The sequence below is a fragment of the Eleutherodactylus coqui genome, chromosome 8 (assembly GCF_035609145.1).
Source record: "Eleutherodactylus coqui strain aEleCoq1 chromosome 8, aEleCoq1.hap1, whole genome shotgun sequence".
Lineage (NCBI taxonomy): Eukaryota > Metazoa > Chordata > Amphibia > Anura > Eleutherodactylidae > Eleutherodactylus > Eleutherodactylus coqui.
In genome coordinates, this window is record NC_089844.1 from 162,253,730 (window position 1) to 162,325,638 (window position 71,909).

A 71,909-nucleotide genomic window follows, 5' to 3' on the forward strand; every position below is an offset into this window, starting at 1 on the left:
CTCTGTTGAATAGGGCTGCTCCGGCGTGCTCACGCCGGAGAGCTGGTCTGCGCATCGTCATCGTAGCTCCGCCTCCATCACGTGGTGCCGATCAGCCAATTAGGTGGCTGTAATCGGCAGTGGAACGCAAGACAGGAGAAGATAATCCACGGTGCACCATGGGAAAAGACCCGCGGTGCACCATGAGAGAAAACCGCAGTGCATCCTATGGAAAGGACCAGCGGCCATCTTTAAAAGAAGAAAAAAAGAAACTGCCCGAACGGGGATGCAGGTAAGCGATCTTTTTTTTTTTTTTTTAAGTAACAAAGGGATTGTTTTTAACGGGGCACAATGTGGGGGTATGTAGAAAAAAATGTTTTGATTTCGCCGCAGGACAACCCCTTTAAGAGGCTCCATTATATTAGTTGTGACTTCTCAATTCACTTTGTGAAAAATTGAGGTCTTGTTTTCTTTTTGTTCTGGTTCTAGTTTTGAATCTCTTCAGCTTTGATTCTTGTTAGTATCCGATTTAAAACTTTTAATAATTCAATGAAAAAAAATCTCTTGTGGTCGTTTTGATTTACCTTTTACCAGGGTTTTAATGTTCTGGTAGTGTTGTTTTTTGCTAGAAAGTGTAAAACTGTATAAAATAAATTATTTTAAAAAGATCTCTGTGGACAATTTAGTCCCTGTCCTAGATCATACTGAAGAGCCGTTTATGTGAAGTAGCTTTTAAAACTGGTGGTACTTTACAGCAAGGTTTGGGCTCCCTTCAAAAGCTAGTATGATTTATCATCTGATTAGCACAGATAGCCGTGGGGACAAGATCTCCGCTGTGATACATTATCTTCATTATGTGGGCTTTGCTAGAACTCCAGCTGGATAGGAGTCGGTCGCCCATCAGGCATCAGATATGTTATGTCTTCGATCAGAGGGGGCTTCACAAACTGCCTGTACTGAGGCTGAGACCCTAGAACAGTACATGACGTGCAGTCTTCCTGCAGCTCCCATCCTCCTCCTCCTCCTCTGGGAATGACTGCATATTGTAGATTACAAGAGAAAGTGAAAGTAAACACAGAGTCCAGGGTTCAGACGTTACAGCCCTGGAAACTCCCAAGGACTCTGCAATGGCGTGGCTCAGAGCCGTGTTCCCACTCGTACTAGGTCTTGTATGTAAGTATAGGATCTACTCTTGTTACATGTAGCTGAAAGCGTCAGAAAAGGCTCCACAAACTTACTGCCTCTCATTGGGGGGGGGCAGCAGTCAGCAGCTTTTGTCTCCAGAGCTGCAGCCCCGTCCTTCTCCTCCCACCTCCATGTAGGGGGTGGATTATCTCTGCTCTTCCAAAATATATTTGGCAAATTAGACAGATGACTCTCCTAATAACTGCTGACAGACGTGCCAGTTGGTGTACAGACACACTTTACCACCCCTTCTATCCAGGCCCCTTTCTCTATCCACTTTTCAGAACTTGAGGAATAGACCTCACGCCTTGTACTCGGTTTTGCGGCACCAATGTGTATATATGAATGGCATCGTGAGATAGTCGCATAATCTATAATACATTCCACGCTGGTCACATGTAGGTTTGCCCTAACAGGACACTGGTCTGTTTTGTGTGCTGTGACAGCAGCAGCCATTTCATCCCTTCAACAAGCTACAAATTATATTAACCCTTTTATGATAGTTTGAGTCTTGATATTACTATTTTAGAATGCTGCATTCTAAGGGCGCTTTCACATGGGATGGAATATTCTGCAGCCGCAATACGGAATAATGCATCCTGGGATTCCGCAGCGATATTGCAGAATATCCTGTACCATGTGAAAGCACCCTAAGGGCTTATTCAGACGACCATATGTACGGCGTCCCTCTCTGCAGGAGGAGGAGACTGGAAGAGCTTGGAGCAGTGCACTGAGCACTGTCCCCTCTCCGCACCTTGGCACTATTTGTAATGGGAGGGGACGGGACCAAAATTAACATGTCGCAGACTTTAATTCTGCGCCGCATGTTAGTTTCCGCACGGCTTGTCCACATCTGTCTCTCTGCAGAGTGTCCAAGACTTCTGCAAATCTCATCCACTTTGCTGCTTAGTTTCTGTTTTAACCCTTTCCAATCCACTGTCTGACGTCTAAAGACATTCTGATTGAAGGCTGTACAGCTCCAATGTCGGAAGACTTCCGGCAGGGTATTCTCACTGTAGATTACTGGCTGCTCTGTTGTCAGGGGCCTCTCCAGCATGTCCCACACCGCAGTACTGGTTCTAGCCAGCAGATGGCGCCATTGTATAATGGCAGAAAGAGAATGCCCCCTAGGAAACCCTGAATCCAAAATTGGATTGCAAAGGGTTAAAAATGCATACGGAATTTCTAGACAGAGGGTCCACATAGAAATTCCACAGCATTTCCGCCCCCTGTGAACTATGCCTAAGGCCTGAATACACATGAGCTGATTTTTGCTGCGGGTTCTGCAGCAATGCCCGTCCATATTATACAATGTAAGGCTGCATTCCCACGAACGTATATCGGTTCGGTTTTCACGCCGAGCTGATATACGTCATCCTCATCTGCAGGGGGGGAGGATGGAAGAGCCAGGAGCAGGAACTCAGCTCCCGCCCCCTCTCTGCCTCCTCTCCACCCCTCTGCACTATTTGCAATCAAAGGAGGTGGGGCAGGGGCGGGGCTAAGTTCCAATAATTGGCCCCGCCCCGCCTCCCCCCATTGCAAATAGTGCAGAGGGGCGGAGAAGAGGCAGAGAGGGGGCGGGAGCTCAGTTCCTGCTCCTGGCTCTTCCATCCACCGAGCCAATATACGTTCGTGGGAATACACCCTTCAAGCAAGTCTTTCACACACGACCTGAAATCGCTTACAATTTCCGCTCGTGGAGAAAAAATCGCAGCATGCTCCATGTTGGTACGCTTTCTGCAATGACAGCATCCATTAATGTCAATTTTGGAAAGGTTGCGGGACCTGTGTTATCACCTAGCGACTGTGTGGGGAAATCTGCACTGCGCATGTGCGATGGTCAACCTATCCGCAGTACAGAGAATGAAGAAAAATGCAGGTACGCAGGGCTCACTGGCCGCGGTCACGGCCGGATTCTGCACGGGATTTCCCACACTGAATCCACGCGTGCCGTGCGCATGAGGCGTAAAGTTACTCTTTATTAGGCTCAGTGATAAAGCAGAGGGTGGTTATTGGTGCATACTGTGAATGTGTCACTGTTACTAGTGGGGTCGCACAGGGGGGCAGATTGGGCCCTATTCTTTATAATTTATTAGATGTTTTAGAAGAATTGTACAGTAAAATATCAATATTTGCAGATGCAAAACTGTACAGTAATTAACACAAGAGGACAGTGTCTGCAAGTGGATCTGGATAAGTTGGGGGGGGGGTATAAAAGTGGCAAATGAGGTGTAACACCTATAAATGTAAGGTTCTACAGCAGCCATGTGCGGTACGTGTATTTCATGAACCACATGCAAACCCATCACGACTAATGTGGCCGTTTAAATGTTTTCATACTGATGTTGGCCTCGTTTAACAATTTTTGTTTCTGTGTTTCATTTAAACAAACTGAAATAAATGCAGAAATACATGTTTGTTTTCCCTGCCGATTTTCAATGGGTTTTAGGGCGGCTGCACACGGCTGTGACGGGCTCCGCCGCGGAATATTCCGTCACGGTGCCCCCCAGAGACCCCATACTTACCAGCAAAGCCGGCGTCCTGGGTCCCGCATGACGCTTCGGTGCGATTAAAATTAATGGGGAGAACAAGGAAGTGTTAAATGCTAAATTCATTTTTTTTTTGTTTGTTTCTCTGCTACTCAAATGAAACAAATGGAAATGGTTAACTCTGCGGAGCTTGTGTGTCTGTGTGCTGTCCGATGCAGGTTGCACCTAAGTTTCTTGGATGCTGCCTAAGTCCTCGGTCAGACGGACGTTTTTTCGCGCGATTTGCGCATGCGATCTGCGCATATATAGAACCATTGCTTCGCAATGGGATCGGTCACATGGCCGCTTTTTATGCAGATGTCCGATAAATTATAGGACACGAGGAATCGCAGATCGCGCCTATCTGAATTCATGAATGGGTGAGTGAGAGCTGCCTCTGATTGGTGAGGGCTGTGACCAATCAGAGGCAGCCCATTCAGCAGGCGGGGATTTTAAATCCCCGGCTGCTGAATACTACACAGAGCAGTTCTGGAGAACTGCCTGCCGACCGCGGCTGAACTCTGGCTGCAGGGACAAGGTGAGTATATATATTTTTTTATTTTTACACATTTTTGGATGTTTTTCAGGGAAGGGCTTATATTTTTAAGCCCTCCCGAAAATTCATGCCGCACTCGCCGGCAACCCATTGCTTTCAATGGAGCCGGCTGTATTGCCGGCTCCATTGAATTTCAATGGGTTGGACAGCGCTCCTTTGATTGGGCCCATTTCGCCGAAAACGCTGCTAGGTGCAGATTTTTCGGCGAATTGTCGGCCCGGTCACGCGATTTGCGGATGCGCATCCGTCATGCGACCCGCAAATCGCGGCAAAAAACGGTCGTCTGACCGAGGCCTAAGGCAACAATTACATGAGTGTCACTCGGCACTATTTGCAATGAGAGGAGGCGGGGCGGGGGCAAAGCTAAGTTCCGGGAGTTAGCTCTGCCCCCTCTTATTGCAAATAGTGCTGAGGGGCAGAGAGGGGGCGGGAGCTCAGTGCAAATGCTAGTATTCCCCATAACCCAACAATTCTGGAGCATCTTGTACTTCTGCGTTGTCCTGTTCCTCAGGGTTTATTCACACAGGTGTCTGATTTTTGATCTGTGAAAAACAGACCAATTGTAATCCATCTGCACGCCCATGCTGAATCCACATGTATTACGTGTCCATTTACTATGCCCATGGGCCGCACATTTTTTCAGGTGTGCAAATAAACATAAAGCTGACCTATTATATTTCTAGCATTGTTTAGTGGTGGTCCGTGAAAAACCGATCACACGTTGATGTCCTCCACGTGGGCTCTTTTTCCATTTTTCGCGCTTGCCCAACTTGTTCTACAGTTCATGGATTGGTGAGTGTATAGTCCCGTTGACTAATGGGTCAGCGTGTGGTCTGTGTGCAGCCTGTTGGAAAAAATCGCCGTGTGAATAAACCCTTACACGCCTCTAAGATGATCCAGAATTGTGATATCTTGACAAATTCAAGTATTTAATAAAACAGAGCTGTCTGGAGAGAAGATACGTTGTCTTTAACACCTTTACGCCACAGGATTCAAGTTTACATCATGGGCGCATGCTACTTGGCGCAGCAGGATGCAAACTTACGCCCTATGTTTAAAGTGTGGCCACGACACTAATGATGGCTGCTAACATAGCTGCCTATCGCTACTTTCCACTGGGGCACCAATCACAGCAGTCCTGCTCCAACAATCGCTGTGATTGGTCCTTTAGCAGTGACTGACCAGTCAGAGCGCAGTGGCCCTAGTTTGCGCTATTTACAATGCAAGCTTTCTCTCCAACCACCGTAGTGTGGAGACTGGGCTAATAAGAGAATTGTGTCCAAAAAGGAGAAAAATACAGTGATCGATGTTCGCATAGATGGTGCAGGTGTTGGAAAAGATTCACATGGGCGGATTTGTGCATGAAATGTTTGCATGTGGGATATGCTGAAATGGGAACTCATTGATTTCAATGACTTCGTTCATGATCGTGTATGTTGCATGCGGAGTTCTGTTGTGCCAAAAAGCGCTGTATGCTCTATTTACCTGCAGAAAAAACGCATCTAACACTCGAAGAATTTGGCTATTTCAATGGCTGTGAACATTTGTGCGGTTTGGTTTGGTTTTTCCTGTACGTGCAATTGTGCAGGACTTGCATATGCAAGAGATAGTGAAAAACAGGTGTACATAAATACACAACTTTCATTACACAAAAACTCACAAATACCCTCGCACTTGTGTGAATCCGGACTTGGTGTAGTGTGATCAGTATATTAGTGGAGTTAGTGAAGTGTGATCAGTCGGTGTAGTGGTAGGCTATATTCACACGGGCGAACGCGATATCAAGCCGAGAACCCCCACCACCACCAATGTGCATTTTTCACGCTGATGGGAGGCAGTTTAATTAAAAAAACGCATAACTTCTGGTAAGTTGTGAACCTCAGGCGTGTGTTTCACATGCGTCAGAGGATCATACATATTTCACATTGACTTCAATGGGAAGCGTTGCATCACATGGCATGCACAGTTGTCTTCATACCTAGCATCAGATCGTGCAAGAAAGTACATTGACGCAATCCATTTAAGGCTGCATTCACACAGGCGGGCACAATATCGGGCTTTGGTACTCTGCTCGATATCGCACTTTCCGATGTACTGTTCTGTTTTTTTTTTATAAAGCGGATGCAAAGCGTTTTTCATCCAAAGACGCCTAAAATCACTTTTGTGAAATTGCAATACTTTCAGCGCTTGTTTCACGTGCGTCACCGGATCAAAAGTGTTTTCCATTTATTTAAATGGGAAACTGCACATTCACATGCACCTCATACGGCATCTGAGTGTCCTTTAAGGACCCATTGAAAACATTGAGCGAGGCATTTTGCGTGTACGCCCAATGATAGAATACGTGTCGATGCTGTAAGGGGAAAAAATTGCTCATGTAAAGTCCCATTCAAAAGATATGAGTTCACATTTGAGTGAGGTTTGTGCATCCTGCAATGCACAAAACTCGTGTGAGATTCTTGCCTGTGTGAATAAGCCCTTAGTGTAGTATGATCTCTCAGTATGTTAGTAAAGTGTAATCAGTGGGTCAGTGTATTAATGTAGCTCATCCTGTCTTTGTTTAAAAAAAAAAAAAGTCCCAGCTGTGTTCCCCTCCCATGACCAGGGTATGCTAGAGTCACACCCGCTGTGACTCATCCCACTGTATCCCCACCAATAAATACACTAAGACCCTATTACCGCTGAGTATTTTGGCGACAGCAGCTGTTTTATTTAAACAAATAAACATATCAAAATACTTTTTTATATACGGATAGGAGGTACTTGGAGCCACAAAGGTCTGGTGCTTAACCCCTTAACGACGGGGCCATAGTGTTTTTACGTCCTGCAGCTGCAGGACGTGTATGGAGGGAGGTAGCGCCGCTATCTCCCTCCATACAGCGCGGGCGTCAGCTGTTTATTACAGCTGACACCCGCGGGCAATAGCTGCGCTCGGCCGTTCGCGGCTATTAACCCAGCGGCATTTAAATCCCCCGAACGCTGTTTGGGGGTCCCGCACGACCCCCCCCCCCCCCCGCGGTGAGATTGGGGGATGCGTGCAGGTGTCATGGCAGCCGGGGGGCTAATGAATGGCCCCAGGGCTGCCTTAGCAGACTGCCTATCAAGCCATCCACACAGGGTGGCTTGAAAGACTGCCTATAAAAAAAGCAGTATGATGTAATGCTATAGCATTACGTCATACTGCAGGAGCGATCAAAGCATTGCATGTTAAAGTCCCCCAGGGGGACTTCAAAGTAAAGTTAAAAAAAAAGATCAATAGTTTTTTAAATTCTAAAAAAAAAAAAAAGTTAAAGTTTAAATCACCCCCCTTTTGCCATATCCATTATTAAAAAATCAAAATCATAAAATAAAAATATGTATTTGATATCGCCGCGTCCGTAAAAGTCCGATCTATCAAAGTAGTGCATTATTTTTTCAGCACGGTGAACGTCGTCCGAAAAAAAAAAACCCGCCAGAAATGCACTTTTTTAGTTACCCCGTCTCCCAGAAAAACGCAATAAAAAGCTGTCAAAAAGTCGTATGTATTCCAAATTGATACTATCAGAAACTACATGACATTCTGCAAAGAACGAGCCCTTGCTCAACTACGTCGGCGGAAAAATAAGTATCGCACGCACAAAATGACCGCAGAAAATTAATTGAAAAAAATTTAATATCTTTAAAAAAAATACAAGTACTACAGCAAAAACAATACTATATAAGTTTGGTATCGTAGTAATCGCACCGACCCATAGAATAAAAATATCAGGTCGTTTTTGTTGCAGTTTGTGCGTCGTAGAAACGGGACGCACCGAAAGATGGTGGAATATCGTTTTTTTTTTTCCATTTCTCTCCACTAAGAATTTTTAAAAAGTTTTTCAGTACATTATATGGTACAATAAATAGTGCCATTGAAAAATACAACTCGTCCTGCAAAAATAACAAGCCCTCATACAGCGACTTCGATGGTTAAATAAGGGAGCTACGATTTTTTCAAAGGGAGTATGAAAAAGCAAAAATGGAAAAACGCAAAAAAGCCTGGTCACTAAGGGGTTAAAGGAGTTTTGTCATTTAAAAAAAAAATCTATACGGGAAACTGCAGAGCCGTAGGTAAGAGCAGTCTGGTGCGACAGCAGCGGCTCCGGAGCTGCTGCCACAGAACTTAGAGCCTTGCTAAGAAGGAGGCAGCGCCGACTGGGAGTCCCGGTGGCCCGTCCAGTCGCTGGTGCACTCTGCAGCTTACACCAGGCATCGACATAAGGAGCACACAGCCACACACTCGGAGCTTGGTTACAGCGCCGGAGCCCACGCAAGTGCCAGTGGCCCGGACTTCAGGGCACCACGGCCTATACAGCCGCTATCTTAAAGCGCGGCCTACAAAGCTAGGTAAAGCCACAGGCCTGAGTTTCTGGGGAGGGTGAAGGGCACACGGCGGCACTGAGCGGAAGACTGCCTGACCACACCAGCCAGCAATACCTGGCACAGCGGGCACCATAAGGGAGGCAATAAAGCATTCAACTACCAGCGCTGCTGATACAGAAACCCGCTGGTGGGGGAAGATCAGAGCAAAACCCTCCAGAACCCAGGGCAACCCTCCTTACCTTACCAGACCTTCCCTGAACGGGGAAAATCTCATTAAGATTGGGCACTGACAAGAAAAAGACAAGGGTCAACCTTGACCCGTAAGCACTCAGAAGTCCAATATAACGAACAAGAGAACACCTTATAACCTGGTAACCAGATAAGACCCTTTTACAAGACTGCATCCACAACAAATTCCCGCCTCCGGTTCTAGGGCACGGTCTGCTCTGAAAGTCTCCAGCGACGCTCACTCTGTGCACCAATTGCTGACTGCCTCGCTCCACACCTAGGGAATTGTTCATACACAGTGGAATGATCACGACCTACCCATGAGCTGTGCTCTGACCCTGTCCCAGCCACCAGAACAGAGACACTTCCTAATACCAAACTCAACGAATATAATAATCTGAATACCTAATATGTCCAGGAGAATCAGCAGACGGAACAAAACACAACCTCCAGCCACTCAGTGTACCTTACCAGAACTTTTCTCTAGCAACCAAGTCACCCCACTTTCTCAAATGGAGCAGCCATCCCACAGCTCTGACTCGGGGGGGGGGGGGGGGGGGGTGAACCTTTCCTCACTGGCCAGACCACGGACCTATCTACAATGACTCAAAACAACGACCTCTTAGCATCGGAATCTAAGCTTATTACTCACATCAAAAAATTGTTCCGAGATGAGCTTCAAACTGCGGTGCACGACATTTCCAAACAGATAAACGACTTGGGTCAACGCACTAATAAACTTGAACATAAGACCAACGACATTATTGATACACTAGACCATGAGGGAGCAAGATGGGATGACTACGCTGAAAGAGTGGAAGCCCTTGAGTTGAAGTGTGAGGATCTTGAAAATCGAAGCAGAAGGGCTACCATCCGCATACGGGGTCTCCCTGAGTCAATTACCAACCTGAAGGAGGCCACCATTAACTTGTTCTCCGCTCTCCTCCCCCAAGTGGCACACTACTCTTTCTGCATAGACAGAATTCACTGGGCCCTCTCAAAGCCGACTAACCCAGATCTTCCAAGAGACACGATATTAAAACTTCACAACTCTGAAATGCGGGATCAACTCTTACGGGCAGCCCATAACGTGGATACATTGCCTGGGATCCCCCTCCATTTAAATATTTGCCTATATTGCACCATCCACCCTGGCTAAACGGCGAGCTTTGAGACCCATCACCCTTGCTTTAAAACAGGCAAACATCAGATACCGATGGAATTTGCCTTTCACTTGTCCGCATTAATCAAAGATCGTTTGCTATCAGATTACTGGAAGAAGGAAAGCGCATGTTGGAGGAAGAACGAATACCCTTTGAAGCAGAGAATGGCAGGTCCCCCAGACCGCAATGTCCGTCTCGCTCTTGGACAGCGGTGGGAAATCATTGCAGAGTGGCAACAGCAGATCGTCGGGATCTGAGCGACTGAGACCGGCTACGTATTCTGATTTCCCCAGTCTCCACGACAGCACCAATTGAGATTGCCTCCTCCTGATAGGACAGCAACACACTGAGAGGTTAAAAGCTCCCCCCCCCCCTTCCCCACTTTCCTCAGTGTCTTCCTGTCCTGCCAGGAGGCAGGATCTCTGAGAGGGGCTGGTGGAGAAGCCAGCCAGGATTACTTACAGGCGGATCGGAGGGCAGTGGGTCAGCCTGTCCTCCCTTCCAAGCCAGACGACTCCCGAGATGCCACATGGGGTGGTAACCCCCGGGCCAGGTTCCTCCCACGGCGGCCCATGGGGGGTACAAAGCGGGAGCCTCAGTCCCCCTCGTCCTCCCTGCAGAAGTTACAGCACAGCGCTCCAGGAAGCCCTTTGACGGCGGGGCGTGGGGCGCTGTGTCACGTATCCAGCGCGATGACATCGCGTCTGCGTCACGAGCGGAGGGGGCGGGGCTTAGCGCAGGAGCGCAAAAATTTAAAAAAACATAGGAACCTGAGAGAAGCCAGAACAGCCAGCACTACAGGTCGCAGGGTGTCTTCAGCATCGGTACAGAAATGAGTGCTCCAGCCCCAGAGACAGCTGAAACCTCAGCCTCAGCGGCCGGGGATAAAAAAAAGACAGAACAAAACCCAGAAAATGCGTGGAATGCGGGACGAGACTGCCAGCTACGTACCAGAGGCCCCTATGCAAGGCATGCGTAGCTAGGCTAGTCAGAGAGGAATCGGGGGGATTCATGGAGGACGTTAGGAAGCTGGTGAAGGAGGAAGTTAGATCAGCCCTAACGTCACAGCTGGCACCACCAGCGAAACTCCAGAAAAAGGCGTATGTTCCCGACGAGCCTTCCGACTCCGAGTTCTATCGGGTCGGAGCAAGAGGAACAGGCGGCCGAGGAGTCCTCAGATGATGAGGGCCACAAAAGATACTTATTCCATCAGGACGATTTAACGGAATTGATTAAGTCAGTCAGGGCTACACTAAAAATGGAAGAGCCCAGAGAGCCACGTACTTTACAAGACGAGATATTCGAGGGACTAGGGGAGAGGCGCAAGCATACCTTCCCTGTCCACAAGAATATCACCAAAATAATCCAGAAAGAGTGGCGTAAACCAGACGCAGGCTCCTTCTCCGCTAGAGGGGTAAAAAGAAGGTACCCATTCGAGGAGGAAGTCTGCGCAAGCTGGGAGGAAGTACCTAGGGTAGACGTCCCGGTGGCCAAAGTAGCCAGGAGGACGACCCTGTCCTTTTGAGGATGCCGCACAGTTAAAGATCCCATGGATCGCAAGGCGGAGGGCCTTCTAAAGAAATCATGGGAGGCAGTGGCAAACATACTTAGACCAGGGATCGCAGCCACTTGTGTGGCGCGCACTCTGGGGGTATGGCTAGAACAGCTGGAGCTACACTTAACCAATAAGACGCCAAGGGAACAGATCCTAAATTCCCTTCCGATCCTGCGTATGGCAACAAATTTCCTAGCGGCCGCAACTGTCAAACTCTCGGCGAAAGCTACAGCCCGCTCTAACTCAGCCAGAAGAGTGTTATGGCTGAAATCGTGGTCAGGCGACCTAGCCTCAAAAAATAAGCTATGTGCCCTCCCGTTCTACGGCCAGTTTTTGTTCGGACCAGACCTTGACAAGATTCTAGAGAAGGCGGCCGACAAAAAGAAGGGATTCCCGGAAGAAAAGCCAGAGAGGGAAGACCTTCTTCCGGACCCCAGTGCAACAGCCCGAGGCCTACCGAGCAAGGGCAAGACAGGCCGCTGGAGTTACCCCAAGGGGGGCAAAGGAAGGAACATCCTCTTAAACCCCCACCAGGGGGAGCCAAAGCAGAGACCCTGACGCCATCCCTGTAGGGGCAAGGCTGGGGAGCTTTGTGGATCAATGGGCCGCGATTTGCGAAGGCCCATGGATCCCAAAGATCTTACAGCAGGGATACCGGATAGAGCTGGTGTCCCTCCCCAGAAGGAAATTCATTAGTCCTTCAAAGCTATGATGGCGGCGGCGGCGGCCCCACGCTACTCAGTTCCCAGTCGCCACTACTTTTCCCGATGTGCCGTCCCAGCCCTGCACGACCACGTCTCCTGCAACATTGTACGCGCCCTCACCAATGCGGTTAGTGGCAAGGTCCACTTAACTACGGACACGTGGACAAGCACAGGCGGGCAGGGCCACTACATCTCCCTGACGGCACATTGGGTGAATTTAGTGGAGGCTGGGACAGAGTCAGAGCCTGGGACCGCTCACGTCCTACCCACCCCCAGAATTGCGGGCCCCAGCTCGGTGGTGGTATCTGCGGCGGTGTATGCTTCTTCCACTAAAGCACCCTCCTCCTCCTCCTCAACCTCTGTCTCGCAATCTAGATGTGTCAGCAGCAGCAGGACGTCGCCAGCAGTCGGTGTCGCGCGGCGTGGCAGCACAGCGGTGGGCAAGCGTCAGCAGGCCGTGCTGAAACTACTCAGCTTAGGAGATAGGAGGCACACGGCCCACGAATTGCTGCAGGGTCTGACAGAGCAGACGGACCGTTGGCTAGCGCCGCTGAGCCTCCAACCGGGCATGGTCGTGTGTGACAACGGCCGTAACCTGGTGGCGGCTCTGCAGCTCGGCAGCCTCACGCACGTGCCATGCCTGGCCCACGTCTTTAATTTGGTGGTTCAGCGCTTTCTGAAAAGCTACCCACGCTTGTCGGACCTGCTCGTAAAGGTGCGCCGGCTCTGCGCACATTTCCGCAAGTCCCACACGGACGCTGCCACCCTGCGCACCCTGCAACATCGCTTTAATCTGCCAGTGCACCGACTGCTGTGCGACGTGCCCACACGGTGGAACTCTACGCTCCACATGTTGGCTAGGCTCTATGAGCAGCGTAGAGCTATAGTGGAATACCAACTCCAACATGGGCGGCGCAGTGGGAGTCAGCCTCCTCAATTCTTTTCAGAAGAGTGGGCCTGGTTGGCAGACATCTGCCAGGTCCTTCGAAACTTTGAGCAGTCTACCCAGGTGGTGAGCGGCGATGCTGCAGTCATTAGCGTCACCATTCCTCTGCTATGCATCTTGAGAAGTTCCCTGCAAACCATAAAGGCAGCTGCTTTGCGCTCGGAAACAGAGCCGGGGGAAGACAGTATGTCGCTGGATAGTCAGAGCACCCTCCTGTCTATATCTCAGCGCGTTCAGGAGGAGGAGGAGGAGGAGGATGAGGAGGAGGGGGAAGAGACAGCTTGGCCCACTGCTGACGGTACCCATGCTGCTTGCCTGTCATCATTTCAGCGTGTATAGCCTGAGGAGGAGGAGGAGGAGGATCCTGAAAGTGATCTTCCTAGTGCAGACAGCCATGTGTTGCGTACAGGTACCCTGGCACACATGGCTGACTTCATGTTAGGATGCCTTTCTCGTGACCCTCGCATTCAACGCATTCTGGCCACTACGGATTACTGGGTGTACACACTGCTTGACCCACGCTATAAGGAGATCCTTCCCAGTCTCATTCCCGAAGAGGAAAGGGGTTCGAGAGTGTTGCTATACCACAGGACCCTGGCGGACAAGCTGATGGTAAAATTCCCATCCGACAGCGCTAGTGGCAGAAGGCGCAGTTCCGAGGGCCAGGTAGCAGGGGAGGTGCGTAGATCGAGCAGCATGTACAGCCCAGACAGTGCAACAGTCTTTAAGGGCCTGGCCAGCTTTATGGCTCCCCAGCAAGACTGTGTCACCGCTCCCCAGTCAAGGCTGAGTCGGCGGGGGCACTGTAAAAGGATGGTGAGGGAGTACGTAGCCGTTCTCACGACCATCCTCGGTGACGCCTCTGCCCCCTACAACTACTGGGTGTCGAAGCTGGACACGTGGCCTGAACTAGCGCTGTATGCCCTGGAGGTGCTTGCTTGTCCTGCGGCTAGCGTCTTGTCGGAGAGGGTGTTTAGTGCGGCTGGGGTAATCATCACAGATAAGCGTACCCGCCTGTCAACCGACAGTGCCGACAGGCTAACACTCATCAAGATGAACAAAGCCTGGATTTCCCCAGACTTCTCTTCTCCACCAGCGGACAGCAGCGATACGTAAGCAATACGTATTATGCACCCGCGGATGGAAGCTACGTTCTCTCTCACCATCCAAAACGGGGACATTTCTGCTTCATCAATCTGTGTCTAATATTCCTCCTCCTCCTCCGGCTCCTCCTCCTGAAACCTCAGGTAATCACGCTGAACGGGCAATTTTTCTTAGGGCCACAAGGCTCACTCATCTAATTTTTCGAAACAATTTTTATATGTTTCAATGCTCTTAAAAGCGTTGAAACTTTAACTTGAACCAATTTTTCGTTAAACTGGGCTGCCTCCAGGCCTAGTTACCACTTAAGCCACATTAACCAAAGCGATTAATGGGTTTCACCTGCCATCTTGGTTGGGCATGGCCAATTTTTACTGAGGTACATTAGTACTGTTGGTACACCAATTTGTTGGGGCCCTCACCTACAGTGTAATCATAGCAATTTGTATGTTCTTCACCTGCACTCATGGTACAGAAGTGTGTGTGGGGTTGGCCTACACTTTAGCTACATAAATGGAACTTGGGCCTTGTCTATACTGCAGCTACTGAAATGGAACGAAGACTGCGCTCCCACTATACTGCTGCTTCGGAATTGTTACTGGGGCCTGTCTTGAGTGCTACTATTGCTGACATGGAACGAAGACTGCGCTCCCGCTATAATGCTGCTAGTGATATGTTAGTGGGGCCTGTCCTAAATGCTACGGCTAAAATGTTACGAATTCTGGGCTCTGCCTATACCGCTGCTAATGGTATGTCTCTGGGGTGTGGAAACAGAGGCTTCCCAAAGACATGATGGCGGCGAGGCCATTTCCCACCAACGCGGTTACTGTAAAGGTGCATATAACCACGGACACGTGTAGAGGACACGTAGTGCCTCAAAAACATCCCCCTCCTCCTCCAACAGGGAAAACAAACATTCTTGGCAAATGCCTTTGCATTGGTTCGTCTGGTGGCAGTCCAAGAATTTCACCTTTACCGACACTACAAGAGAGACCCCCCCACCATCCCCCCGCCACGGCCCACTTAATCCTGGCCACATTCCGAAAACCAACAAAATAAAACCGCGCTACTAGGTCCGCAGTCACCACCACATTACCACCAACGCGGTTACTGTTAAGGTACATATTACCAGTCTGACTGGGGCATGCAGAGACACCTTGACAGAATGAATAGTGTGTGACACATAGGTTCCCCATTGCTATGCCCACGTGTGCAGCTCCTGATGGCGGTGGCACAGGATTCTATTTCTCATAGCCCACAATGCTGTACAGAAGCAATCGCCCCGCCACTTTTAAAGAGGGTCGCTGCCTAGCCGTGCCAACCTCTGCAGTGTGTGCCTGTGGTTCCTCCTCATGGCAGACGCACTTCTAAATAGACATGAGGGTGGTGAGGCATTAGGGCAGCTGAAGGCTGCGCAGGGACACTTTGGTGTGCGCTGTGGGGGGGAGGGGGGCGGTTGGGCAGCATGTAAGCCAGGAGAAGTGGCAGCGGAGTGTCATGCAGGCAGTGATTGTGCTTTGTTGGAGGTAGTGTGGTGCTTAGCTAAGGTATGCCATGCTAATGAGGGCTTTTCAGAAGTAAAAGTTTTTGGGAAGGGGGGGGGGGGCACTCTTGCCGCTATTGTGGCTTTATATTGGGGTCCTGTAAACTTGAGATGCAACCCAACATGTAGCCCCTCGCCTGCCCTATCCGTTGCTGTGTCGTTCCCATCACTTTCTTGAATTGCCCAGATTTTCACACAAGGAAACCTTAGCGAGCATCGGCGAAATACAAAAATGCTCGGGTCGCCCATTGACTTCAATGGGGTTCGTTACTCGAAACGAACCCTCGAGCATCGCGAAAATTTTGTCCCGAGTAACGAGCACCCGAGCATTTTGGTGCTCGCTCATCTCTAATCATAATCTAAATTATGTCACCTCTCTTTCTCCTAGGACTCTATTTAAAGTTGCGTCTATTAATTTTTCTGGATAGTTTTTCTCTAAAAATCTAGTTTTTAGAAGATTGGATTGTTCAATGTAGTTTGTAGTTTTAGTACAGTTGTGTCCTATTCTCTTGTGTTGTCTGTATGGAATATTTGTTTTCCAATGCCGGGCATGGCAGCTATAAAAATCTATATAACTGTTACTATCTACTTTTTTAAAATGCGTAGTGGTATAGATCTTATCTTTTTCATGGCTGAGCTCCAAATCTAAGAAAACTAATTTATTTGCATCGATCTTAACAGTAAATCTCAAATTATAATCATTATTTAAGTTTTTAATAAATTGCTGCAAATCCTCCCTCTCCCCCTCCCAGATGATTATGACATCTATGAATCTTTTGTGAAATTTAATGCATTAATCTACAAATTGACTTTCTTCAAACGAGCCCACATATAAATTTGCATACGTAGGTGCAAATTTACAGCCCATCGCTGTCCCCCGTTCTTGCTTACAAAAATTATCAATAAAGGTGAAGTAATTATTCTCTAAAGTAAATAAAATAGCATCGGAAATAAATTGAACTTGTTGGCTAGGCACCAGCGGATCTTTGGATAAATGTTCTTTTATTGCCTGTAATCCTTTTTCATGCGGAATACTCGAATAAAGAGCCTCCACATCCAGTGAACCCCAAATATAAGATTCTTTCCATTCTTTATCTCTCAAAACTCTCTAAGTGGCCGAATCCTTAAGATATGTAGGAAGGCTTTGCATGTATTTTTGGAGATGTCTGTCTATATACTTCGATAGCCTACTAGTAATCGAATGGATGCCTGCGTTATAGGTCTACCGCGGGAATCCTGACAGTTTTTATGGATTTTTGGAAGATGATGAAAATATGGTGTCTCTGGTTCAATTTGTAATATATATTTACCTTCTGTCTTAGTCATACCTTTTTGTTTCCATACCATTCTGTATTGTGACAAGGGATTTTCGTATGATATCAATGGGATCCTTTTTTAATGTTGTGTATTGTTCCTTATTTAGAATTCTGAGGCTTTCTTTATTATATCTATCTTTATTAGAGATGAGCGAGCACACTTGTTCGAGCATTAGGGTACTCGAGATGCTCCTTACTCGAGACGAGCACCACGAGGTACTCGAGTCAATTCCATTTCCTTCCCCGCATGTTTAGCACCATTTTTTAGCCAATAGATATGTGGGGAAGGCATAACCACTTCCTCCTGTGATGTGCCATCCCTATCCCACCCCCCTGCAGTGAGAGGCTGGTGAGATCAAGTGACCGCCAAGTACTTAAAGCGGTCCCGCCCGTGGCTCGCCTCAGACACACACTGGCAGAGGTTAGGGAAAGTGCTGCTGCTGATATAGGGAAAATGTTAGCAGAGATCCTGTCTTCAAGAACCCCTATGGTCCTTCTTAGGGCTACATCTGACCGTGTGCATTTTACTTGGGGCCTGCTGGGAGTAGTAGTACTAGTAGTGCTTCCATTTTTATATAATGCAGCTAGGCCTGTTTGCAGCCTTTCAGTGATACTTTTTTTTAGCTGCAGTTCCGTATTACGGGATTAGGAGAGAGGCAAGTTTCTGGGCTCCCCAGCTTCATATCACAATTTATGGGTCCGTGTGGTAGACCTTTATTACAAACAGAGCAGTGTTAGCAGGTCCTGTCATGGATGGCAGAAAACGTGTCCAGCAATGTATCGACCACCCAGTCTTCTACGCAGTCCACTACTCCCGGCCTAGGGACTGCAACTCTGAATCCTCTGGCTGCTGCTCTTCCTTCCTCCCAGCCTCCTCACTCCATGAAAATGACGTATTCCGATGAGCAGGCAGACTCCCAGGAACTGTTCTCAGGTCCCTGCCATGAGTGGGGAAAACTGGTTCCTCTCTCATCTGAGGAGTTTGTCGGGACCGATGCCCAACCTTTGCAAAGTTCCCGGAGTCCGGGTAATGAGGCTGGGGACTTCCAGCAACTGTCTCAAGAGCTTTCAGTGGGTGAGGAGGATGATGATGAAGAGACACAGGAGGAGCGCACAGAGGATTCGGAGGAAGAGCAGCTGGACAATGAGGTGACTGACCCACCCTGGTTTGCTAAGCCTACTGAGGACAGGGCTTCAGAGGGGGAGGCAAGTGCAGCAGCAGGACAGGTTGGAAGAGGCAATGGAGTGGCCAGGGGGAGAGGCAGGGCCAGAGCAAAGAATCCCCAACTGTTTCCCAAAGCACCCTCTCGCGGCAAGCCTCCGTGCAGAAGGCTAGGTGTTCAAAGGTGTGGATGTTTTTCAGTGAGAGCGCAGACAACTGACAAACAGTGGTATGCAACCTGTGTCGCACCAAGATCAGCCGGGGAGCCACCACTACCAGCCTCACCACCACCAGCATGCGCAGGCATATGATGGCCAAGCACCCCACAAGGTGGGGCAAAGGACATTCACCGCCTCCGGGTCATACCACTCCCTCTTCCCCTGTGCCACAACCTGCCACACAGATCCTATCCCCCTCCCAGGGTGCAGGCACGAGCGCCTCCTGTCCTGCACCCACTGTCCTCGACCCCATCCAGCAATGTCTCTCAGGGCAGCGTTCAGCTGTCGCTAGTGGAAGCGTTGGAGCGAAAGCGCAAATACGCCGCCACGCACCCACACGCACAAGCTTTAAACATGCACATTGCCAAATTGATCAGGCTGGAGATGCTGCCGTACAGGCTTGTGGAAACGGAGGCTTTCAAAAACATGATGGTGGCGGTCCCGCGCTACTCGGTCACCAGTCGCCACTATATTTCCCGGTGTGCCGTCAGAGGCCTACAGCAGCATGTCTCCCGCAACATTATACGTTCCCTCACCAGCGCGGTTACTGGGAAGATCCACTTAACCACGGACACATGGACAAGTACTGGCGGGCAGGGCCACTATATCTCCCTGACGGCACATAGGGTGAATTTGGTGGAGGCTGGGACCGAGTCAGAGCCTGGGACCGCTCACGTCCTACCCACACCCAGAATAGCGGGTCCTACCTCGGTGCTGGTATCTGCGGCAGTTTATGCCACCTCCTCTAAACCCTCCCCCTCCTCCTCCTCCTCCTCCTACGCAACCTTTACCTCTCAATTAAGAAGTTTGAGCAGCACGTCGCCAACATTCGGTATCGTGCGGCGCAGCAGTACAGCGGTGGGCAAGCGTCAGCAGGCCGTGCTGAAACTAATCATCTTAGGTAACGAGGCACACGGCCCCAGAACTGTTGCAGGGTCTGACAGAGCAGACTGACCTCTGGCTTTCGCTGCTGAGCCTCCAAACGGGCATGGTCGTGTGTGACAACGGCCGTAACCTGGTAGCAGCTCGGCAGCCTCACACATGGGCCTTGCCTGCCCCACGTCTTCAATTTGGTGGTTCAGCAGTTTCTGAAAAACTACCCACACTTGTCTGACCTGCTCGGCAAGGTGCACCGCGCCTGCGCACATTTTCGCAAGTCCACCATGGACGCTGCCACCCTGAGGACCCTGCAACATCGGTTTAATCTGCCAGAGCACCGACTGCTATGCGATGTGCCCACACGGTGGAATTCTACGCTGCACATGTTGGCCAGGCTGTATGAGCAGCGTAGACTAATAGTGGAATACCAACTCCAACATGGGCGGCGTAGTGGTAGACAGCCTCCGCAATTCTTTACCGAGGAGTGGGCCTGGATGGCAGATATCTGCCAAGTCCTCGGAAACTTTGAGGAGTCTACCCAGATGGTGAGCGGCGATGCTACAATCATTAGCATTACCATCCCGCTGCTATTCCTGCTGAGAAGTTCGCTGTAAAGCATAAAGGCTGACGCTTTGCGGTTGGAACAGGAGACTGGGGATGAGAGTATGTTGCTTGATAGCCAGACCACCCTCAGGTTTGTATCTCAGCGTGTTTTGGAGGAGGAGGAGGAGGAGGGGAGGAGCAGGAGGAGGAGGGGGAAGAGACAGCTGGGCACACTGCAGAGGGTACCCATGCTGCTTGCCTCTCTTCTGTTCAGTGTGTATGGGCTGTGGAGGAGGAGGAGGAGGAGGAAGATCCTGAAAGTCATCTTAGTGAGGACAGCCATGTCTTGCGTACTGGTACCCTGGCACACAAGGCTGACTTTAGGTTAGGCTGCCTTTCTCATGACCCTCACATTAGATGCATTCTGGCCAACATGGATTACTGGGTGTACACCCTTCTCGACCCACGGTATAAGGAGAACCTTTCCACTCTCATTCCTGAAGAGGAAAGGGGTACGAGAGTGATGCAATACCACAGGGCCCTGGTGGAAAAAGTGATGCTAAACTTCCCATCTGACAGCGCTAGCGGCAGAAGGTGCAGTTCCGAGGGCCAAGTAGCAGGGGAGGTGCGGAGATCAGGCAGCATGTCCAGGGCAGGCAGGGGAACACTGTCCAAGGCCTTTGCCAGCTTTATGGCTCCCCAGCAAGACTGTGTCACCACTCCTCAGTCAAGGCTGAGTCGGAGGGAGCACTGTAAAAAGATGGTGATGGAGTACGTAGCCGATCGTACCACCGTCCTCCGTGATGCCTCTGCTCCGTACAACTACTTGGTGTCAAAGCTGGACACATGGCACGAACTCACGCTTTACGCCCTGGAGGTGCTGTCTTGCCCTGCCGCTAGCGTCTTGTCAGAGAGGGTGTTTAGTGCAGCTGTGGGAATCATCACAGATAAGCGTACCCACCTGTCAACTGCCAGTGCCGACATGCTTACACTCATCAAGATGAACAAAGCCTGCATTTCCCCAGACTTCTCCTTTCCACCGGCGGAGAGTAGCGGAACCTAAAGATTCTTTTCACTGCAACCGCAGAAAAAAGCATTCTCTATCACCGTAAAAAAAGGGGGAATTAGCTTTGTCAATCACTCTCCTCCTACTCCTCCTCCTGAAACATCATGTCATCATGCTGAGCTGCCAATTTTTCTGCGGCCCAAAAGGCTCTGCTTACAATTTTTTAACAATTTTTCAAAGTTTCAAAAGTATTGATACTTTAACATAAACCAATTTTTTCCACAGGGCTGCCTCCAGGCTCTGTTACAAATTAAGCAACAGCGAGCTGTATCTTTAAAAAATATTTCTGGGTTTCACCTGCCCTCTCGGTTGAGCAATTTTTCAGGGGTACACTTGTACTCTTGGTACACTAATTTTTCCCGCCTTCGCCTACACTCGTGGTCCACCAATATTTCAGGGGTTCGCCTATACTCTTGCTACAGAAGTGTTACTGGGTTCTGCCTATACTTCTGCTACAGAAATGTTACTGGGTTCTGCCTATACTTCTGCTACAGAAATGTTACAGGGGTCTGTCTATACTTTTACTACAGAAATGTTACTGGGGTCCGCCTATGCTTCTGCTACAGAAATGTTACTGGGGTCTGCCTATACCTTAGCTACAGGAATGTTACTGGGGTCTGCTTATACTTCTGCTACAGGAATGTTACAGGGGTTTACCTACACTGTGGGTGCACAAAGACTTCCCGTCGCTGTTTTACCTATCTGGCACAAGTACACTGACTGATTTGGGTAGGGTGCAGAGTGCAGATGGCTTTCCCCTTGCGGTGTCGATTTGAGATATCCGACGCCTACACAGAATGAATAGTGTGTGGACACATGGATTTCCCCATTGCTATGTAACTCTCGGCACCTTGGGTCACACAAGGTGTTGGCTGGGGCCGAGCCTGACCCAGGGCCCCCTCTCATACTTCCCACACAGACTATAGCGGGTCCTGGTCATGGTTTCTTGGCCATGTAATGCGACCTCCTCCTCCTGCTTGGGGTCATGGGATCAGCACTGGGCAACATGTATTTTCTCTCGTTCACAGTTATGCGCGGCACTGGTTTGGGACAAACAAAAGGAGCGTTACTGCATTAATGAGACGTTCACAGCTGTACTAGCATCAGAGTCTGCTCTATGCCCACAATTGCTGAGGGTGTGTGCAAAGACCTATGTCCTGGGGTAAATGCTACTGCGCCAGGTTGGGCCCTTGGAACTTTTTGCTGGTTAATCCAGTCTGGAGCGGTGAAAGCAACCGCAACTTATTAAATGAGATGTTCACTGCTGTACTAGCATCGGAGTCCGCTTTATGACCACCATTGCTGAGGGTGTGTGCAGAGGCAGAGGTCCTCGGCCGAGTGAAAGTCTGCCATGTTTGGGCACTGTAATTGCTTCATGTTTAATACTTTCCTTGGGTTCCTTTGGCTTGCCTATGCTGTGAGTGCCCATTGCGGTGTTTTACCTGTCTGACACTAATACACTGACTAGGGCAGAAAAGTAGGCCGAGGCCCTTCGCAGGGTGAAACTCTGCCCTGTTTGGGTGCTCTGATTTCTTCTTGTGTACTGCCATCTTTGTGCACCAACAGCATAGGCAAGTCCAAGGAACTGAAAGACTTTCCATTGCGGTGTTGAGCTATCTAACACCTACTCAGAATGAATTGTGTGGGGACTAGAGATGAGCGAGCATACTCGTCCGAGCTTGATAGTCGTTCGAGTATTAGCGTGTTCGAGATGCTCGTTACTCGAGACGAGTACCACGCGATGTTCGAGTCACTCATTTTCTTCCCTGAGAAATTTGCGTGCTTTTCTGGCCAATAGAAAGACAGGGAAGGCATTACAACTTCCCCCTGCGACGTTCAAGCCCTATACCACCCCTCTGCAGTGAGTGGCTGGCGAGATTAGGTGTCACCCGAGTATTAAAATCTGCCCGCCCGCGGCTCGCCACAGATGCATTCTGACATAGTTCAGGGAAAGTGCTGTTGATGCCGGAGCTGCTATAGGGAGAGCGTTAGGAGTGATTTTAGGCTTCAAGAACCCCAACGGTCCTTCGTAGGCCATAGAAATCGCAGATCGCACATAGATGCGATCTGCGATCCCTGTTCTCTTCTCTATTTGCGCTCAATGGGGCCGGCGGCAGCAGCGCCGACCCCATTGAGAACATATAGAAGACAAATCATTCTCTGCCACAGCTGTAACAGCTGTGGCAGAGAAGAACGATGTTTGCCCATTGAATTCAATGGAGCCGGCAATACAGCAGGTTCCACTGAAAGCAATGGGCTGCCGGCGATCGTGTGATGAATTGTCGGGAAGGGCTTAAATATAGAAGCCCTTCCCTGCAATTCATCCAGAAATGTGTTACAATAAAAATATATACCGTATATACCGGCGTATAAGGCGACGGGGCGTATAAGACGACCCCCCAACTGTCACCTTATACGCCGGGAATACAGCGGAGCAAAGAATAAAAATCATTACTTCCCCCAGCGTTCTGCGGCGCTGCTGCAGGCTGTCGCTCCCTCCTGGTCCCCGGCAGAGCATTGCTTTCTGGACGCAGGGCTTGAAATCCCCACCTCCAGAAAACACACGTGCCTTCAGCCAATCACAGCCAATGCTATTGTGGCTTAATAGTGGGACCTGTGAACTTGAGATGCAGCCCAACATGTAGCCCCTCGCTTGCCCTATCCGTTGCTGTGTCGTTCCCATCACTTTCTTGAATTGCCCCGATTTTCACAAATGAAAACCTTAGCGAGCATCGGCGATATACAAAAATGCTCGGGTCGCCCATTGACTTCAATGGGGTTCGTTACTCGAAACGAACCCTCGAACATCGCGAAAATTTCATCCCGAGTAACGAGCACCCGAGCATTTTGGTGCTCGCTCATCTCTAGTGGGGACCCATGGATTTCCCATTGCTATGTGACTCGTGGCACCTTAGGTCACACAAGAAGGAGGCTGGGACCGAGCCTGACCGAAGGCGCGCTCACGTGCTTCCCACACAGAGGATTGCTGCATTGTGGAGATGTGTAGAAGTGCTGGGCTGGCACTTGAGTCCCCTTTATGCCCACGTTTGCGGCTCCTGACAATTTTGCGACGGAGGTGCCACGGGATTGGAATGATGATCGTACTTCAATTTATCATCGATTCTCAACAGCATTGTGGGCTATCGCCCCGCCCCTTTTAAAGAGGGTCGCTGCCTGGCCCTGCCAACCCTCTGCAGTGTGTGCCTCCAGTTCCTCCTCATCACAGACATACTTAGAAATAGACATGAGGGTGGTGTAGCTATGAAGTGAGCGTGGGGCATGAGGGCAGCTGAAGGCTGTGCAGGGAAACTTTTGTGTGCGCTGTGGATGCATGGTCGTGTGGGGGGTTGGGCAGCAATTAACCCAGGAGAAGAGGCAGCGGTGTCACCCGCAGGCAGTGATTGTCCTTGGTTGCAGGTAGTGTGGCGCTTAGCTTAGGTATGCCTTGCTAATGAGGGTTTGACCGAAGTAAAAATTGTTAGGGGGGTGACGCCAGACTTTTGCCACCATTGTGGCACCTGGGAGCCTCAGGTGCAGCCATGCACGCTGCCCCTGCCCCCTTCCCTATCCGTTTCTGTGGTGTTTCCATGACTTTCGGATGTTTTCTGGTGTTTTGACAAGTGTTTGACAAATGCTCGAGTCTCCCATTGACTTTATTGGGGTTCGTTACTCGAAACGAGCTCTCGAGCATCGCGGAAAGTTCGACTCGAGCAACGAGCACCCGAGCATTTTGGTGCTCGCTAATCTCTAATCTTTATCCATAAAAACTACCCCCCCCCCCTTATCTGCTTTTTTTATAATTCAATAATCATTATCCTTTAGTTTTTTGTTATTTTCTGTCTTTTTGTTAAATTCCCTTTCATCCTTTCTTCTTTTCCTAATTTATTCACATTCTTTTCTAACTCTGTGAAGTCTTTGAGTACATTAGCATAAAACATTTCTACATATGGTCCTTTATTATCTGTAGGGTAGAAATTGCTTGTTGGTTTGAGGTCTGTTTCAATAGGATCTTTTAAAAATAAATTCTATCTGATTTTCCTCTACTTTATTTTCTTTATTTAAAATAAAATACCGATTTTAAAGTAATTTTCCTAATAAACTGATTTAAATCTACAAAAATATCAAATAGACGAAGATCACTGCTGGGGCAAAAAAAAGTCCTTTTGATAATTCAATATTGCTAGAATTTAATATTTGACTAGAAATATTAAAAATGCCATATTTCACTACTTCTGAATTACTTATTTCCTTGTTTTTATTGTAGTTTTCCTTCTTTCTTTCACTTCTCCTCTTTCCCTCTCTTTTCCCTCTTCTCCGTTTAGGGAATTTTTTTTGTCATTATAGGTGTTTTTGGAGTCATGGTTTTGTTGAAATATTGATTTATTTTGGACCTCGTTACGGGGGGAGTGTTTTTTATGTTGGGATATTTTTTTTTTCTTTCTCACAGGTATTTCTTCTTTCAAACACTGTTGGGGTTGTTCTACATCTGGTCCTGACTCTAAAAAAGGATTGGGTATAAGATTATCCGTAGGGGACTTATTTTCACTACTCGTAATTTTATTTTTATTGTATGCAGAACTTCCTGATACAAGACTAAAATCAGGGGGGGGAGTCACAAGGGGAACTATTTATAAACGTATTATCTACATTAATTATACTACTACTGGAAATTGGTTTGGATCCTATTTTGGCACTTACCAGTGTGAGTACGTTCTTTGCTGCGTTATCTATATTTACTAGAGGGACTTTATCCAAATTACATTTTGCCAAAGGAATGGAAAAAAAACTCCACATACTCATCGTCCCATGTTTTTTTTTTTAACTTCCTTCTTTAAATGCACCCCACTCTCCCTCAAAACACTCCTTTATCGTCTAAACAAACCATGTCCCCCATCCTTCTCTGTTTGCATGGCTACCGTCACCCCCAAGGCGGTTGTCATCCACTGACTAGCCAAAATAGCTCCCACCCCAACCTGATATCACCATCTGTGGGACCCCTACCCCAATTGTAATACTACCTTTCCCTGCAGATGACCCCCACCACTCCTCACCATCAAAGCTTCCTCCGGCTGCCACCAGACCCAGAGCTCCGACGCCCCTCCATGACACTTGGGTATTCCAGGGCCATGTCGCTGCCCATCCGTATGTGGCACACATAACGCTGATCTCGTACAACTACTATCCACCTCATCTACTACATCCACTCTGGGCCCCCTCTGACTGCTGGTGCACTCAGCTGAGCTCATCGTTGCCCTAGGCTGTAATACCTGATGATAGATCAGCTCCCTGACTGGGTCATCGTCAATAGAGCTGACCGTAAGGCCTGCCTCACACAGGGCGTTTGCAGAAATGCAACGTTATTCAACGCTGCATTTACTGCAGATTCCGCCCGGTTTCAGCAGAGCTGGCATTCTTTATGCCAGCATTTCGGCTGAGTTTTCAGTACAGCATCGTCGCTGGTTGGATGCCCAATCACAGCCCTTCATTGACTGTCTAAGCCAAACAGAGACCAACGGCCATGACTTGGACAGCAGCGGCTAGGTGAGTATTACTTTTTATTTTCTCTATCTAGTGTAGCTCAGACTGATTTTCGGTGTAGAGCTTATATTGCAATCCCTCCCCCGAAAAACGGTGTGCGGTTAACGCTGCCAAAAGCGTGGCACCAAGTATTGCCGTGTTTTCAGCAGTGCTGAAACCACTGCCCATTCATTTCAGTGGGCGACACAGGGCTAAAATCTCCCAAAAATAGAACATGCATCGCTGTCAAAGTGCAGCGTTAGACGCTTTGTTTTTAGTCCTGTGTGAACAGCCTAATTGAAATGAATGGGCGCGTTGTACAGCGTTTAGCGCAGCACTGAAAATGCAGCGCTAAACGCTGTACAAAACCGCCTGTGTGAGTGAGGCCTAACTCTGACAACCTCTCTTGACCTATAGGTGGTGCTGCTTCCCCCTCTCCTATGCTTGCCAGCCCTTTCACTGACTGACACCTCACCAAAGGAGCCGGCCGTGACTTCATCAGCATAATTACTGACAAGTGCCGCAGGCCATGCCCCCTGAGAACGAGGCCTACATCCCACCGTCAGACCAGGCAGCTGACCCAGATTCCTCATGGACGGTCTCAACCCCACTACACCTAGCGCTGGGAATGTCTAGGTATATCTCCATCAGCCCCATTACTTTGAGCTGCAGTATACACCACCACCCCTCCATTCAGACGTCTCATCACGTGCAAAGACCAAAAGCTGGGGTTGCTGCCTCTCCCCAAACTCGCATAGAACTGATTGGCTTGCAGCAATATAGCCCTAATGATCATACCTCATCACCTATCCTGTAGAACTGATGTCCTTGGTGGGAAATGTCTTTCATTACAGTTGTCTTGCTATAGTGGTATCATATAAAGCCTATGTAATACTGTGTATTTTTTTAGTCTTCCCATCTACTGGATCCGCCTTTCAAGTCTACGTTCCAACATCCTCAAAAGCGGAGCTGGGAACTAATGTCTCCATACCTTGCACATTCAAGGAGTGCAGCAGTGGAATAACCCAGCAGTATCTCGCCATCGTGTGGGAGTTTGAGGGAAATGTGATCGTACGGTATGACAGCAAGGGGATTCAAAAACAACCAAGGAAATATATAGATGAAAAGAACATCAAAGAAGGAGCTGCGGATTTATACATCCATAATGCATCTATTGGCGACATTGGGACTTATAAGTGTACAGTCATCTGCAGCCCTGAGAGGAGTCACAAGGAGGTTAACCTTACGGTTTATGGTATGTATGCCACGCTGCCTAACAAGCCCTGAAAACTGCTGAGCCATGTGAGCACCATGACCATGTACTACCTCAAGGGGGATTCCGGGACTTTAAAAAGATTGAGGGGCTCAAAATAATATGAAGTGGAAAAAACTCACCTATTCCTGCGGGTCCCCATCAGCGCTGCAGCCCTGCCGCGCTGAACCAGGGAGAAGCAGCAGGTGGTCACATGTTGGGCGCAAAACCACTCAGCCAATCAGTCTTCATTCTTCCATGGCCCCTGACGCCTGTGGTTGGCTGTAAACAGCATGTGACTGCCCATAGCGTCTTCCAGGCTCTGAGCGGTAGGTACCGTGGCTGCAGCGCTGGATGGGAGATGCCGGAATAGGTAATGAATACTTTATTTCTTTATTTTTTTTTTAATTTTGTACTATTTTAAGCTCTTAAAGGTTTTTTGGGGACATTTAAAACATTTTAAGTCACATCTACATGGGCTGATTATCAGGAACAAAAGTTCGCCCTAAAGATCATTTCCCTAATCGGTCTGTGTAAACGTGCAAAAGATCAGCCACCAAACAGCAAACACTTGTTCATCAGCTGACCTGCTAATTTATTCAAGCATAAAATGGCTTGTTGGGCTGTACAGCTTCCCATGTGAACAAAGATGTACAGCTGACCAATGATTGCTCTGTAGAGATGAACAATTGTATTAAGTTATTCACATGGATTATTTTAACCCCTTAGTGACAGAGCTTTTTTTTTCTATTTTCGTTCCCCCCCCCCCCCCCCCCCACACACACACACCCCGTTCCTATTAAAAAAAATTGTAACTCCTTTATTTATCCATCAACGTAGCTGTATGGGGGTTTGCTTTTTGCTGGATGCTTTTTGTATTTTTCAGTGGTACTATGTAATGTACCATATAATGTACTGAAAAACTTTTTAAACATTCTAAGTGGAGACAAATAGATAGAAAATGAAATTCCACACAAACTGCAATAAAAATACCAAACTTAGGGCGCATTCAGACGACCGTATATCGGCTGGGTTTTCACGACCAGCCGATATACGGCATCCCTCTCAGCAAGGGGAGGAAGCTGGAAGAGTTGGGAGCAGTGCTCTGAGCTTCTACCTCCTCTTCGCCCCTCGCCACTATTTGCAATGAGAGGGGGCAAAAGGATGCTTTGATCGCTCTTGCAGTATGATGTAATGCTACAGCATTACATCATCCTGAATTCCGGCAGGCAGTCTATCAAACCAACACACGTGCATGGCTTGATAGGCATTCTGCCATGATAGCCGCACAGCTCCCTGCGAGGGCACGTACAGGACCCCCGAACATTATTCATGAATTTAAATGCTACTGTCAGAATTGGCAGCGGCGTTTTAAGGGTTAACGGCCCCTATGAGCGGTGCAGCAGATCAGAGCTGTTGCCGCTGGGGGTCAGCTGTAAGAAACAGCCAACACCCGAGATGTATGCCAGGGGATCACCGCGCGGTCTCCCTTCATACATGTCCTGCAGACACAGGACCTAAAAACACTATAGGGCTGTCTCTAAGAGGTTAATGTCCAGGTTCTGTCTGTTTGGACCTATTAAAGTCAATGGGGCTTATTTACTATGGAAAATGTGATCACTTTCTTGCGCTAATTAAGACAACTCTCAAGCATGATTTGAGCGTATGTAATATGGGGTTTAAACCCTTTCAGACACTTTTTTTTTTTTTTTTTTCTCGAGCTGTGTCTGACAAGGTGCATTTCTTCAGAAAAGGGGCATGGCTTAAATTGCTCCAAAAAAAAAGGGGGATAATTGTGCCAAACCTTTGGTGCTGTTTTTGGCATAAACTGAAAGGTGGTCTAAACTTAGACTACTTTTAGACCGTATTGGTAAATAAGCCACAAAAGTTGTATTGACATATTCAATACTTTTCACGGACTAAAAGGTCCGTGTAAAAAATAAATAAATAAATAATCGCAGCATGTCCTTGGAACAGAATTGCCCACTGCATTCAAAAAGGGCATTAGAAAAAAAACCCCCACAACATACTCGCATTCGATTGTTTTTTTTTTTTGTTTTTTTTTTCCCCCAAACGCATTGACTTTATTGGGAGTTTTTTATTGCATCATTTGAGCCATCTTCTGTGTTTTTTTTTTTTGTGGAAAGCAGATTGCACTCGAAGACACTCACACTATAAAAACACAAAAGCTGAACACCATTTTATGTAACATGCACACACTTGCAGTCAAATCCGTCAGTTTTTCACAAATGGCACTCGCCTATATAGAAGGCCTTCACAATCCTTTGCCCCATAAGCCTTTCTTCTGCCGTGTATGAAGAGCATTGAATGAGCATCTGTCAATATACTTTGCTGATGAGCACTTTTTACAACGGGCCAATTCTCAGCCTGTGTATATGGGGCATTGCTCCAGTCCCTGTTATCATCCATATGACTAGGGTATTTACAATGTCGTGATCCTTCATTCTATGTCTCTTTTCCCTACAGCTCGTCCGACCATCTCGGCTCTTGATAAAATGACTGTGGGCAATGAGCAGGACAAGATCTTGTGCTCCGTGAGTAGGTTTTACCCCGTACAGATCACCGTGGAGCTGATAAAGGATGGGGCGGTGATGAGCGGCTCGGTTCTGTCCTCTCCTCGCAGGAATGGTGATAAAACCTTCTCCATTAATAGCTCGGTGATATTACCATCTACAGAGAAACCAAAGTCCTTGTCCTGCAGAGTGCGCCATGAGTCCCTCACTGAACCCCTGCTACAAGACATCCAGCTCGTGTATAAGGGTGAGATCCTAACGCTAAGGCTCAGAATGCTTTTTGCTGAAAAATGCCAGAATAAAACAGCATTTTTTCCTGGTAAAATGTTCCATCAGGCATGGCCAGTTTCCATCATTTTGACCAATTCGTAGCACAGGGTTCTTTCCCCTTTTTTTTTCTTTTGCACAAGCCTTAGAATTTTGTTCTATTCAGTTTTTGTTTTTACTTTAACCCTTTTGCTGCCAGGACAATAAGCATCCATGAGATACACAAATGGAACTTGTTATAAAATTAAAAAATCATATTCCCTCATATTTTCAGCAGGTATACACCCAGAACACTATGCTAATGCTAACCGACACTTAACATACACACTATAGCCCACCACGATCACCACTGCATTCAGTGTTCTGCAGATATGACCAGACTAACAATATACAGAATAGTCCAAATAAGTTTAATGTAGGATTTTATATTGGGTTTTATCTTTATTTTCTCCAGACAGTGGCAGTGATAACATTGGCCTGGTTGTGGGTGTGATTGCTGGAGCCGTCATCGTGGTATCGGTGATTGCTGCAGTTTTATACAAGAGGAGATCAGGTAATAATATTTATATAGCTACAACATTTTCCGCAGCGCTGATAAGACAGGGGGAACAGATAATACTAAAGATAATGGCATGATATAGAAAGTAAAGGGGCTAGAGATGTGCCCGGTATGGCGAGTTGGAGAGTGTGGGATGCTATACATAGACAATGGTCAAATTGAGCCATATAGTGGCTGCATTGATATGACTGCAGGGCGCGGTTGATTGCAGCTAGCAGGGATTGCAGTCACTAAGACAGGGAGCATGTTATCAGACGTAAAGAGAAGTTTGGTTTTGAGGGTTTGGTATGCCTCCCTGAAGTAGTGTGTTTTTAGAGCATGCCTGAAGTTTTGTGTGTCAGGGATTGTCCGGATAGTTTTGGGTAGCGCATTCCAGAGGACTAGTGCTGCTCTGAAGTCTTGGAGGCGGAAATGAGAACTTGGAGTTAAAGGGATGCTTATTTTGAGCTTGTTAGCGGAGCAAAGGGCCCGGGCTGGGTGGTGGATTGAGATGAGAGAGGCAATGTAGGGCATTGCGGTGCTGTGGAGGGCTTTATAGATGAAGGTAGTAAGTTTAAATTGAATTCTGTATTTAACGGGCAGCCAGTGCAGTGACCGGCACTGGGCAGAGGCGTCTGAGTAGCTGCTGGACGGGAAGATGAGCCTGGCTGCCGCATTCAGGATGGATTGGAGAGGGGAGAGTGAGGCGCGGGGGAGGTATGTTAGAGAGCTCACAGTGAATGTAAGGTTGCAATTATAAGGAATCACTTAGGGGATAACCACACTACGTATGTTCAGCCCCATCTATGTCACATACTGTGTTGAAAAGTGCATCCCGGCCAAACCATGGGTCTCTGCACCCAAAATCAGAGTATCGTAAACTTGTATGATGCTATGAGTTTGGATTTGGAGACCCGTGGTGAGGCTGGAACACACTTTGGAACTTCATACATGAAACAGATGGAGCTAAGGACAGTGTGGTAGCCCCTTAGTGTGCTGGAAATGTTTGTGTGATGGCTGTAGCATGCAATCAGGAGACCGATACAGCCAGTGCAGAGAGGAGGAGCTGTGGAGCCGATCACTGCTGAAACCGCAGAGGACTTCAGGGAGAAGACCACTAGGTGCAGAATGGAACAATTTGCATGTCTCCACCTCTGGTGTGTGGCTATGTGTATTATGCAAGTGGCGTGGACATTCAATATAAGTCAGTGCTTGCGTTCCAACATCCTGTAAAATTAAAATTGCTCTATTTTATACAGGATCCTCAGACGTTCTAGTGAATAAAATTCATGGCACCAAAATGATGGATGGTGAGAACGGCTCCCTGTATTGTACTGCTTGTAACTGTTCTCAGGAGACCCAGGTACAATGGATCATCCAACACAAAGATGGCACAACGTGTGATATCACTGAGAAGAACTCGGGAGATACCGAGGAAGGACAACCGCTAATGTCCATGGAGTACAAGGTGTCAACTGAGAAGGTGCCCAGCCAAAAGAGGAAGTCTTGTTATGACATCACCACCACACTGTCCTTCATTCCTTCAGTATCCAGACATCTGGGGTCAACTGTGACCTGCAGATTTACTACCAACAAGAAATCTGAAGAAGCAACTCACAAGCTCAAAGACATTTATGGTGAGATACCCCAAGGGGTTTTCTGTGACTTTTCAAAAAAAATGGGCATCACAGAAATATAATGATAAACTAAACAGTACACACCAGTTAAATGTTCTTGCAGCAGTCACATGCCATTCATGACCATATCACTGCTGAAGTTAGTGATTGGCTGAAACAGTCATGTGAACAATGAATGGCACATTACTGCTGCCGACAGATCTGAGCAGCTGGACTATGGGGACATTTAATGGGTGAGTAGTGCTTGTGGTTGTTTTTTTGGCCCATTCTCTGCCCACAAACCTTTTTTTCTTTTTGTCTCAAACCTCTTTAATTTTTAAATCTATTGATTTTGTTTTCTGCAGCTAAACCTCAGTTCATGGAGTCGCTAAGGTTCTCCATTACTGACCAAGGAGATGTCCAGCTGTCAGCCAGCTTACTTAGATTTTATCCCCAACCACTGCAGATCAGTTGGACATCTAAGAGAGGTCAGTCACAAGAGAAAATTCCATCCGATGAGGAAGATATGAAGAATCCTGATGCCACGTTTACCCTCACTAGTAAATGTACGGTTTCTGGAGAACTTTTCAAGGACCCGATGAATAAAGTCACTGTTACTTGGAAGCATGAATCCATTGACAACCCTCAATTCAAGGAGATCTCTGCCAAAGGTAAAGGCTTATCCCACAGAGTCCATTACTGGCCCTTACTTTATTCCCAACATCTACTGATTGAATTAAGCACCATTTACATGGGACGAACTGTCGGGCAAACTATGCCTGACAGTGTGTCCTAGTGAAGCTTGCTCCTGTGCTGCTGCATCGCTTAAAGCGCGGCCAACAGGGAGGCGGGGCGTCTGGGGAGCGCTCTTTGCCCGCCCGCCTCTATTCACTATAAACAGCTAGTCATTCTGTCTCTGCATGCATTTACACGGGATGACTATTCAAAACCCCGCGGGAGCATGAGAATTTAAACACTGAACGATGATCGCCCCAAGTAAATGGGCCATTAGTCTTTTAGGCCCATTTTGCATGGAACAGTTGGGTTCGGTAGATGAGCATCAATCAATAAGATCAGTGCTTTTCTAACAGGCCTTCACACAGGCTGACTCAGACTATCTGGGTAGGAAGAATCGTTAAAATTGTCCGTCCCCACAGAGCTGTCATTGTTCAATCGCACATCTCCCATCTCAAGTAGAGAAATGTACAGTCAGCCAGGCATTTTTACTCTTCTAAAAGTTTCATTCGGTGGAAAGCAAGCTGTTGCTCATTCCTTGGCTAATAACTTATCTTTTTGCAGTAGTGCACCAATTTTTTTTTTAAGCATCTAGGCCTGTGAAGGCCATTACAGCTATACAACTCTGTGTGCAGTGCATTAGGCAGAGGTATCATCGCTAAATAGTACCCAAATATTTCCTGGGCCACTGCAGATCATTGCAGCTATACCGTTCTGTGTGTGCAGTGCCTTAGGCAAAGGTCTCACTCTCATCACTAAATAGTACGCAAATTCCTGGGCCACTGCAGATCATTTCAGCTATACCATTCTGTGTGCAAAGCCTTAGGCAAAGGTCTCACTCTCATCGCTAAATAGTACGCAAATTCCTGTGTGATAGACCTTTATTACAAGCAGAGCAGTGTGAGCAGGTCCTGTCGTGGATGGTAGAAAATGCGCCCAGCAATGAATCGAACCCCCCCCCCCCCAAATCTTCTACGCAATCCACTACTCCTGGCATAGGCACTGCACCTCTGAATTTTCTGGCTGCTCCTCCTTCCTCCCAGCCGTGTCACTCCAGGAAAATGACAGATTCTGAGCAGGCAGACCCCCAGGAACTGTTCTCGGGTCCCTGCCCTGAGTGGGAAAAAATGGTTTCTCTCTCACCTGAGGAGTATGTCGTGACCGATGCCCAACATTTGGAAAGTTCCCAGATTCTGGGTGGTGAGGCTGGGGACTTGCGGCAACTGTCTCAAGAACTTTTTGCTGATGAGGATTATGAGACACAGTTGTCTGTCATTGAGGTTAGTAGTAAGGGCAGTAAGTCCGAGGGAGGAGCGCACAAGGATTCGGAGGAAGAGCTGCTGGACGATCAGGTGACTGACCCCACCTGGCTTGCTAAGCCTACTGAGGACAGGGCTTCAGAGAGGGAGGCAAGTGCAGCAGCAGGACAGGTTGGAAGAGGCAGTGGGGTGGCCAGGGGGTGAGGCAGGGCCATAGCAAAGAATCCCCCAACTGTTTTTCTCTCAGCGCCCTCTCTCGGCAAGCCTCCGTTCAGAGGGCTAGGTGTTCAAAGGTGTGGATGCTTTTTAGTGAGAGCGTGGACGACCGACGAACAATGGTGTACAACTTGTGCCGCACAAAGATCAGCTGGGGAGCCACCACTACCAGCCTCACCACCACCAGCATGCGCGGACATATGATGGCCAGGCACCCAACAAGGTGGGACGAAGGCCATTCACCACCTCTGGGTCCAATCCCCTCGGCTTCTTCTCCTGTGCCACAACCTGGCACACAGATCCAATCCCCTGCTTGTGGAAACTGAGGCTTTTAAAAACATGCTGGCGGCGGCGGTCCCGCGCTACTCGGTCCCCAGTCGCCCGTATTTTTTCCGGTGTGCCATCCCCGCCCTATACAAGCATGTCTCTCACAACATTAACCATGCCCTCACCAACGGAGTTACTGGGATGGTCCACTTAACGACAGACACGTGCACAAATACTGACGGGCAGGGCCACTATATCTCCCTGACAGCACATTGGGTGAACTTGGTGGAGGCTGGGACCAAGTCAGAGCCTGTGCGTCTGCGCACATTTCTTCAAGTCCACCATGGATGCTGCCACCCTCAGGACACTGCAACGTGATGGAATTCTACACTGCACATGTTGGCCAGGCTGTACGAGCAGCGTAGAGAAATTGTGGAGTACCAGCTGCAACATGGGCAGTGCAGTGGTAGTCAGCCTCCGCAGTTCTTTACAGAGGAGTCTGCATTGATGGCAGACATCTGCCAGGTCCTCGGAAACTTTGAGGAGTCTACCCAAATGGTGAGCGGCGATGCGGCCATCATTAGCATTACCATCCCGCTGCTTTGCCTGCTGAGAATTTCGCTGCTAAGCATAAAGGCCGACGCTTTGTCGTTAGAGCAGGAGACGGGGGATGACAGTATGTCATTTGATAGCCAGACCACCCTCACGTCTATATCTCAGCGCGTTTTGGAGGGGGAGGGAGAGGAGGAGGGGGAATAGACTGCTTTTCACACTGCAGAAGGTACCCATGCTGCTTGCCTCTCATCTGTTCAGCGTGTATGGGCTGAAGAGGAGGAGGATCCTGAAAGTCATCCTCCTAGTGAGGATAGCTATGTGTTGCGTACTGGGACCCTGGCACACAAGGCTGACTTCATGTTAGGCTGCCTTTCCCGTGACCCTCGCGTTAGATGCATTCTGGACAACACGGATTACTGGATGTACACCCTTCTAGACCCACAGCATAAGGAGAACCTTTCCACTCTCATTCCCGAAGAGGAAAGGGGTATGAGAGTGATGCAATACTACAGGGCCCTTGTGGAAAAAGTGATGCTAAAGTTCCCATCTGACAGCACTAGCGGCAGAAGACGCAGTTCCGAGGACCAACTAGCGGGGGAGGCGCGGGGATCAGGCAGCATGTCCAGCGCAGGCAGGGGAACACTCTCCAAGGCCTTTGCCAGCTTTATGGCTCCCCAGCAAGACTGTCACCACTCCCCAGTCAAGACGGAGGGAGCACTGTAAAAAGATGGTGAGGGAGTACATAGCTGATCGTACCACCGTCCTCCGTGATGCCTCTGCTACACACAACTATTGGGTGTCAAAGCTGGACACGTGGCACGAACTTGCGGTGTACGCCCTGGAGGTGCTGTCTTGCCCTGCCGCTAGCGTCTTGTCAGAGAGGGTGTTTTGTACAGCTGGGGGAATCATCACGGATAAGCATACCCGCCTGTCAATGCCAGCGCCGACATGCTTACACTCCTAAAGATGAACAAAGGCTGGATTTCCCCAGACTTCTCTTCTCCACCGGTGGAAAGCAGCGAATCCTAAAGATACCTTTAGCTGAAACAGGAGAAATAAGCATCCTCTCTATAACCCCAAAAAATGGGCTAAGTACCTTGATCGATCCCTTTTGAATCTTCCTCCTCCTCCTCCTAAAACAGCATGTCATCATGCCCAAAAGGCTCTGAAAACATTGGTTTTAACAAAGGGCTGCCTCCAGGCTCTGTAACAAATAAAGCAACAACGAGCTGTATCTTTAAAAAATGTGTATGGGTTTCACCTGCCCTTGGGGTTAAGCAATTTTTCAATGGTACACTTATTGGTACACCAATTTTTTAGGCCCTCGCCTATACTCTTAGGCAAACAATTTTTTTCAGGTGTTCGCCTATACTCTTGGTACTAAAATGTTTCCGGGGTCTGCCCATACTCTTGCTACTGAAAGGTTTGAGAGGTTCGCCTATACTCTTGCTACAGAAATGTTTCAGTGGTCCGCCTATACTGTGGGTGCACAAAGGTTTCCCATAGCGGTGTTCAGCTGTCTGGCACAAAAACACTGATTGTATTGGGCAGAAGTGTGGGACGAGGTCCTGGGTGGGGTGACACTCTGCCATGTTTGAGCACTCTGATTTCTTCATGTGTAATACTGTCTTTGAGTTTCATGGGCTCGCCTATGCTGTGGGTGCACAAAGACTTCCCATTGTGGTGTTTTAGCTATCTGGCACAAATACACTGAATGACTTGGGTAGGGCGCAGACAGCTTTCCCATTGCGGTGTTCTGCTATCTGACACCTACCCAAAAATGAAGTGTGTGGGGACACACAGATTTCCCATAGCTATGTAACTCACGGCACCTTGGGTCACACAAGGTAGAGGCTGGGACCGAGCCTAACCCTGGGCCCGCTCACGTGCTTCCCACACAGAGGATTGTGGGTCCTACATCGGTCATGGTTTCTCTTATGCCACCTCCTCCTCCTGCTTGGGGTCTGAGGATCAGTGCTTGTCAACATGTATTTGCTCTCGTGTTACCACAGTTCTCTGAGACACTGGTTTGGACCAATCAAAAGAAGCGTAACTGAATTAATGAGACCTTCACAGCAGTACTAGCATCCGAGTCCGCTTTATGCCCACGATTGCTGAGGGTGTGGGTAGAGGCCAAGGTCCTTGGCGGGGTGAAACTCTATGTGTGGGCACTCTGATTTCTTCATATTTAATACTTTCCTTGGGTTTCAGGGGCTCGCCTATGCTGTGAGTGCACAAAGATTTGCCATTGCAGTGTTTTAGCTATCTGGCACAAATAAACTAAATGATGTGGGTAGGGCGCAGAGTACAGACTACTTTCCCATTGCGTTATTCAGCTATCTGACACATACATGGAATGAATTGTGTGGGGACACATGGATTTCTCAATCGCTATGTAACTCACGGCACCTTGGGTCACACATGGTGGAGGCTGCGACCGAGCCTGACCCTGGGCCTGCTCACGTGCTTCCCACACAGGGGATTGCGGGTCCTACCTCGGTCACTGTTTCTTACGCTTATTATGCCACCTCCTCTTCGTGTTGGTCGGCATGTATTATCTCTCGTGCTACAAATTACCACAGTTATCCAAGAACTAGATTGTAGCATTCACAGGAAGCGTTAGTGATTTCATGAGACTTTCACAGGGTCACTGTATACCTGTGATGGCTACTTTTGCGACACCTCCTGCTTCAAACCAATTTTTGGTGTTAGTATGCGCTGCTGCATTGTGGAGATTGTAGAAGTGCTGGCACCTGACTCCCCTTTTGCGGTTCCTGACAATTTTGTGACGGAGGTGGCACGGGATTGGAATGATGATCGGACGTCAATTTATCATCGAAGCCCACAATGCTGTTGAGAAATCGCCCAGACTTTCAAAGAGGGTCGCTGCCTGGCCCTGCCAACCCTCTGCAGTGTCTCTCTCTGGTTCCTCCTCATCACAGACGCACTTATAAATCGACATGAGGATGGTGTAGCGATCAAGGCAGCGTGTGGCATGAGGGCAGCGGAACGCTGCGCAGGGAAAATTTTGTGTGCACTGTGGACGCAGGCTCGTGTGGGTGGTTGGAAAGCAATGGCAGCATGTAACGCAGGAGAAGAGGCAGTGGTGTCACCCGCAGGCAGTGATTGTCCTTGATTGCATCTAGTGTGGTGCTTAGCGAAGATGTGCCAGCGCGTGTGCCTTGCTGCTTATGGTTTGTCCGAAGTAAATTGTTAGGTGGGTGACCGCCAGGCTCCTGCCCCAAGTTGGCTTAATAGTGGTACCGGAGTGCCTCAGATGCGCCCATGCATGCTGCCCCTGCCGTTCCCTATCCATTTCCGTGGCGGTTACATGACTTTCTCATGTTTTCAGGTGTTTCACAGAACCTCCCTGATGCGGAGCATCGGCCAGCTTGAAAAATGCTCAATGCTCAAAAATGCGAAAGGAGCTCTCGAGCATTATGAAAGGTTCGACTCGAGTACCGAGCACCCTAGCATTTTGGTGCTCGCTCATCTCTAGTGCTGAGCGTTTACACTAGGCGAGAAGTCAGCGATCCATGCTGGTTAAAAATTAGCAACTATTGAACTATAAACTAATAGTGCACAATGGCTGTGCATTCAGACACAACGATTATGATGCAAATTCGTTTAATAATCGCCCCGTGTAAATGGTCCTTAGCTCTGCCTATTAGACTCCTGCATAGGCTGCTTAATAGGCTGCTGTCATAGGCTTAGAAAATTGCACTTCATAAGTAATGCCATGTGTTAGCCTAGTGATCGAATGATCGCATCCTCATGTGCCCCACTAAAAACAGTGTCAAAGTTCAATAATTAAGTTGAAGAGAAAAAAATCCAGTTTAAAAAAATGACCCTTTTTTCCCCCACAAAAAAAGCACTTTTAAATGGATAAAATAAAAACAATCTCAAAGTATCTTCAAGTCCCCTTTATGGACTGAAAACTTGTGAAGGAAAAAAATAAGGGAATGCCATAATTAATCATTTTCTTGTATTAGTTTCCCAAAAAAAACTATAATAAAAAGCAAACCAAAAGTTACATGTACCTCAAAAATTTGTAATAAAAAAACCCGACATTCTCTTCACGCAAAAAGCAAGACCTCACATATGTCAATTGCCAGAAAACAATGTATGAGTCCTTGTTTTTAGAGTTGGAACGGACCCCCAGGGTCATCTGGTCCAACCCCCTACTCAGTGCAGGATTCACTAAATCATCCCAGACAGATACCCTGTCTCCTTGAGAATAAGACCTACCCTGAAAATAAGCCCTAGCATGAATTGTCAGGATTTTTGAGGATGCTTGAAATATATACCGTACTTCAAGTTATAATTACCGTATGTACTTGAGTATAAGTCGAGTTTTTCAGCACACAAAAATGTGCTGAAAAAGCCCCCCTCGGCTTATACTCGAGTGAGGTAAAAAAAATAAAAATACTTATCAGGCGGCGTCTGTGTCCCAGGCGCAATGCTCTCCCCGGTGGAGATGTCATATTTGAATGGCTGTGACTGGTTTATCGAGCGCCGGCTGTGATTGGCCGGCGCTTGATCCAATCACAGTGCTGACAGCGGGGATTTCAAAAGCAAGCCGGGGAGAAGACCGCAGCAGCTGGCCGCACCGCTGGGGAGAGCATCGCACCTGGGACACAGACACCACCTGATAGGTGAGTATTGAGTTTTTTTTGTTTTATTTTTATCTACTATATACTCAAGTTTAGCTCGGCTTATACTCGAGTCAATAAGTTTTTACCAATTTTTTGTGGTAAAACTTATTGACTCTGCTTATACACTAGTCGGCTAATACTTGAGTATATACGGTAATAAGAAAAATTCAATTTAAATAGTGTCCAGGCAGCTATAGATGGAGGGAAAATTTAATGAGACCCTCTCTTATTTTCAGGGAAACAGGGTATTTGTCCATCCTCTGTTTGAACAGTCCCATTGAAGGAGAACTCACCACCTCCCGTGGCAAGCTGTTCCATTCATTGATTACCCTCACTGCCAGAAAGTTTTTTTTCTAATATCTAATCTGTCTCCTCCCTTTCAGTTTCATCCCATTGCTTCTAGTCTTTCCTTGTGCAAATGCAAATTCCAATGGTGGAATTTCTCCCCCCCAACAGAATATAATAAGCTTTAAAGCACATTGTGTGCTATGAGTAGTCATTAACAAAATAGCTCGTCCCACAAAAAACAAGCCCACATGTCAGTGACTTATGGCTCTTGTAATGCTACAATGATCATTGGTCCTTTTTAAAGGGGTTTTGTTTTTAGAAGAAAGGAAAATCATTTTTTACCTATTCCTCCCCAGGCAGTCTACTTACAGCATCTTCCCCTGGCTCCTCCAGTCCCCTGGGTCACCTCACTGCCAGCCGGCCAGATCCTCTTCTTCCTGTGATGTAGCATACATTTGTAGGCATTCTGTATCCTGCAGGTCAGTGTACCCATTCACTAGTGATGTAACGTTCACTGTCTAGCATGAAATCCTGAATCCTATGCCAGGCTATTACCAAGACTGTGCATGTGCGGTGTCTCATTGTGAGTGTTTGTACACTATTTCCACGAGACACCGAACAGGCGCAGTCTCGGCAATAGCCCTGCATATGATTCAGCATTGTCTGCTAGGCAGTGAACGTCTTGCGTCACTAGTGACCGGGTACACTGTCTGCAAATGTAGGCTCCATCACAGGAAGATGCAGATCTGGACCGCTGAAGGGTACGTGACCCGGGGGACTGCAGGAGACAGGAGAGGATGCGGTTAGAAGGATGCCTTGAAAGGAATGTGGGTAAGTAAAGGTGTTTTGTCATTTAGGGAAAAAAAATTAAGTAAAGGGCGAAATAGGCCAGATACCAAGGAGTTAACAGTCAGATGCATATCTGTGTTTTCTGATGTGGATCTGAGAATCCATGGAAGAAACCAAAGTCTGAGCCTCGCATTTATGCCACAGATTTACAGGCGGATCCACACTCTGATTTAGCCCCATTCAAAATTGTGACAAGAATTGGCATGTTTATTTTCGTGACGCAGATTTCAAAATCCATGTGTGGAAACATCTGTGGCTGAGCTTCCCGCTGTATCCCATCAGATGCTAAACTGGTGTGGATTCTAATGCAGATTTCAGCATGGAATCTATGTTAAAATATGCCATGTGAAAGGGGCCTTGGGGTCTAATCACATGTTGTCTAATCATTTTGGGGGTTTTGCTGTTTTTTTTTTTTAGTTAGTAACACTTTGACCACCACATGTAAATAGATTCTTAGAAAATATTTCCCTTTTTTTTAACTTTAGCATCCTTCACTTTTTTTCCCCCTGGAGGCATCCACTTTACAAACTTGCTGGTGCCATTCTTCATAACATTGTACTGAACTGTTACTTCTCCACTATTCCTCACACCTGTCACTCATAACACCGATCTCTTATGTTTTATGGTTTCTTACAATTCCTTTTGTATTGCAGATCTCCCTTGGCGTCCCCGGATCGTAGACTCTATAGAACGTGTTATCCAGGGTGATACGATTCTTTTCAAGTCCTTGGTGTCCGATTACTTTCCTGACGCTCTGACTGTCAAGTGGTTCCAGAAGAAGAAAGATTGTCCGGAGTTCATAGAAGTTACAGAATCTGAGATATATACAATCCCAAATATTGTGTCCAGCAGGACGGACAAGAAGACTTTCACAACGACGTCTTGTCTGTCTCTGAAGAAATCCCTATTGACAGAAGATGATGTGGTGTTTATCTGCAGAGTGGATCACCCCAGCCTCGAAAAACCCATGGAGGCCAAGACAGGACAGCAGCCAGACACCGGTAAGACAGCTTTACGGCATTACAGGCCTCCAGTTATAATGATTGAAGGGCTATTACTGTCTTATATAACTAGTATATACCCTCACTCTATAAAATAGAAAAATGTATATCTGGTTAATCAAAAAAAAATTTCCCATGTATTATGTTTCTATATCCCTGGTTTTAGCCACTTCTTCCTTAAAGGGGTTTTCCCATGACTTACAATTGTTTCTCTACCACTCTGTCCTTACTAGTTGTTGCTGATCCTGACCTGTGACTGCTGCCTTCAATCACTGGACACAGCAGTGACCTTCTGTAGGTAGCCAGTGATTGGCTGCAGCAGTCACATATCCTGGTGTGCAGCAACCAGAGTGGCTGCAGCAATTTGAAGTCCCTTTGGGGCCCTTTCACATGGGCGGAGTGTTTCTGCTGGGACACGGTGGAATTTACTGCGGCGGAACTCTGTATCAAAATCCTGAGGACTAACTGCAGATTTTGATGCAGAATTGCAGAATGATTTAAACCATTTTTATTCTGTATCACAATCTGAGTAGAGTGATGCGGAATTTACAGCATCAGAATGCAGAAAATTTTGCCCGTGTGAAAGGACCCTTAACCCCTTCCCGCTCCATGACGTACCGGTACGTCATGGGAGCCTGGTACTTCGCGCAAAATGACGTGCCGGTACGTCATCGGGATAGCGCGAGATCATGACTGACCTCACGCTATCCCGCAGCGGGAGCCGGCTGTCAGTCACAGCCGGCGTCCCGCTGCAACAGCGGGGGGGGCATCGGAGATGCGCCCCCCCCCCCCCCCGCTGTTAACCCCTTCCCTGCCGCGATCTAAGATCGCGGCAGGGAAAGAGTTCACAGAGGGAGCGCGCTCCCTCTGTGTATCCGGTCGGCTCTCGCGATGTCATCGCGAGAGCCCGGCCTGTCACCATGGCAACAGGACGCCAGACACTGGCGTCCTGTATTGCCTATGCCTATGATCGCTGTATAAGCGATAAGGCATGGCAGAGCAGTAGCACTGCCATGCCTTATGACAGCGATCATAGGCATAGTGCTGCAAGTCCCTCAGAGGGACACAAACAGTGTAGAAAAGAAAAAAAGAATGTAAAAAGAAATGTAAAAAAAACCCTTTTCCCCTCGTCATCCTGACAGCATACACATGGAGGTTGTCTGCTGAACACCTGTTGGGACAGGAAGCAGAAATACAAAAAGGCAACTCCCACCACCGGCTCACCAGTGTCTTCCTGTCCCTACAGGACAGTCCAAGCGGGCCTCCAGGTGTATGCTGGAGGTGAATGAAGAAAGAAGACTCCCATGCAGCCTGTCCGCCCGTGGGGGGACGACCCTCTGTTCGGGCTGGCAGGGCTTGCGCGGGTGAAACCCTACGAGGGGACCCTCACCCGCAGGATCTACCCAGCACTGGTCCCCCAGTGGGAAAATCCTCCCCCGGTACGCTGCCCAGTGGGGTTGTCGTACCGGTAGGAAGCAGCCCCGGTACCTGCAGGCTCGGACGCCGGTGTCTCCAGGGATCCACGTCTAGAGAGGTATGCCAGCAGCGCTCGGGGCGGTCCGTTCGGCGCGAGCGCGGCGCCATGTGTGCCTCCTAGGCGGTGGGTCCGGTCGGCGGTGTGCTGGTCGGCGTGCGTCCCCACGGGTGTGCTGGTCGGCGGCATCCCAGTGTATGCGGCGTAACGTCAGCGCGACCGCGTCACGGGGGCGGGGCCTCACTTAAAGGGGGCGTGTCGGTGCCAAATTTGAAAATTTAAAAGGACTGGATTCCTCTGCATCTTTCCTGTCTGCACCTTACTGAAGATGTCAGCCAGAGAGGACACTGAAAGCAGCCTGCTGGTGAGTAGACTGCTTTGGGAGTACCGGGGAGGGAGGATTGAGACATCAAAATCTGGTGCTGGAAGTCCTTTTTGCTGTCTCCGTCTCTTAGGACAGAGATGCACAAAAGGTTAGAGAGGCCAAAAAGCGAGTGCGCAAATGTCCAGTTGCTTGCAGCGGCTAGAAGAGGGCCACACCTAGCCACTATGCGCGGACTGTACGGAGAAGGTGATCCGCGAAGAGGGCTCCTCGGACATGTCGGACATCCGATCCATGATCCGCGAGGAGATTGAAGCCTCGCTCTCATCTCTTTCTCTGCCGCCCCCCACGAAAAGGGTAAGGCGGGCACGAATGGAAGAGTCAGACTCTGAGGAGGTCCTAGAAGATTCTCCTTCAGAATCCATGCCGCCCATGGAGGATGCAAGGAAGTATTTCTTTTCATCGGCGGACTTGGGTCAGCTGTTAACTGCAGTCCGGCGCACCATGCAGGTGGAGGAAGAGGTGCCGCAGCAGCCATCCTTTCAGGATAGCCTGTTCCGGGGACTCCTACCACAGCCAAAACCGTCATTCACAGTTAATGACATTTTAAAACAGCTGATCCTGACAGAGTGGAAACAGGCAGATCAGAAATTCTTCCTGTCCAAGGAATTCAAGGATCGGATGGTCTTCACACCAGAAGATAACGAGTTCCTAGAAACCGTCCCTAAGGTGGATCTGGCGGTCGCCAGGGTCTCAAAAAAAGCAGCCCTCCCCTTTGAGGACATTTCCCAACTGCGGGATCCACTAGATACCAGAGTGGATTCTGCGATGGAAAAGGCCTGGGAGACCGCGGCCCTGACCATCAAAGCCAACATCACGGCCACATCTGTGGCGAGATCTATGTCGGTCTGGTTAGACCAACTCCAGACGCTGATTTCTCAGAGGGACTCTAGGGAGGACATCTCCAGCAGCCTTCCCCTCTTCCAGCAGGCAAGCGGCTTCCTGGCAGACGCCTCTATGGAGTCAGTGAGGTTCGGGGCCCGTTCAGCAGCCCTCTCAAACACAGCCAGGAGGGCTGTCTGGGTTAAGGCCTGGACAGGAGATAACGCCTCCAAGAATAGACTCTGTTCCCTGCCCTTCCAAGGACACAGAATCTCCGGGCCTTCCTTGGATACTCTCCTAGAGAAGGCATCGGATAAGAGCCAGGGACTACCATCGGAGAAATCGTTTAAGCGGCCTTCCTCCTCCCTTTGTTCCCTCTAGAGCATACAAGGGGAAAGGAAAAACCGGACGCTGGTCCTATCCCAAAGGCGGAAAGGGTGAGAATCCGCCTTCCCGGATCCTACAAGTAGGGGGTAGACTGAAGGGGTTCGCCCTTAGAGGGAACGAGGTGACCTCCAATCCCTGGGCCTTGCGCCTAGTCTCGGATGGCTACAAAATTGAATTTTCCTCCCCTCCTTCCCGGAGGTTCGTGGTCACCCCCTGCCAGTCACCTGCGTCTGCTCAGGCCCTCCAGTTGGGGGTGCAAGAGCTGTTGTCCCTAGGGGCCATCACTCGGGTTCCCGCAGAAGAACTATTCAAGGGGTGCTACTCCCCCTTGTTCCTAATCAAAAAACCCAACGGATCCTATAGAACTATAATTAATCTGAAATTCCTGAATAAATCTATCGCGTATCAAAGATTTAAAATGGAATCGGTGCGGTCAGCAATCCCCTTAATTGCGCCGGATAGTGTCATGGCCACCGTGGACTTAAAGGACGCATATTGCCATGTCCCTATACACATAGATTCCCAGCGGTTTCTGCGGTTTGCCCTGGTGATAGATGGCTCTGTCTCTCACTTTCAATTTACGTGCCTGCCGTTCGGGAATTCCTCCGCACCCCGGGTGTTCTCCAAACTGGTGTTAGAGATGGTGGCGGCACTAAGGACTGACAAGGTGTTGATTGTCCGATACCTCGACGATTTCCTGATTATAGCAGGATCGGCTTCAGAACTCCAGTTCCAGGTCAACCTCACACTCCGTCTGTTCGAGTCGTTAGGCTAGATCATCAACTCCTCTAAATCCAGTCTTCTGCCCGAGCAGAGAGAGAAAAAAAAAATTATTTCTGGGAGTGATTCTGGACTCACACCATCAGTGCTCATCCCTTCCCCTAGAAAGGCAAAAAACGATCCAGGATGAGTGTCGGGCACTTTCTCTAACCACTGAAGTCTCCCTTAGGAGAGGCATGAGGGTCCTCGGCCTCATGACATCTTGCATCGGGGTAGTCCCTTGGGCCCAATTACATTGTAGAGCCCTCCAAGACTTTATGCTAGACAACTGGGATAAATCCCCCGCCTCCCTGGATCGGAAAGTCGTCCTTACCTACAAGATAAAATCCTCCTTGGAATGGTGGATGTCTATCTCCAACCTCACCAGAGCCACAGCTTGGTACCCCACATCCCCAGTATCCATCGTTACTGACGCAAGTGCAACTGGTTGGGGGGCCCACTTAGGCCGTCATTACGTCCAAAGGGGCTGGAACCAGGAGTAAGCTGCTCAATCCTCCAACTACAAAGAACTTTGCGCTGTCTTGAAGGCCATTCGGGGCCTCGAGACAGAGATCAGGGGTAGACACATTAAGATCCTTTCGGATAACATAACAACTGTGTCCCTCATCCGCCACCAGGGATCCACGCGGAACCCCCGACTCCAAGACCTGGCGGCGAAAGTTCTCGGGTGGATAGAGCAGCGGACGCCTTCCGTCACAGCGTACCACGTAAGGGGCCCAGGGAACTCCATGGCGGACCATCTCAGCCACAGGAAGATAGACCCCGGGGAGTGGACTCTACATCCACACGCGTTCCAGCTAATTTTAGAGAGATGGGGGACACCCAAGGTGGACTTGTTCGCCTCTCGGGAGAACACAAAGTGTCCCCGGTTTTTCTCCAGGGGAGCAGACGGGGGCTCCCTGGGAATAGATGCACTATCCCAGGCCTGGGATTGGGACCTTGCATACGCCTCCCCGCCTATCCCCCTGATTCCTCGGGTCCTAAGGAAAATTCAGGAGTCCCCAGGCTCCATTATCCTGGTGGCCCTATTCTGGCCCAAGAGACCCTGGTTCCCGCTCCTGGCCGCTCTCTCGACACAGGAGCCTCTACATCTGCCGCAGAGAGACAACCTCCTTCAGCAGGGTCCCCTGATAGGCCCAAAGGTCCGACAGTTCAGACTGGCGGCCTGGAAGTTGAGCGGGTAAAATACCTGAGCCAGGGCCTATCAGGGAGGGTGACCACTATGTTATGTGAGAGCCTCAAAAAATCCACCAGAAAAATATACTCCAGGTCCAGGTGGCCGCCCTTGGGGCCTTCTTCGACTTCCCCTTAGGCGACCATAGGCTAATTAAGAAATATCTGAAAGGGGCAGTCAGACTCCATCCCTTTATAAGAGAAAACTTGCCCCCATGGGTCCTGAACCTTGTTTTGCAGGCCCTCTGTGCACACCCCTTTGAGCTACTGGAAGATCTATCAGTAAAGATCCTCTCCTACAACTTGCCTTTTTAGTGGCCATCACATCCGCCAGACGGATCGGGGAGATTCAATCCCTCTCGATTAGGACCCCATACATGACCACCTTCCCAGATAAAATCGAGTTCAGGCCTGACGACCCCTTCTTTCAACCAAACGTTCTCACAGACTTTCACAGAGAACAGCGTATAGTACTTCCCTCCTGCCAGGAACCCCATAATACCACGGAACAGAGGTTCCATAATTTAGATGTTAGACGAGCAGTCCTGAAGTATTTGGAGGTCACACATTCCTTCAGGAAGTCTAACAACCTCTTCATTCAAATTCAGGGTCCACGCAGAGGAGGGGCCGCTACTAAGGATTCCTTAGCGCGTTGGGTCAGGAGGGCCATAGAAGAGGCGTACAGATCCCAGGGGATCCCACTCCCGGGCGACGTTAGAGCCCATTCCACTAGGGCGGTCGCCTGTTCCTGGGCGGAGAGAGCCCAGGCGACAACCGACCAGATCGGCAGAGCCGCCACGTGGTCGAGCACACATACTTTCGTTAAACACTATCGCCTGGATTTGGGGGCCAACCGTGATATGGCCTTTGGGCGGAAGGTGCTGCAGGCAGTGGTCCCTCCCTAAAGCCCTTGGTCGTTGGCATTCCTCCATGTGTATGCTGTCAGGATGACGAGGGGAAGACAGGAATTAGGTCCTACCTGTTAATTCCTTTTCTTGAAGTCATCCTGACAGCATAGGGGCTTTTCCCTCCCCTTGAGTTATTTTTACGTGTTGTACTATGATTTCTATATTAAAAATGATTGGTTAAGCAAAGCCGGGTCACTGTAGTTATTTGGTACACACTGGTGAGCCGGTGGTGGGAGTTGCCTTTTTGTATTTCCGCTTCCTGTCCCAACAGGTGTTCAGCAGACAACCTCCATGTGTATGCTGTCAGGATGACTTCAAGAAAAGGAATTAACAGGTAGGACCTAATTCCTGTCTTTTATGCTTTTTCTAATATTAGCATAAAAAAAGGTAAAAAAAAAATTAAACCCCCCACATATTGGGTATTGACGCGTCCATAAGAACGTGTACAAAAAGTTGAACACGCTTTTTATTTTGTACAACACAAAGCGTAAAAAAACGGAGGCAAAATGCTTATTTTTAGCGTTTTGCCTCACAAAAAATGCAATAAAAGTGATCAAAAAAGCCGTACATTCCCCAAAATGGTACCAATAAAAACTACAGTTCGTCTTGCAAAAAATAAGCCCTCATAGAGCTCCGTACATAGAAAAATAAAAAAGTTACAGGACTTTGAATGCAGCTATAGAGAAAAAAAAAGATTTCCAAAAAAGGCTTTTTATTGCAAAAAAGTGTAAAAACCTAAAAAAAAATAACAATTTTGGTATCGTTGTAACTGTACCGAACTGTAGAAAAAATTTAATGTGTCATTTATGCTGCATGATTAGCGCTGTAATAAAAAAAAATCTATGGCAGAATTAATGCGTTTTCTCTCCCTGTTATCATAAAAAAAATTAAAGTTTTACGATATAGTCTATGTACCCAAAAGTGGCAACGATAAAAACTACAGCTTGCCACGCAAAAAATAAGCCCTTATACGGCCGCGCCGACGGAAAAATAAAAAAGTTATGGCTTTTGAAAAATGGAGATGAAAAAATACCAAAAAACGCTTGGTCCTCAACGCCAAAATAGGCCGTGTCATTAAGGGGTTAATGATTGTATTTTAAAAAGTGTAGTTACTGAGCTTAGATGTTCCCTAAAATTCTTAGAGAATGTATCACCTAAATTCTTTTACTAATTAAAACCATGTAGTGAAGCATATTCAATTTTTCTAATCTGTTTATCTTCTGATTGTAGTTTTTTTTAATTTTTTTAATTCATTATCCTCTACATGACTACGGGGGCGGCCATTTTGCCTGAGTTTCACTTAACAGCATTTAGAGAGATGCTTTACAGCAGAATTCATGGGCCACAGACACTTGACAGGAGGGGACCCATTGACTTACTATATGAAGACAACTAGAGCTCCACCAAAAATGTCAGTCCCACGCCATCAACCAATATAACAAACCCAAAAACAAATGTCCCAGACAGTCTGCAGAGATCATTAAAAGATTGTTTATTGAGAATTACCTACATAATAAAAACATTGCTGCATTAACCTGCTTCATTAATCTGCTCATACTAACCTACTATAGGCACAACTAAGCTCAATATCATACAAATCCCTGCGCCCCAACGCACACGTTTCATCCTCTGGACCTGAAGTGATGTATTTCTTTGTGTATTGATGTTGCGTTTTCTTTATGTGCTGCTTAAAAACATTGAAAAAGCAGCACATAAAGGAAATGCAGAATCAATACACAAAGAAATACATCACCTCCAGTCCAGAGGATGAAACGTGTGCGTTGGGGCGCAGGGATTGGCATGATGAGCTTGGTTGAGCCTATTGTAGGTTAATATGAGCATGATCTTCTTTGGGAACTCCCTATATGTGTGACCTGAGGTGATATATTTCCCTTGTATTGATGCATTTCCTTCATGTTCTGTATTTTAAATCCTTTTATTATATGGAATTCTCAAACAATCTTTTAATCTCTGCAGTGCTGTCTTGGACACTTATTTTTGGGTTCTTTAGGAGAGTGCTGTGGGCATGCTCTGTGACCTGTGCAGGAAGGGGGAGGTGGTAAGCTTTGCCAATCGCCTATTGACTTTGCTGGTAGAGTGTTGCGGCATGCTCTGTTTTGTCATGGGCTGGGGAGGAGGTTAGCAGTTATGAACTGTGGATACTTGTATTTCTATATAGGTGTCACCTTTCAGTGTAATCCTGCCTGGGATGATGATGAGATGGCAGCTAAAGTTTTCTGTTCAGAACAGGAAATATCGGACTATTAGGCTTAGTGGTTAATTTTTTTATGTACATTTTGATATCAAAACTAAAAATTGCCAAGAATCCTTCAAAAATGTTGAAAATAACTTCTTGTATAAATCCGTCTTTTTTCATTGTGACTCATAACCTTTAACTATAAACTTGATCTGTAAAGCTCAATGTGTTAGTTTGTTTTTTTTCTTTTGCTCCAGAAATTCTCATCTTTCTTCGTGTAAATCTTAACCAACCAAATGAATCAGAAAGAAATAGCTTACTGTCCATTCTCTTTTATTCCACAGAGGTCCAGGCATTTTTCGTAAACAACATCCAGGGACCCCAGCGGTGGTATGATGGAGAGAAGGTGACCTTGTACTGTGCAGCGTCATATTGTACACAGAACACCCGGGTGATATGGATCGTGACCGGGAAGGACGGGACAGAACATGAAATATGTGAGGATTCGGGAGGCACAGACATGAAGAAAGATGGCGGTCAGTGTCCTGGATATGTGGCTCACAGAGAGCGGACAGATGTGTCTGATATACAAGATCTCCTGGATGTCACCAGTTGTCTCACCTTCACACCTTCTGTCTCCAAGCACAAACCTATCACAATAAGCTGCAGAGTCACCTGCGAGGGGAGAGTCAAGAAGAAGACTTTCCAGCGGAAACAGCTTTATGGTGAGAAACATTTACTAATAACAGTAGTTATTATATCAAATGTCTCAAACCGATAATACCCAGAATGTCAATCATCTTCTCCTCGTTGATCTTCTCCAGTCCCCTGTGTCACCTTCCCTTCAGCCGACCGGATCCTCCTTCTGATGTGTCCATTCTCTGCATTCTTCTTCTGGCAGGTCAGTGTAGGTTATGCCACTAGTGACGTAACGTTCCGTACCTTCAGTACGTAAAGTTCAGTAATCTATTGCAGAGACTTTGCCCATGCACGCTGTCTCCTTGCGAGTGTTCATATACTATTGCAGAGACAGCGCACATACACAGTCTCTGTAATAGCTCAGCACTCCCTGCTAGACTATGAACGCTTCTTGCCCTGCAGGAAGGAGACTGAAGAGAATGGACGCTTCATCACCAGAAGATGATTCTGCCGGCTGGAGGTGAGGTGACCCGGGGAAACTGCAGGAGACAACAGATCATTGTCAGGGAGAAGATGCGGTAAGAAGACTGATGGGGGAAAGGAATAGGTGAGTATAGGATTTTTGTATTCTAAAGACAGAACCACATTAAAGGTGTTGTCTCATCAGAGAGATCCCCGGGGCAAAATTGCTGATCACCCTGAATGTCTCTCTGGTCACGCACAGCAAGCAGCCAATTTTGCTGGGTGAGGCGCAGCCAGCCGGGCATCTTCCCTGCGGTGATATGTCATATAGCTTTGGTTTTCACAGCAGTTGTCTCACTTAAACCAGCCCTTAAGGTTGGTCTCTGTATCTCTGGTGATGGTGCACGTTGCCAGAAGATGTGGTCTAGACCAGGGGTCCCCAACTCAAGTCCTCAGGGACCACCAACAGGTCATGTTTTCAGGATATCCTATACTAAGAACACCTGTGACAATGTCTGAGGCACCGATGATAATTATGTCACCTGTGTAACACTGAGGAATTCCTGAAAACACGACCTGTTGGCGGTCCCTGAGGACTGGAGTTGGGGAACACTGGTCTAGACCCCCCACAACACACTAGGCAGGGTCACAGCCCATTCTCATTAGCTTCTGCTTGTTCTGTGCAGTTCGGGTATGCTGAGCTGATCGCATGAGAATATCCCTCCTGAGTATATAAATCCAGCTGCAGGTCTCTCTGCTGCAGCTCCACTAACTTAGTGTCTCTTTCCTGCACTCTCTAAAACTGTTGTATCACATCAGACTTGAAACAGAACCTTGTCTTTTATACCCTGCCCTTCAGCCAATCGGTGTGCAGCTGAGGTCCTGTCAATCCATAGCAACAAAATCGGAGCGAACAAAACATGTGGTTCTCTTTAAGACCCTGGCAAGGCCATAAAACAGGGTCCAAAAGTAAACTTCTCTATACACTAAACACTTTGCATGGGCATTTAACCCCTTACTTTACCACACCACTTAGCATTTGTAGTTCCTACAATTGACTAGGCTTCAGACAAAATAATCCGCTGCATAGCGCTGTGGTGGAACTACCACATTTGGACGTGTTGATCTACAGGGCAGCTCTTTGTGTGAGTGCCGTATGTTCTGTGAGGCTCTCTGGTGGTACAATTTCTACAGTCTCTTGCTTTTCTCAAGGAGCAGGATCTATCCTAGAGCTAAAAGGCTGTAACACGTTTCAGTGCACCATTCTCAAAGGTCCTTCCTCGTTTTCAGGTGTGACTTTGTATACGGGGCTGTGAAGGTTTTATATATCCAAGTAATTCTTGTTTTTTCACCACATTTTGTACTTCATTTTGGTGGTAAAATTAGACTGATAATTTTTTCAAACTTTTCCCAATTTTGGTGTTTTTAATATACACAAAAATTGTGTCTTTGTTTTTCACATTTTCAACTGCAGTATGTCAAATATGTGCAAATTTTGTATATCTTATCAAAAATTTGAACAGCATCTTTACTTTATTCTGGAAGCACATTTGAAAAACTTTAGGTGTTTATACCATTTACAAGATGTACAAATTTAACATTTAATTGTTAAAATTTTCAGGAACACTTTGTTTTCCTACACCAAGCCAAGATTACAAAGGCTCATGGGTATCATAATGATAGTTACCCCCACAAGTGATCCCATTTTAAAAAATGCACCCCTTAATGTATTCACTGAGGTGGCAGGAGTATTTTGACCCCACTGTTTTTTTGGTTTTTTTTTGGTTTGTTTGTCTTGTTCTTTTTCAGAAGCTAATGCAATTTAAAGGGAAAGAAGTCATATTTTTGCAAATCTGTCATTTTAAAGACAGTTTTCTTTTCTTTAGTGCACATGAAAATGAAGATTTTCAGCTGAAATGGAAACCCCTGTATGTCCTATGTTAAGAAACATACTCGTTGTGGTCCTAATATGTCTGGATGCACAACAGGGGCCCAAACTAAAGCAGCAGCTGGTGGCTTTCAGAACAAAAATTTAGCTTGAAGGGTTTTTGAGGTACCATTGCCCACTTGTAGAGCCATCAAGCTGCCAAAACGATAGAACGCCCCCTACAAATGACCCCATTTTGAAAACTAGACCCCTTAACCCTTTCCAATCCAATTTTTTTTGCCACGTGCATTTTCCCCAGCTCCAATTTATTTTGTGAGGCAAAGAGGTTGGTGGATTACTTGGAACAACATAGAAAACCACACAAATAAATTAACCTAATGATTTTATTAGCACTTTTAGATAAATTAAAAGGTTTTAATTTATTTTGACTTATAATTTTTTAGCATGTGATATTTTTTGAAACAAATTGCAGGATGAAGTCCAGGCTTTCTAGTACATGTTTTACAGTAAAAGGTGGTTTCTCTCCTTCCCCCTTTCTAATTTCTTTGGCTCACAATTATGTGAATAAGTGAGCTGGAAACAGCACTGAACAGCGCTGGATTCTTCATTTACTGAAAGCCAGATGTTCCTTCTCTTCTGCCCTGCTGCCCTGTATTCTCCGTCAATACAGGAGGGGAGAAAGAATATGAGTGCAGTCAGTAAATGAAGAGCCCAGCGCTTATCAGTGCTGATAGTGAATGCCCGAATTTGCTTCTCTCCCCCGCTCTGCTGCCAGAGGACACCCGACACGCTTTTATGTCAGTAAGTGAGCTGAAAACAGGGGGGCATTCAGTAAATGAAGAAGAATGGAGCGCTGTCCAGTGCTGTTTCCAGCTCACTTACTGACATAAAAGTGTCGGGTGTCCTCCGGCAGCAGAGCGCGGGAGGGAAGCACATTCGGGCATTCACTATCAGCACTGATAAGCGCTGGGCTCTTCATTTACTGACTGCACTCATGTTCTTTCTTCCCTTCTGTATTGTCGGAGAACACAGGGCAGCAGGGCAGAGGAGAAGGAACATCTGGCTTTCAGTAAATGAAGAATCCAGCGCTGTTCAGTGCTGTTTCCAGCTCACCTATTCACATAAATGTGTCGGGTGGCCTCTGGCAGCAGAGCGGGGGGAGGAAGCAGTGCAGTAACAGCATGTCGGGTCTGTCCCAACATCGGAGCTATAGAGGAAAATGATGTCGTGACAGTCCCGACAGTGGATTGGAAAGGGTTAAATTAATCTAGGGGTGTACTACATATTTTAACCCCACAGTTTTTGAATTAATCTAAAGCCCCATTTACACGGGACAACTGTCGGGCAAACTATGCCTGACTCTTGTCCCGTATGTACTTGCTCCATGCTGTTATAATATATAATAATAATAATCTTTATTTGTATAGCGCCAACTTATTCCGCAGCGCTTTGAGGCATGGATAAATGCAAAACAATACAACAATTGCAACAAATACGATGTGAGGTACATTGGGTTAGACACAAATGGGTTGAGGGTGGTACAGGAGGTGCAGGGGTTGGGGAACACAGGCAATAGGAAATTTTATGTACAGATCATTTATCAGAAGGCAAACAGGGTGGGGCACCATAGGGAGGGGCGAGGGACTAGGTCAGGAGATTTGGTATGCTTCCCTGAAGAGGTGCGTCTTTAAGGCACGTCTGAAATTTCGTGCATCGGGAGTTGTCCGGATGCCTTGGGGTAGAGCATTCCAGAGGATGGGTGCTGCTCTGGTCAAGTCCTGTAGGTGAGCATGAGAGGTTCGTATTACAGGGGTGTTTAGTCTGAGTGTGTTAGCCGATCGGAGTGAGCGGGCTGGGTGGTGTACTGACAGTAGGGAGGCGATGTTGTACAGGAGCGAGAATTGTTGGCTCACAGTGGGGCAGCTGGAGGAGATTTCACTCCTCGCACTTCCTCGTCCCTCTCCTTTCACTTAACACAGCGGCCGTTCAGTACTGAATGGCCGCTGTGTTAAGTGAACATAGAGGAGGGGGAGCGCGAGGAGTGAAATCTTCAGCTGCCCTGCTGTAAGCCAACGATACTCGCTCCATGCTGTTGCACAAGAGCAAGCACATGCGGGGACGAGTGCCGGGCATCGTTTGCCTGACAGTCGTCTCGTGTAAATTGGGTTTAGAAAAAAAAATAAAAATACTATTCAAATTTTTTGGGCAATTGTAATTTTAAAAACAGGGTTTTTTATACAGTGCACTTCTGAATGAAGACTTTCGCCCCAAAATGGATCCCCCTGTTTTTCCCGTGTTCAGAGACATACCCATTGTAGCCCCAATCTGCTTACTGGACACATGGCTAGGCCTATAATGGAGGGTAATGCCCTTTTGGCTTTTAGGGCACAACTGAATAAATTCCAGGACTCATTGCTCACTTGTAGAGCCATCAAGGTGCCACAATGCACCCCCACAAGTGACCCCATTTAGAAATCTAGACCCCCCCCCCCTTAACAAATTAATCTGTGTACTGAGCATTCTGACCCCACAATTTTTTGCAACATTTATTTTAAAGCATGTGAAAAATATATTTTAGAGCACTAGTTCTTCTGTGTTCAGCAACACCTGCACTGTAGCCCCAATCTGCTTATTGGACACATGGCTAGGCCTATTATGGAGGGAACACCCATTGGATTTCAGGACACATCTGTATAAATTCCAGGACCCATTACTCACTTGTGCAGAAAAAAAATTGACTCCCTAAAAAGAAGCAAATCCCAGCTGTGAGCTGGCCGTGGCCTGGTGTATGGCCCCGCAAGTATACTGGTCATAACTGCGTAGTCGCACAGGAGGTCTGGCGCAGTACACTGTTTGTTTATATTTCCAGCACTTAGCGATGATGTGGGTACCCGCAGTCTGTACTCAATGAAGTTACTTATGGGTTGTTATATCTGTGACCATAGAGCACAATAGGGTCTATCACTTATATCCGCGGTATAATAGAAGATGCTGCGTTCTGTTTTCTGTGGGAGGATTACGTTATGCCGACCCACTAATGTGAGTGGACTTGTGTAATCCAGTGCATTTGATTCACGTATTAGGCAATAATAATCCGCAATTCCTATCTGGTTGTGTGAGTCCGGCCTAAGGCAGATCGCTATTTTTTTATACCATTGCATAACAGCGGTCACGTGGCCAGGACCACTCAGCGAGGCCTCCAGGTTATCATCTACTTTTCGGGGGAATCCTCAGCTTTTGTGCATGCGTCTGCCATTTTGCCGACTGCCACACATGCAGAAGCTGGGGATGTTTTCTTCAGTAATGCATTGCAATAATTAGGAATACCTGATTGATGAGACTAAAATACACATTGAGTGTTGAGTATCAACTAAATTGATTACTCTAACGGGTCATATGGGAATACAATCTATATTACAATCTATATTACAATCTTGGGAGTAGATTCCAAACTGTCCAGTTTCCCTTTCGCTCTTTTGGCTCATACTAGGATCCGTTCACCCGGCCTCAGCAGGGCTTCTTATACCGGGGACTTGTGCTGCTTTCGTTGGTTTGTAATTTGATGCATTGTTTGGAGGTTACTCCAGTGTTCATGCACCCATTGAGTAGCAGTTCGACTTTCAATTGCTTCCGCGGGTTCAATAAGTCACACCCTTTACAACCGTGGCAGACCTCTTCGACAATCTGCAGACTTGGACCAGAAGTAGAAGACACAACAAACATTCTGCAACTTGGTGGTAACTTGCTAACAACAACTGCTCCCACTTTTGAGAAGCAATGAGGACAGTCTTTCTCCTGGGAATTTTTTCCAGGGCAGACGGTGAGCTGCCAAGGTACAGCAGTCACTGGTACAGCAGATTTATTCAGCCGGCTCGGAGCAGGAGCATATTGCTGCCGTCATGCAGAGATTTCACGACACTGTTCATATGTGTCCAAAATTGGTTTATGGGCGACATTCCTTAACCAGGGTTACCCGCAAGGCTGCATCGGGCACCATGGCTTGTTGGTCCTGTCATAAAGGTGTTGCTCTCTATAGTGAGATTTTGCAGAGATGATAGACGCAGGAGGATATTTGGTAAAATAAAACTTTAATTTTAGTAATAACACACAGGTATTCCGAAATGCCTTTTTCTTTACACTCTTCTTTTCAGCTCCTTTTCCCCTTCTTCTATAGTGAGTGGTACTTAGCCCTTCATTACGCTCTGTCTATATCTACATTATGGTTTCTGTGTTACGCAGTGCAAATCCCATCATAGAACAGACACCAACGGTTCCTGACAGAAAATGCCTGACGAGGTTTTAGCTATTTTCTGGGAGGAAAAATAGCCCTTTGTGCAGCGTTGTGCGAAATGAGCTGTGATGAATCTGCAATGGAGCCTCCAATGTAGACGTGAACACAATCTTAGGACTCTTGGTGTAGATTGTTATAGTTTTAGTGCTTTTCTTGGGAGTCTGCACATTATCACCTATCTTCTATCAGGCCAGTGTTTTGTAGTAATTCCCTGCTATAGACTGTACACAGGACGTCAACACTGCTATAATCTCCAGCTATCACAGAGCTGCCTGACCACTATCCTTAAAATACAGCCCATCAGTCCCTTTTTTACAACCCTGAAAAGACTGTAGTCTGCTCTGAGCGGGCTACATCCTTATCAGTGTTAGTAAGAAGGACCCGATTGCCTATATGTTTGGATAGCTGTTGGGCAGTTTGTGCTAGATAGCTGGAGATGACAGTGGTGCCGGGCTCTTGGGCAGCCTCCTCCCAACCTACCGTTGTCTCCTCCACATTGACAGACAAGCCTTCTATGCAGAATTCAACATTTTGCCCGTACTTGGACTAACCAGCGGTGGGGTGAGGGAGCCCCTCTACAACTAGAAGCCACTTCTTGTCTTCATCCCGCTGTTCCATTCCGCCCTGCTACTTTTGTAGATGCACACAGTAAATGGCGCTTAACTAAATTGTCTGTTACTATCGTTATTCTCCTTTGTCCTGCTGGGGACAGGCATAATCTATTTCCAGGAAATTCAGAATAGTGTTCACATGAAACAGCAAATTAACCAAATTAATTAGCTTAATTTCCCAACCCTAACTGGAACTCAACTAAAGGTCTTAATTGTAGCGCGAGAAAGGAAAATTATGCATAGACCACCGAATGAGATGGATGGAGGGGTTCTTACTATCTGTATGCCCATCATCCCCCAGAGAGTCAGCATTACACTGTATTTACCTCCTCCTGTCACCTACACCCCTTATTTCAAAATCTCCCTTCTATTAATTTCATTCCTCCATATAGCGATATCTCTTGTCTAAATACAGATATTCCTATTAATACATATTATGGAAGTAGATATCTGACTTGTAGTTTTGCATTGTTTTGCAGCAAAGCCCAAAGTGCGGAGCCCTATCAAACTGTCCCTGACTAATTCGGATGATGTCCTGTGTGCTTTGGACATTGAGGAATTTTATCCTTCTGATATCCAGATAAGATGGAACGATAAAGAAAACCCGATATTGGATAAAACAGTAAAAAATGCTGACGGCACTTACAGCGTACACAGCGAGTATAAACTTCCTGGAAGCTTCTTCAAAGATCCGCAGTCCTGGGTGAAGGTCTCCTGGAAGCATGAGTCCATGGACGGCTGGGAGTGGAGGCAGATGTCTGCTGTGGATAAAGGTAAAGGTGTAACGAGCCTCGTCTGTAGTGATCAGTGAGAATTACACAGGATTTCACTACTAATTTGTGCTTTATTTCATGCATGGCCGCTGCTCCGGATGTAACCCTTGTAAATAAATGCAGCAGTCAGGAATGTCATCGACTCCAGTGTTGGTAAAGTCCCATTTACACTGAAAGATGATCGCTCAAAAATCGCTCAAATAAATGGCGGATTGGAATACCGCTGACAGCTCTGAGAACAGCAGCTGCTTTGTTCTTGGAGCCAGCTGGTATCTTGCTGACAAGTCCGAGCGGGATACCAGCTGAAAGAATGCTATCAGCAGTATCCCGCTGAGATCTCAGCGTGGGACACTGATGAGGCTCATCACTGACTTTTAGCTTGCTAAAAATCAGCGATTAACGGATAATCCACGATGGCAGCGTGTTTAGACGCAACGGTTATCACTCTAAAGATGGCTTTTGAGTGATAATCGTGTCTAAATGGGCCTTAAGAATTAGGCCACTTTCAGAGAAGTATATTGTAACTCCATATTTGGTCCTTGTTGTGTGGTCAGTGATACGGAGTTAATGTAAATCTACTTATTCACACGGCCATATTTGCCACAGCTGTGTTAATGCAGCATGACTTGTTTTTGTCTGCATTTGCCTCCTTATTTGTATTCATTGGTATTTTCTATTGGGCAAATACATATCCATATTAACTCAATAGAAAATAAAAGCAATGACCGTAAATACGGAGGCAAATGGTTGCAGTGTCATCTGTATCGCGTCCTTATTACGGATCCGTATGATGGGTGTGTGACAAGACGCGGGTCTGGAACAGCCTTGGTGGAAGACTTTTCGTGGACCGATGTTTAGCTCTAACACATTCTACAACATGCTTTTCCTTTCCTTTGCTTCTTTAGATTTCCCATGGAGGCCAGAATTACGAGAGATTCCTGTTCCCAACCTTCTTGCGGGGATCGCAGCCACCCTGAAATGTGAGGTGTCCAGCGTGTTCCCCGATGTGCTGAGTGTCAGGTGGCTGAAGAAGGAGAAGGACGGTCAGGATCTGTTCCCGCTGGTTCATGGTGATAAATACATGATTTCAGACCTTACAGGAGAGCGCCAGAAGGACAACACATTTATATATAGAGGATGTATAATGTTCACTCCATCAGTCAGCGAGGACCAAGGAGCAGAGTTTATCTTCAGAGTGGAGCATCCCAGTTTAGGGAAACCAGCAGAGAAGAGCACCGGCCCCCTCTATATACAAGGTGAGTGAAGATCTAATAGTACATCCATATGGTCTTTATAGTAATGTATATCCAGTATAAATAGCTGCTGAATATTTATTAGCTGCCACATCGATTAACAGACATGGATGAAATTCAGGCGGCTCGCTCATTAAGGTATGTGGGGCAGTTATGTAACAGGTGGTGATGTACCTCTGGTGTAAGTTATAAAATATTACAGATGCATACCACATCTCCTAAACCAAACCCCCCTGTACTCCGCCTGATAACATGCTCCCTCTCTTTCTGACTGTAATTCCTGCTAGCCGCACCTGCCCCCTGCAGTTATACCGATTCAGCCACTATATGACTTAGGTTTGACTATCGTCTACGAATATAGCATCCCACACTCTCCACCACCTTTACATACTACAAATAGAGTGATACAAAAGGTAAAGTCATTGGAGCAGGACTCTCACTCCTACTGTCTCCATCAACTGATTACTAAAGGTAAGTGTGCAGTTATGTAACAGGTGGTCAATAGAAGGTGTCCAACAGCATCCAAAGAGACTTGTTCAATCCATATGAGAACTGTCTTTATTAATCCCAAGACATCAGTGTACAAATAAAGGTACAGCAGCAACGTTTCAATCCCTGCTGGATTGAATATCACCTGTAACGAGAATGGGATATTCGGTCACTCACCTGGTACCCTGCTCAAACTTGTCAGATGTCATGATCGCACGTCAGCCACATCCTATTGCACATGTCTGTAAACCTATAGGTCTCATGTGATGTTATGTCATGGTCACATGACTGACATTATGGTCACATAGCCAGCATTATGCGTTCCATGCCACCATACGCATATACCAAGGGTACGTCAGGTCACATGGTTCAACACAGCACACTGGCAATGCGTGCATGCGCAGCACCTTCCCATTCACTTACTGCGCATGTCAGCAGCCCGGCTATGTCTGTATGGTGTATCCATTGATCAATGGATACACCATATAGACATAGCTGGGCTGGTGACATGCGCAGTAAGTAAACGGGGAGGTGCTGCGCATGCTCCCATTGCCGATGTGACATGTTGCACCATATGACCTGACGTACCCTTGGTATGTGTGTATGGTGGCATGGAACGCATAATGCCGGCTATGTGACGATGTATCACATCACATGAGACCTATGGGTTTACAGACATGTGCAATAGGATGTGGCTGACGCGCGATCATGACGTCTGACAAGTTTGAGCAGGGTGCCAGGTGAGTGACCGAATACCCCGTTCCCGTTACAGGTGATATTTAATGTGGTCTTACACAGGATTTGCTACTGCGGGAGGTGTTGTTTTATTGTGCTGATTATTTAATGAGGTTCATTGTAGTGTGCAGTTAGCTTGACAAAGATCCCAGCAGGGATTGAAACGCTGCTGTACCTTTATTTGTACACTGATGTCTTGGGATTAATAAAGACAGTTCTCGTATGGATTGAGCAAGTCTGTTTGGATGCTGTTGGACACCTTCTATTGACATTTCCTTTGGAGAGTTAGGATCCAGCTCTTTGTCTTAACCTGCATCCACGGTATTTCCATGTTTTGCTGTATCTGGGTGAGTGCTGCTGCTACCTCTTGTTTTATGTAACAGGTGGTGATGTACCTCTGGTGTAAGTTATAACATATTACAGATGAAGCAAACGAATACTAATTCAGACCCCAAGACAGAACAGGGTTTTCACAGAACTTGCAAGTGTCATTCAGCAGAAGCAATTGCTAGGATCCCTACGCTGATAGTGGTGAGGGTTGTACACAGATACAAAAACACTTACATTTAGTAATCATTTGATGGAGACAGTAGGGGTGAGGGTCCAACAACTTTACATGCTACAAATGGAGTGATACAGAAGGTAAAGGGGGTGGAGAGTGTGGGATGCTATACTCATAGACCATAGTCAAACCTAAGCCATATAGTGGCTGAATCGGTATAACTACAGGGGGCGGTTGTGGCTAGCAGGAACTGCAGTCAATAGGACAGGAAGCATGTTATCAGGCGGAGTACACGGGGTTTGGTTTTTAGGAGATGTGGTTTGCCTCCCTGAAGAGGTGGGGTTTTAGAGCACGCCTGAAGTTGCGTGAGTCAGGGATTGCCCAGATAGTTTTGGGTAGCGTGATCCAGAGAACTGGTGCTGCTCTGGAGAAGTCTTGGAGACGGGAGTGAGAGGTTCAAATTAAAGGGGCACTTAAACTGATTTTGTTAGCGGAGCGGAGGGCCCGAGCTGCGTGGTGGATTGAGATGAGGGAGGCAATGTAGGGTGGTGGGGTGCTATGGAGAGCTTTGATGGATGAAGGTAGTGAGTTTGAATTGTATTCTGTATTTGATGGGCAGCCAGGGCAGTGACCGGCACAGTCCAAGTAGCTTCAGGGCAGGAAGATAGGCTTGTCTGTCGCATTCAGGATGGATTAGAGAGTGGAGAGTGGTGCAGGGGAGTGCGATGAGCAGCGAGTTAGAGTAATCCAGAAGAGATTGATGAGTACAACAGGGAGCGTTTTTAGCGTGTCCATGGTGAGAAAAGGGCGGATTCTCCCGATGTTCTTGAGGTGCAGCTGACATGTTCGGGCAAGAGACTGGATATAGGGGTAAAAGAGAGATCTGAGTCGAATATAAGCCCTAGACAGGGAGGGTGGCGAGGGAAGGGGTGGGGGCTGAGAAGGTAGTGAAAAGTGTCAGTCTTTTTTAGGGTTGAGATAGTGAGGAGACAAGAGGTGAAGTAGACTAGTTTGGCATGGTGGAGGGCAAGGTTGTAGGTTCGGAGCATGAATTTAAGTGAAAAGTGTGCGGACTTTTGCGACTTTCTGCACAGCCGTTCAGCACACTTAAAGCACCACCGGATGAAACACATTTGGGGCGTGAACCAGAGTTGCATTGAATTGCTTGGGTCACGGGAGGGGGGGCCGCTTTCTTTCAGGGAATTGCCAATACTATTTTTGTAAACTGGCGCTGAGGTTTTCACCCTGTTGCTTTTTGACGCCACTGTGTACCAGCAGGCATTCAACTTCATGAAATAGTTACCGTATATACTCGAGTATTAGCTGACCCAAGTCAATAAGTTTTTTACCACAAAAATCTGGTAAAACTTAGTGCATAGAGTATAAGCCTAGCTATAAACCAATCACAGCTATTCAGTGATGTCATTCACTAAATGGCTGTGAATGATCGAGCGTCGGCTGTGATTGGCTAGCGGTCGATCCAATCCTAGCACTTAGTTACACAGCGCTGACAGGGGAGAATTTAAAACAGAGCCAGGGAGAAGACAGCAGGGAGAAGTCTGAGGCAGCTTGCCGGACCGCTGGCGAGAGCATCACACCGGGGACACAGATGCCGGCTGGGAGATGAGGATTGTAGGTTGTTTTTTTTTTTTTCTTTCAACCTCACTCGAGTATAAGCCGAGGAAAGGGGGGGGGGACACAAAAAAATGTGCTGAAAAACTCTGCTTATACTCAAGTATATATGATACTTCATACCTTAAACGTTAGTCAAGCATTATTAGATCATGTTAACGCAAAGATATTGGCAAATTTTTTAGGACCTAACACATGGCATCCAATAAAACAAAATCAGGATGACAAATTACAGTAAGAGGCCGCTAAAGTTTAAGTTTGTGTTATGAAGCTTTTCAAAAAATATCAATCCACCAAGCGTGAAAGGCAATCATATGCATCTTTTACCAATCGTAGTGACAGTAGCCATCAAGTTTGCTGTGCCTCTGTGTGAGTAAAAAAAAAAATCTCTATTTCAGCAGGGGTTGTCCCGCGCCTAAACAATAAAAAAATTTTTTTGCCCAGTTCCCCAGGTACTCCAAAGGAATACCGCTGCCATGTGTTATTTAAAAAAAAAATTAACTTACCTGATCCCCGTTCAGCAACTTTAAAAAATCTTCTGTCCAAGATGGCGCTGCTGGTCTTCTCCCACGGTGCACCGCGGGTCTTCTCCCATGGTGCACCGTGGATGTTCTTCTGCAGTCTGCGCTCCACTGCCGATTCCAGCCACCCCATTGGCTGATCGGCACCACGTGACTGAGGCGGAGCTACGCGATGACGCGGAGAAGAGGTAGGAGCCAGGACGCAGCTCGTGAGCCCGGACCATCCAGAAGAGGAATCGTCTCTGCGCAAGCGCGACTGATCCTGCGACCAGAGGAGAAGTTTGGTTGGCGCCATGGAAACGGGGACGCCAGCACAGGGGGTAAGTAAAAAACTTCTGTATGGCCAATATTTAATGCACGATGTATATTACAAAGTGCATTAATATGGCCATACAGAAGTGTTTAACCCCACTTGCTTTCGCGGGACAACCCCTTTAAGTATCGGCTCCACATCGGCTTTGGTGGTCTTGTGTGTGATGTGTAGTGAACAATTATTGGAGATGCTGGGGGGTAAACATGAACCACAACGGAGAGACTCCTTGTTGCTAACTGTTATACGGTATATTGTTTACAAATGTAAGTAAACTCTGCCACATGAACCGCCATCAGGTCAGCTCTGTAAGAAGTAATGTGATGTGCTTTACAGATCTCAGCAGCTCACATCCATCTCAGGAAAAGAGTGACACACATGTTGCTCCACAGGAGGAGATCGAGGACCTGGCAGCTACAAGACCACAGAAAAGTGAGTTTCTGTACAATCTAATTCTTGTGAATAAGTGGATCACAAGGCTGAGATCGCCATCAATCTGCAGTAATCAGCTGGGGATCTCAGCAGCAGGCGATCTGTTCCTTTGCAGCATCACCACAAAGGAACACAGCACTGATGTGTCTATTGTAACCAACGTACCGGGTCCTCCATATATAGAGACTGGGGACTCCCTCTGTTAACTCACAATTCCCTAATACAGCATACAGAATGGAGTCTTTTCAAACCAGACAATCCTATTAATATAACCTCACGTATTTAGAGCGCATAAGGACTTTGTTGCTCTAAACACCATGAATTTGGGAGCCTGAATGATCACTGACTGCTCTCCTGTAAAGGGTTTGCCCCATGAACTACCGATTACAATGCGGTAGTGGAGCCGGCCTGGAGTTCTGTCTCCACAGAGAAGATTGTAAATGATTTGTATATGACCCGTATCACAAATAGTTTGTGCAGATCTTTCCATAAAAGCAGGAGACGGTTGGGGTTTACAGCTTCCTCTCTGTGGTTATCGCTGGATTAGAGCCATGATGACTATGACTTTCCTGAGGGCTCAGAGTTGTGGCTGGACGGCCGGGTCTATGTAGAGGAAGTCTGTTCTGATTTTATGACCTGTTTCTGTGGTATTGTAAAGCCACATGTGGATTACTCTGCCTGAGCCAAATTGGAAGCTTCATTGTACAAATGTTCAGCCATCTCTGCCTGTTTTATAAATGGTGAGATGTACAAATAATGGAATGGCGCACCTGAGAAAGGGTAAAAAGGGAAACAAGTGGGAACAGACTCGCCTAGGTGTGGTGAGATCGCCCCACCACATGCATGTACCTCGACACCTGAATGCCTGGATAACTTTGGCTACACACCTCAGTAGGTGGAAGGAGGGTCCTCGTCTACTATAGACATCCACTCGGGAGACTGTCAGTCATCTGTCCAAACCAATGGTCAGGGGTCAGCAAAATTTGTGGGGGGGGGGGGACACATGACAGAAAGCGCTCAGGCAATCTCCATGCAATTGAAGTTGAATCAGTTGAAGTGAAGAAATGAATAAAAAAACAGTAGGGGGGTGCATAGGCCCTAGGTGGACCTCCGTCAGCTCCCCGTATCCAGAAGTGTGTAGATTCACATGGGTGTTCCATATAAGTTTTATATATCGTGTTGTTGGCTTCTAAGTAAAAATTTAGGAGCCAAATTTAATTCGGCGACCATTAAGTAAAAGTCAAAATACCACAAATCTTTGGTACAAAACCCCCTTCAAATATGTGAATTTACCACAAGCTATTTGTATCAAAACTCCTCAACTGCGTTTGCACAGGATATATACATTTTATGATTGAAACCCTATATATATGTGTAATATCGGGGAACGTTGCAGCACTAGTGGTTTGGGTACAATGTATGTGATCAGTTGCCCTTTATTTCCCCATTCTTATATAGAGCTAACAGTTTTATGCAGAGACTGTCTTCAATCCCGTGAGGTCTCAAAGAAGGTCATAATCTTATTTCCCTATGTCAGACACCCATTAATATTGTATGAGTGTTCTTTAGATACTTTTAGTGTTGGCATAGATAAATATATAATGTACTAGAAGGAGAATGGTGTTTTATCATCTCATTTCTATCTCAGGTTACCAGAGGTTCGTTGTTGGGGACATTAGAGGACGTGATCAGTGGACACACGGGAGAAAGGTGACCCTTCAGTGTCCGGTGTCTTATTGTCCTGAGGATGTTACAGTCTTATGGTCAGTGACTGAAGGAGATGGTAAAGTCCAGGCAATATCTGGTGCTGCAGCACAGTCGCGCAAGGAAAGAGAAGCTCTGAAGACTTCTGGTTATTACCCTGTACAAGAGACTGATAGGTCTGATGTGGAAGGACTATATAATACCACCAGTATACTGACATTTATACCGACAGTGATTAAACATTATGGATGTCTCATTACCTGCACAGTTACCTCTGATGGTGAAACCAAGGCCAAGACATTCCAGCCGAAATCACTTCATGGTAAAATGTTCTACAAGTGATTGAAATGTATGTATTAAAGGGGTTATCTGGGTCTGGTGGTCCATCCTTAGGCCTTATTGCCATGGCCCCTTCACACAGCTAATCTGCAGGCGTGCCACAAATCGGCCCCCACAGATGTGATACTGATGACCTATCCTAAAGATTTGTTGTTTTAAAAGTTTAATTTAGAAACTTCATAAAAACACAAATCCCAGCATTCTTCTCCTCTCTTGATCCTAAGCTTTACATTTTTCCACCTGTCAGGCGAGCAAATGACACTTGTGTTATCTGCGAAAGGAGGCTGATGGTTCTTAAATAGGTTATTCCACTAAAACAAGCTATCCCCACAGGATAGGGATGACTTACTGATTGCTGGGGGGTTGATTGCTGGATCTCCCACCAATTTTGCGAACAGGGGTCCCAAATAAACAGCTGCAATTAAAACTTTGCAGTGTCTTTTTTGCAGTGTGACCGCCAGAAATAAGAGTTAACGGTCTCTGGTATATCAAGCAGTCCTATTGAAATGGAACGGTAGCACGTTTGTTAAATTGCCGCTTTGTTAATTCAGGTTGATATACACCATCTGTAAGCATATCCTAACTGCCTCCTGTCCATGCGGGAGCCCTCAGCAGAATCACACCCTGCTCGCGGCTGAGGACATTATTTTTACCTGTCTGGGTCCTATGCGGGTCTTCTCCCTCCCTGTCTGGATCTTCCTTCTTCTTTACTGTGGATGCGTGTTGGCACACCGGCTATTAAGCTGCGCACATGCGCAGTACTTTTTTTTTTAAAGTCCTGCTTTCCTCCAGTATCTGCGGGCTGTTCGCAATTGAATTGTGGACGGCTGCGGATTGGACGCCATCCATTGACTTCAATGTAGCATGCTGCGATTTGATTTCCGGACCGAAAGTTTTGCTAATCAAATCCACATGCATTAATGCATTTGCAGATGCCCATGTATTCCTATGGGCGGCTTGATTTACGGATCATCCGCAAATCAGATCCTCCCGTGTACACTGGGCCTTAAACTGCGCAATTTTCGTATGAACGAGCTGATGACTTCTTCACCAGTGCGTCCGCGCTCATGCAGCCTGTTTGGACAGGCAAATGCAACACTGAGTCGTTCAACAAGAAGCGTTGAGTGACCACATTGCTAATGTGAAATGCTGAAGGAGAAGTGCTTAAACTGAACGACAAGTGAACGAGCCGCCCTGATTTTTTTTTGTCCTACAGAAATTTAGCGAGAAGCACACTATTCTTCATCATTGGCTCGTGTTTAGACCGAACGAGTCATTCACTTTTGTTCGTTTAAACGTTTCTTTTTGAATGATCGTGCCATGTTGGATGTGACATTGGTGCTTTTGGACAGATCTGACACATAGTCCATGGCAAAAATCTAAGCCTGACCCTTCTGATTTTGCCACGGAAGCACATTGCACTTTTCGCGAGAAATCGTGTGAAGCAATAACATCTCAATTCTTTTTTTTTTTTTCCATGACATGGATTTCAGAATCTATGAACTGTTACAGAAAGCCCGCTAGTGCTTGTGTGATGGCTCCATAGACTTGATGTAATTGACTATCCCTACAAGAAGCCATTCTTGTCTGATCTTGTGAATATTCTCCTCTGTGATGCTGTTATCTTCAGTTGCTTGCACTGGGCCGGTGATGACCGGCCGCCTCTTATTCATGCCAGTACAGACTCTTACATATCTGTGTTCTCTTACAGCTAATCCACAAGTGTCGGGTCCTGTAGAAGCCTCTCTGACTGACTCCGGGGATGTGATTTGCTCTCTGACTCTACAGAACTTTTATCCAAAGCACATTACTGTCAGATGGACAACAGGGCAAAATCCACTGAAATCCAAAGAAAAGCTTCAAGAAAATACCGATCACACATATAATGTCTGCAGCCGGTGCCCCGTCCAGGGAAGTCTCTTTAAGGATCCCAACTTTAAACTGACTGTGACCTGGAAGCACAAAAGTATGAAGGAAGAGCGGAGAGTCCTGTCCTGGAGAGATGAGGATAACAGTAAGGCTGCCTTCACACGGGTGCTAAAATCCGGCAAGATGTGTGCGCTGCGAGAAGCACAAATATGAACCCCATTCTTTTGAATGGGGTCCTACACATGAGCAATGGTTTCCTGTGTGGCACTGCGAAGCGATGCAGGAAACAAATCACAGCTTTTTCTATCTTACTGCGAGCTCTTGCATCGCAGCACCCATTGTTTGCAATGGGGCAGGCAGCAGCAGCGGACCACATGCTAGGTGCACACTATGCAATGCAAGGTCTCCCTTGGAAAGCAATGGGAAAAAACTTCATGATCCTCCACCGCGGCTAACAGCCGCACTGGAGGATCACTGCATCCCCGAAGTGATGCGAGGCTGTATACGAGGCAATATGGGGATGTGATTCACGGCCCTATATCCCGCTTGCCTGTGTGAAGTTGCCCGCCATATAGTTATATTTAACATAATTACATGACACGTTGGTTTGTAGAATACCATGTGTGAGAAACATCTGGCTGCCATGTATCTCTGTGCTACTCAGTGTTACCTCTAACCTCTTGTACTTAGTGGGGGAACAGATACAGTGGCTCCCAGACCCTCTTTACTCCTCCAAGCCTCTGCTTGCAGGGAAAACACCACTGTACATTCAGCATCCAACTGAACAGCCCTTTACCTATTGTCTCCACGACGGCACCACCTGAGGCCTCCTCCTGAGAGGACAGAAACACACAGAGGTTTAAAGCCCCCCCCCCCCCCCAACCTTCCTCAGTGGTTTTCCTGTCAGTAGGCAGGTATCCAGAGAGGTGCTGGGAGCTCTCAGGAGTTCCTGGCATGAGGAAAGAAGATGCTTACTGCAGGGAACGGAGTCAGCGGGGGCTGCTTCTCCTATCCAGAGGATCACCTCCTGGAACGCTGCAGGTGCAGTTTACCCAGGCCAGATTCCTCCTTACCGCAGCCAAGGGTCGTGTAAAGTGAGGGCTTCGAGCGTCTTATCCCCCCCCTCCCGCTGCTATTGGTCCATGGTGCACGTGGGCCTGCTGTAGAAGCAGGCACGGTGCTCTGACGCTCCCCTAGGCAACGGCGTTGGTGGGGGGTGGAGCCTGCAGGATTATGTGACGGGAATGTGGGGGGTGGGGTGGCAAAAAAAGGAATCCGAGAGAAGATAAGGTGAATTTCATGGATCCTAGTGATTTCGCAGGGTCTATGTCCATTTAATTTGCAGTACTTTGCAGATAGGAGTTCTCCAGTGTTGGACATCCCTGAACTGGCTGCTACCTCTGGTGTTGTAAGTAGCCTGTCGGGTGCCTTATGCAAAAACAAACGTATCTGTGTATATGCATTTATATATCCTTTCCCTTCTGTTTACTAGAGGGGGACAAGAATTCAGCCAGGCCAGTAAAATCAAAGCTGAAAAAATGTGCAGCATGCATGAAAAATTGACGCCAACATACACTAAAACCTTGTGCAAATTATGCATAGCCAAAATCGTAAAAGAGGAACCCAGGGGATTCATGGAGAATATCGGGCTGCTAGTTAGAGAGGAAGTCCACTCAGCCCTAGCGTCCCAGGTCATACCACCAGCTACTTCCTCTATTTCAGCACAAGTCAACAGGTGAAATAGCTCGGGCAACTACTCCAAGAAAAGTATAATATTCTCTGATATCAAGGAGCAAGTGGATCCTAATAAATTCTCAGATGACAACAATAAAAAGTTCCTCTTTAACGCTGAGGACATTGCAGAGCTCATTCAAGCAGTTAGGGCTACCCTCAACATTGAGGAACCCAAGAAGCCACGTACCATCCAGGACAAAGGTTTGGGGGTCTAGTTCAAAGGCGAAAGCACACCTTTCTGCTACATGCTGTGGGGGGTCTCAAGGGGACCCTTCAGCTGATGCTGTCTGCTTCCCAATTAGTCTGGACATGCGAGTATACTCTGAGGATTCAATGGACACCACACCGTATGTAGTTAACCAAATGAAAGCCTGGTTTATTAGCAAAGCACAGAAGTTATATAGGAATTTGGTCATGCAGGATATGATAAGCAAGGTATGATAAGTAACATCTCATCATATGTAATACATAAGAAAAAGAACGACTCGTTATTAATGTGTCCTTCAGCAAGTTACAAAGACGTACATCCACATATGATGATTAAAACTTATCTGGGAACATAACCTTGAAAGTCTTCCCAGGACGGGATGCAGATTACAAAGCATAATTATTCTGACTTATTTGTCTGACTTATTTGTCTATTAAAGCATTGACAATCCTAGAAACCAGAATTAACCCTTCACAATGCTAACATATGAAAATTGATTAAGAATGAAGTGTATACCCGAAATGGGGTCCTTCACCTCCAGAGGCATCACAAGACACTATTGCTTCTCTGAGGAAGACTTCACGGGCTGGGAGGAGATGCCTAAGCTAGACATCCCAGTAGCAAAGATGGCTAAGTGTACGTCCCTTCCCTTCGAGGACACTCCTAACTAAAAGACCCCATGGACATGTAGGCACAAAACCTCCTGAAAAAAAAAACTTGGAAGGCGACCTGTAGCTTATTTAGGCCTGGCGTGGCAGCCACTTGTGTGGCTGGGACACAATGTTTGGTTAAACCAACTAGAGCTCCACATAACTAACAAAACCCCATGAGA

General features: G+C 47.2%; 2 protein-coding genes across 2 annotated transcripts in view; both read left to right on the top strand.

Annotated features, from left to right (window-relative positions):
- The first annotated feature begins 1,047 nt into the window (after positions 1–1,047).
- On the top strand, positions 1,048–60,613 carry LOC136577982 (uncharacterized). The gene is made up of 10 exons (XM_066577893.1): positions 1,048–1,152; positions 27,441–27,785; positions 30,270–30,563; positions 31,038–31,136; positions 32,381–32,758; positions 33,103–33,408; positions 42,215–42,562; positions 51,030–51,410; positions 59,056–59,349; positions 60,255–60,613. Exons 1-10 carry the CDS (start codon positions 1,107–1,109, stop codon positions 60,611–60,613), a joined length of 2,850 nt encoding a protein of 949 aa, XP_066433990.1. The 5' UTR covers positions 1,048–1,106.
- Positions 60,614–69,234: 8,621 nt separating this feature from the next.
- LOC136577983 (uncharacterized) overlaps positions 69,235–71,909 on the top strand; it is a 59,038-nt gene continuing 56,363 nt past the window's right edge. Inside the window, exon 1 of the mRNA XM_066577894.1 lies at positions 69,235–69,280. Within this exon, the coding sequence (XP_066433991.1) occupies positions 69,235–69,280 (46 nt within the window). The remainder of the gene's footprint in view (positions 69,281–71,909) is intronic.

What these genes read in the sequence shown, in the direction of transcription:
- LOC136577982 (XM_066577893.1), top strand. Translation starts at nt 1,107, where the DNA reads ATGGCGTGGCTCAGAGCCGTGTTCCCACTCGTACTAGGTCTTGTAT. An exon ending in ACTCGTACTAGGTCTTGTAT is followed by an intron (nt 1,153 to 27,440) that starts GTAAGTATAGGA and finishes GTATTTTTTTAG; the next exon opens with TCTTCCCATCTACTGGATCC. An exon ending in CCAGCGGAAACAGCTTTATG is followed by an intron (nt 51,411 to 59,055) that starts GTGAGAAACATT and finishes ATTGTTTTGCAG; the next exon opens with CAAAGCCCAAAGTGCGGAGC.